At 35.7% G+C, this 72,089-nt stretch overlaps 1 long non-coding RNA gene across 1 annotated transcript in view; it reads left to right on the top strand.

Annotated features, from left to right (window-relative positions):
• The window catches only part of LOC104910638, a 9,091-nt gene extending 9,021 nt beyond the window's left edge, over nt 1–70 (top strand). The window contains exon 3 of the long non-coding RNA XR_002114186.2: nt 1–70. This exon is cut by the window's left edge and continues 1,750 nt beyond it. This is a non-coding gene — a long non-coding RNA (uncharacterized LOC104910638).
• Nucleotides 71–72,089: the final 72,019 nt, after the last annotated feature.

The following is a 72,089-nucleotide window of genomic DNA, read 5'->3' as shown; positions in this document are numbered from 1 at the left end:
GGGTTCTCTTTCTCTCAATGGCTTTCAATGGTTGTCCTGCAAAACAACAAAATACATAATTGCTATGTGAATGAAGACTCATATTTTCTCTAAATGTATTTTAAGCACATACCTGTTGCACAGTAGGATGTAATAGTAAAGACATGCCAGCTGCAGTGTTTATCATCTAGAGATGACTAGAGATTACTGAAAGTTTACATCTTTTTTCATTGGTTTCCAGCATGGCTTCAGTTGTCAGCAGCCACTGAGGAAGGATTGTTGGAGGGAGATAGGCAGGCTCTCACTGAGCGGTGGTGTGTGACTATGTGTGGTGTTCCAAGCTTCAGGACATCATAGCTTGGGGTAATGTCTGGGCAAGATCATAGGAGAGTAAGCCCTGTGGTATTTAGAGGAGTCTTTAACAATCAGTGCTGATACAAAACTGTGCTGAGAGAACTGTTCTTAGTAATTTGTTTTTCATTTAAGTCTGTCTCTTTTCCTGAATTCACATCTACATGTGAGTTACAAAAATGGTTCTAGTAATCTTCCCTTTCCACAAGTAGTACTACAGGAACACAAGGGAAACACTGTGACTAAACGTTTTACAATGTTTTACTGGGTATTCTTAAATGAACTTGACCAACTCTGCTTTTAATTCTTCATTTTTTTTCAACACTAAAATCATGGGCAGATATGCAATTACGTGTTTTAGGAGACAGCTCTATAACATTATCACTACCCACATAATTTTTTAAAAGGCTTTTTCCTTTTTTTTGTTTTGTAGGGGTTAGGTTGTTTTTTTTTAATTATTGCTAGTGGTCTGTTGTACTTGATAGCAGGCAAGATCTGCAAGGGTCCACATAAATGCAAATGGATTTCTTAATCACTGCAACCTGTTATCTTTTACTTTCCGTTGACACTGTGGGCTATGTAGAAAAATTGTTCTTTTGCAGAGTGCTGTGCTTTTTTTTTTTTTCTAATATAGGTAATAGAAATGAGTGGCTGGGTTGGGGGAGGAGAAGCTGATCAGTGGGAACAATGTTTAACATTCATGGATCCAAATCCTATCTGCATGAGAGAACTTAAAATATTTGAATGGATAAACTCACTGTTTTCCCTGTAAAGGCAAACGTAAAACATGTAGGGAGCATCGAACTTAATGAGAGATGCCATTAACTTTTATCGTGTTATAGAATTAATCAAGGGAACTCTTTATTTTGTCTCCATATCTTCTGTGTTCTTGTACTGGCCTTTCAGGGCGAGGTGTTGGGGCTGCAAGTTGGTCTCTGAGCACATCCCAGTGCTGCCCAGAGCAGAGCCGGCTCGTGCTGCTCCAAGGGGGCTCGCGCCTGCTAGAGCTGAGCCGTGATCGAGGCCGCGTGTGCTCTGGGCGAGCAGACGGAAGGAAGGGCAAAGCGTTGCAGCTGGAAGAAGCGGCCCTGCGGGCACGCGGACACTGTAGGAGAAGGGCTGGAGGTGCAAGGGACGCGAAGCAGCAGTCCCTGCGGCCAGTGGAGGAGCGGGCCGTTCCACGGTCGCCATGTGCGGCCGCGAAGGAGCCCGCGGTGCAGTAGCCGATGGGACCCAGAGGGAGTGCATCTCACGGAGAGCCCCGCGGGAGCAGTCCCGAGGGAAAGAGCCGTTGGGGGAACTGCCGCACGTGAGGACCCGTGTGGAGCAGTGCGCTCCTGGACGGCCGCACCGTGCTGCGTGAGGAGGTAGGAAAGGGCGGGTGCGAGGACGATTACCCGTTTACTTCTCCCTGCTCTAGTCTGTTAGCAATAGGTAGTAACCTCATCATCCTTATGCTCCATCTGTTTTTCCTGTGATGGTAGTTGCTGAGTGAGCTCCCTGCCCTTATCACTTGAGTTACCTTTTGTTTTCTTTCCCTGCCCTTCTAAGGAGGGGCAATAAGACCAGTTTGGTGCTGCTAGCAGTGTTAAACTGCTGTGGTTCTGTGGTCCTGGCTGTTCTGGTCTTTCCAATGGTAGCTATTACTCCTTTTTTTGTCTATACACCTACTGGTTAATTCTGATCTATTATTTTCCTCTCTATTTATGGTAAAAATGTGCTAAAATTTCTTTGCTTTGTTAGCTTATCTTGAATGTGAATGGAAAAGATTTGTGTGGGATTTGTTTTTTTTTGACAGTATAGATTTGAAAGAAATCATGAAGATTGGTATTTCAGGTATGAAGAGCTAATGCTTATGAGCATCAGGGTGTTGATATGAATGTGCTTGCCTGTCCATTTTAATTTTTTCTATCACAGGAAGCTGGGTAACCTATGACTTTACTGTTGCTACTGAAGACCATTGTGCTCTGTCTTCCCTGGTATTCTCTGTTCATAGTGCTTGCACAAGCCAAAAGCCCCATGTTACAGGTGGGCCCAGAGTGCCAAAATTCATGCCCACAAGGCAAATGTTACCATATTTAAATGTGGACTTACTAAATTATGGTAAATTAAGTCATTTTGGAGGCATCTCTTTTAATTATTTTTCATTTGTAAGTGAAATAACGTTATCTAATTCATACAGATGAGAGTTTTGTACAGTAGTATTTGAAAAAGAGCCTGTCATACTATTCAACCAGATGAGCCATGTGGCAGGAGAACAATGTGTGTGGGTTTGGGTTTTTTTCAGTTTTTTTTTTTTTTTTGCATAAAAGCAGCATTGTTAGCATGGAATCAAAATGATTATGATAGTCTGGGAGACATGCTTTCAAGGGTAACTTTCACAAATGAGGGTCATAACTAAAAGCTCTTCAGCTAGCACTGAACACATTAAACTGGAAGAACAAACAAGAAGCTGGCGTTGGCAGATCAAAGAAAATGAAAGCATAAGAGATACTCTTAGAAGATCAGTTGGCCTAAATATAAGAATTGTAGTAATATCTTTTCTGTCTTATTCTCTTCTGTTTTACTACTTTAATGTATGCCTTGATTATTTTAGTCACTGGTATCGTTTACTTCAAAAAGTTCGTCATTTACTACCCAAAATTTAATGGGCTAGTAAGTGTTCAAGCCTATGAGAAGAGACTTCCTTGTTTGAAAATAAAATGTTACCACTCTTAGGGAAAATAATTGAGTTCATGCTCTAATGGGGAATAAAATTTTTAGTGGATTCTCTGAGTTTCCTCAGTTAACTGTAATAAAGGTAAACCAAGTGGTGACTGAGTCCAGCACTTAAAAATGTGTAGGTGAGTGTATGTGTACATAGTGCTATAGAAAGTGAGATAACATCTGCCTGTTTGCCAATAATGTGTTTGTAAAGTTCAGTGATAGTATGCGTTTCATGTGGTCAGTAACTTAAAAGGCTTACAACTTTAGATGCTTCTAGGCTAGATGATGGCTGAGGACTGAATCAGGTCTGTTAAGGTCAAAGGTCATGCATTACTTGCCTCCTTTTTTTCCCATTTCCTTATGGAAATACGGAAAAGCTATAATTCTTTCAAGTGGGTAGGGAGTGAATTAGAGAGTGGATGAATTGTTCTTGTATCTCATTCTTCAGTAAGTCCCTGTCACTTTTCATTTAACTGAAAACAGTTCACTGATTAAGTGAAGTAGTCCTCTGCATAAGCAATTCTGACTAAAGTAAAAGGCTGTCTTTGTTATTTCTGATGAATATGCGTGTTTAATTACCCATACAACTGGTTTTCTGCATGTGACTTGGTCTTGATGCCCCCTCATTAAGTTTAAGTGTCCTCTGTAATAGGATTGTCTTGAGCTTTGGTTATCACAACCGTACTTCTAATCACATAGCAGACAAGGAGTCAGGCTTGAGGTTTCTGAGGTGCTATGTCTCTTGGTCTTGACTAAAGCCGAGCAGTTCTAGCATGGGAGTGTTTAACTAATTAGGGGGAAAATGAGGTGCTCCATTTTGAGGAACCTGTCAAATAGGCTGAAACATCATTTATTTGGCTTTTATTCTTGAAAAAGGGTGGACTGCAGAACTTTCTGTAGCTATTTAGAAAAGTTTGGATCAGTGACTAGAGTTTTAGTGGCGATACTACAGAAAAACAAAAATCTCATCTTTGTATTTAAACTTGTTATGTAAAAAATCATTTTGAATGTTCCTTTTCATAGTTTTATATATAAAGTGACTTGCTATTATGAATGTACTCAATCTGGTTTAGCCTAAAATATTATCTTCTGGACAGAAATGGAAACTGGAAAAATTAGTAGGAACTTTCCAAAGACATTGTTTTGCAGATTGCTGTGGTTTGTGCCATAAAAGCCACTACTGGCTGCAAAATCGAATGGAATGTGGGTTGTATTGAATTCACTATGTTATCTATATAATGTGAAATTAACATCCATTTCTGCTTCCATTACCCTACTGATTAGCATAAAAGAAACTTTCTCTTAAGAACTCAGAGGTAAGAAATGCATAAAAAACATTTCTGGCTTAGGAAAGAATCTAAATGAGGATGTCTGGATGCTGGAAAAGCGCTGAGGGAAGGATGATGTTTGTTATGTTCTCAGACTTTTCCCAAGCCTTCACTCTGGGCCATCTTTGGGGGAGAAAAGCTGTTGTGCAGGGCAGACCTTTGGTATATTTACTGCGTGAGAATATCACATCATTTTTTTAATAATTCTGAATGCTGTAGTAAAAAATACGTTTTAAATGCTGCTTCCCTTAGAAGCTCTTTGTTTTAGAGTGGCAGTTATGGGAATTATGCCACAGTTGTCTTTTCTAATGCTCAAATATCAGTAATAATGTGAAATGGGGATTTTGATCTTCCTAGATGATTGGACAGTGCTTTCCCTCAAGCATATCAACATGTGATTGCAGAGCAGACTGTAATTTGTTCCCCTTCTTCTAAGGTGGGATTATTTTTTGTAGCCCTAATCTGTTGGAGTGAGCTTTACCCTCTAGTGCAGAAGGGTTTTTAATGGATGGGTCAAATGAATAGTTAAGTCCATTACACTGAGGTACAAAAAAAAGTTGACTAAGCACTGCGTGGTGCAGAGCATTAGGAGGGAAGTACGAAGACTTTGCCTGCAGAATGTGGAGCACTTTTCTGTACAGAGTTCTCACCTTCACTGCAAGGCGTGAGTAAATTGCCTATGGTCACTAGAAGCTCATCAGTCCAACGTATAGGCTCTTTTTTGAATGTACTTGTAACTTTCTCCACAGTTAACAACAGGAAATGCTGCTTATATACTAGTATTCACGTGTGCAGAGTATCTAGCATAATTTAAAGCTAGGCTCAGCAAATACCTAATATGAGGTTCCAATGATTAGTATTACGTACACAATGTGTCAAAGTAAATCAGTATAATGCTGTATCAGCACTTCAGAGAGTCCTCATGATTACGAGGGCCACAGAGGGGAGAATAAAGTGTGGAGAAGGTAATTAGAATGACCTTACATAACTGAGCTGGTGAGTGGTACTGGATCTTTGTGCAGAAGTAATGAAGCTTTTCTGTACGGTGTTGCTTAACAACATATGCATGCAGGTATCAGTGACAGTTAATTTGAATACCTAAATATGAACATTAATAACAAACTAAGTACTGCTTGAATTTTCCCAAAGCATTACAGTTTTGGATGAGCTATTCACAGGCTACTTCTTGTTCTAATTTTTTTATAGCTTTCAGTTTGTGGCACAATCAAATTGCTTTTAGAATATTCCTTAATTATTGCTATGCTAATAGGATTTATTTCTTTGTTTAAATAGGCAGTCCTCCTGCTCTGACAATTAATGGCTAGGTTTGGAGTTATGCTACATTAATTTGTTCATTGTTTAATGGCTCTATGTTTCATTTACAAATGGCTTATAATTTTCTGTAACCTTAAAGCTTCTACAGAGGTAGAACTAGATGCTGGCTCATCTTTGAAGCTGGCAATTTCTTAATGTATGCAATCTGAAGATGTTATTTCTTAGTTTGCATTTCGTTTTTAGAGTTGGAAAAATTAAGCAAAATGTCTTACAGCAACTACTGGAAAAGTAAACTGAAGTGCTGACTTGAAAAAATATCTGTATAAGTATAGGAATTCTAGCTGAGTATAGAAGTTGTTTTTTCACTTTTCTGACACTGACTTCTATTGTGGCTGTTGAAAACTAGTCTGAACTTGTGTCAGAATATGCGAGGTTGTCTATTATAAGCCTGCAGGGACATCTTTCACTTGAGAGGCTGCATGAGCTGTAATGAGGCTATATCAACAGAGCATGAACTGATTTTAATGATTACGTCATACCTTTTAGTATTAGTGTTAGCAATCAAGCTGCCTTTTTATCTAGATCCACTTTGTGACTTACACTGAGTATTTTTTAATAGTTTTTGTTTGACTTCTGCTTGCTGTCTATCTATTGAGTCACTTTTGAGTATATTAATCTAAGTAGTAGGTTTTGTCTAATATATCTTGTCTAAATTCATCTGAAGGCATTTGTCTGAAGCAAAACTTCTGTTGTGGCTTCTGGTAATTTTGGAGATATTGGATTTTGACCTTCTCATGGAATAGGTTAAATTGACAACACTTTCTGTTGTTACTTTTTTTGGCAAATGGATTAATGTTAGGCCACTTATTGCCTGTATTTCTCAGTCCTTCTAGAAAAGATATCAGCAATGCAATTCTGCATGTATGTTTTGTGGTACAGTTGTTTACTTTGTTGCCTTGACAGTTCAGTATTTCATATACTGACTAGTAATTCCACTTCAACTCTTTCTGAGGGTTTAGCGAGGCTATCAAGGTGGAGGACAACTTTGTGGCTGATCAATTGTAAGGCAGAATATGGGTAAAGATCAAAGCAGCAAACAGTTTAATGCACAGTAGAAATAAGACTTTAGTAGCTCAATCTACTGAAGTTATAAATGAGAAGAACAGAGTGGTGCAAATAATGTCTCTTTCAATATTCAAGATTTAAGTATGTGAAAATATTTCCTCATTGTGATCTTCAAAATCTTTCATTAAAAGGGAAGTATATAATCGCAAAGGAGAAATATTCATAAGCAGTTTCATGTATGCTTAATAATTTAAAAAAATAAATTCCTGAGTGGCGAACTGCTTGCAGACTTGCAAAGTATTTCAGTGTGAAAGAGCAGGAGTTATCAGGAACAGAAAGCTTCTTCAGCTTTGCAGAATTAAGAGCTAATTGTCAGGCAGAGGGGATATGTTCTCGGTAGACAAGAATGTTGCTAAGGGCAGAATCTTCACCTCTAGTATATAGAATTCTATAGGGGATTAATGTATAAAGCCAATAATTGGATAAGTATTAACTGCTTCGATGCTTACCAGAAGATAAACTAGAAAGATTTCTTTACAGAGGATTTAATTGCTGTCTGAGGATGACATTGTATTTCAGCATCCCAGTTTAAACAAGCTCCACTAATGGACTTAAAAAGCAAACAAGTACCGTAGGCACCTAGTATAAAGAGCTAGGTTAAATCTAGAGCCTGCTGAAATACATTGGCAATGGTTTGACCCTAAGAGCTGCAACAGTTTACAAAGGAGTGAAAGGGTTAGCAAATTGCCTACCACTTTCTTTAAAGAGTTCTCGAGGAATCAATTTTGACAGTGTTCTGGATTTCATTTTAAATGACATGTTCACAGAGAGTTTATCATCCATCTTAAAAGATATAAAGGGTAACTGGGAAAAAAAGACAAAGCAAACAGCAGAACAAACAATGAAAAACCTTTCTCTTTCAGTTGAAGTAAAAAAAAAAAAGTATGAATACTTCATTTTCTACTACTACAAATTGAATTGTGTCCTCTGAAGGTTGTGTTCAGTTTACCTGACTGGTTAATCTGAGTGCTGCCTGGAAGAAATTATCTTTTGTACACCTCTGGCCTATGAAGAGGATGATGTTTACGATGCAGCAAGTATAGGCTTGTTCTCAAGGTTGTGAAGACAAGGCTAGGCTTGATGATTTGGGTGGGCAGTGAATTTATGGGTAAAAACCATCACAAGAAAACAGGAAAATCTGAAGGAGCTGCACTTGTTAATGGTTATCACCTCTTTGCTGGACTTGTTTGCTTAACCTGATGATACTCTGCTAGTTATTTCACCAACTTGAATGATCACAGAGGCTCAAACAGCAAAATGCAGCTTAAATTTCTTCAGCTTTGTCTTGAACTCTGCTATTGAGACATTCCTGAGTAGGATCTTTCTGTTTTTTCAATCTCTCCTGTAGTGTTTTTGTAATACCCAACTTATTCATATTCTTGCAAGGACTAGTGGATTAATTCTGAGATTTGTAATGGAAGAAACATCTGTGTTGATATATTTGATTTTAGTTAATTAAATTTTGCTGAGCATATATGCATGAAAACAATTCCCCAAATGACAAATTTCTTCCTTCTTCAGTGTGTATAGACTTCTAATTTGACTCAGAACTGGGAAAAATAACAAAACCCATGAAACAGAAGTTCCTTTACAGTACTTAAATGTTTTTTTCAAGGCTGAGTTGGAAAGTAAAGTATTATACACATCTGCTATAGCTTCTTATATACTTTAAGTGTGAGTCAAGTTGCAAAATTGATACCTGCACCTGTAATGATAGGAAGAAACATTTTTCACCTAAATTCAAATAACTTCAGGATGAGTATGATAAATGTTAGTAGAAATGTAGTTGTCTTCCACTTATGCTCCTTATTGCAATGGTGAAATGTATTTATTCTAGAACTTGCCAATCTGTTACCTAAATCACAATCTTGAGGTCTTTTCCTCCAAAACTTAGACTTTTTTTTTCTCCTTGGTATTTAACCTCTAAAAGTCATCTGTACTCTAACATTGAAGTACAAACATTGTATAATCAATAAATATTAAGATGTTATAATTACGAAATAAACAAGTGTTAGGCAAAGCAGATTATAATAACAAAAAGAGAACAGATAGTAAGCTTACCTGTATCCTGGGCTTGCTTACCAAACTCCAGCAGAGTGGATCTCCAGAAGAGATCCTTCCCTACTGGTAGCCAGCTCTTAAATGGTCTAGGAGGGGGGGAGCTAGATGCTGGATGCTCCACTCCTTCCAGCAGCACAGGTGAATTGCCTTCACCTGTGCTCCTGTGGCTGACTCATTGCTCCCCTCAGGTGATCAATCAGAGGTTCAGGCCATGATTCAGCAGTTCCCATACAAGCATAATGTTTCTCTCACAGGAATGATATGTGCTTTTGAACCCTTTAATTCTTTGCGTGATCCATTCAAGTATTTGCAGCAGTTGAGTTGTTTCACTACACTCAGAAGAAGATCTTGCCATCTAGTATGTTCAGCTAGGGAAGAGAAGAGACAGGTTCCAGGATAATTCAAAGCTGTGCTCATATAGAGGTGGAAAACAAAAGAATAAAATGAGGTATGCTATAGTTTTATTTCTTATGGGCAGAGAACTGTTTGTTTATTAGTTGAAGTATTCTGTAGAAATGAGCCTTATAGCAATGAGGCACGCACTCTTAAATAATTGTCTCAATTTTAAAGAATTTAACTAATTCTTTGTTTTTAAGAATTCCAAGATTGCATGGAAATAATAACAAATTGTAAGAATTAATACACCTTAAAGTACCTTAGTTTTCTCTTCCTTGCATTCATTCTCTATTCAGAATTTTAGAATCCTATAGCTTCTTTCTGTGAAGGCTGTGAGGAATGCAATAGGAGGTAGCAAAAAAAAAAAAAATCAAGAACAAAAAAACAAAAACAAGATTTGAAAAAGCATCCTAGCTCCAGGTGAAACTGTTTTGATATGTCAAGAATGAAAACATGAAAGCAGAGGCTATCTTTCCCCTTCAATAAATTGATTATGTTCTCTGGCTACAGCTGTGTAACATTTAGAGATGAGCAAGATAGTATTATAACCTGCTCAGTTTGCAGAAGAGGAGAAATAAGGATACAGTTTTTTTCCACACTCTTATTCATAATCTACCATCTCTACCACTGGTTGCTTATTTATCACTGTTCACCAGCTTTTTGTTCTTGTTGTGGTCTCAGGCTATAGGTTACTCCAAGACTTACAGTGGGTGTCTCAATAAGTGAAGAACCCCAGAGATTTCCACTTTGGCTTTCATCTTTCAGCTATGCACCAGTGTTGTTAGTTGAGAAATACTGGGATGTACGGAAGGGCAATCTTTTCGATTATAGAGACTGATATGATTCGAAGTAGGTAACTGGAAAAAAATCAGATTGTGCAAGAGATTTTGTTGCATATTCTGAAATCAAAGCAGACCATCCCAATATCCTAGACAAAGTAGCTATTAAACAAGCTAGAAGGATCTTGGAAAAAAAATGTGAAAAGCTTTGAAGACTGCATTGCATTTTAGAATATATGGAAGCCAAGGTAAGCCTGGGGATTCTCTTTATTAAAACACACTTTCCTGATATGATTCACTTGAAAAAAGTTCCTTGTAATAGATTGTGCAGGTTGTCAGATTACTGTCTAAAAACTTAATTGGACTTCAAGACTGATTCCACTAAAGTTTACTTACATGTTTGTGTCAAGGCTGTTAAAGTAAGAATATGTAACTAAGAACCATGAAGGTGTTGCTAAATCACAAATATTGAAAGTGAGAACAATCAACATGTAAATTATTGAGCTGTCAGATTAGATGAAACTGAATATTTTTTTAAGTGATTCACATGTAGATTGTAATAAAGGGGTATAGGTTCTGCATTAGCAAAAATCAGAAGTTCAAGTTAGCGCTCATTTACTTCTTAAAAGGAACAGGAAGAACTCATATTAATATAACTTAGCTGTGTAGGAGTAGTGAATCGTCCAAAAAATCAGTTTAATCTAAGTTCTGAAGAGGCAACCTTTTAAAAAATTATTTTTATACCTTCCATATTTTTCTAGTCTTTAATCTGAATGGATTAATTATTATACATACTGCATTAATATTGATTTTGAAAAGTAAAATTTTGAAGTGCTGTGTTCACCTTTGTTTTTTTTATGAGAAACTAGATGGCTAATCTGACAAATTGTCATCCTTAAATATTTAAGTTGTCATTGTGTGAGTTGGAAGTGGGTTTTCATGCATGTTAGAATTATTGTTCTAGATGTTTTTGCAAAGCTTGTTTGATTTGTTTTCAGGATTTGGTCATTGTGAAGACTGATCCTAAAAAGAAACATTCTGGATGAGGTGCCTTTTATTTAAAAAAAGGTACAGAATACATTTCAATACTTGAGAGTTGCTACTGTTATATTCTCTTTTGGAATTCTGCTTATAAGAAAGTGGTGGTCACTTTATTTGGTAAAACAGTAAAGAAAATACATAGTTACTTTCTGTGTATCATCCTTTATTTGAGAGCAGGGAGGAGGAAGGAAGGTTTCAAATTTCATCTAGAACAGGATGCATGTTATCACTTTGTCCCAATTTCCTTCTGGGGTGTATGGAAAGTTCCCAAGATTGTCTCCTGATAAAACTGCATTGACCCGTGCATCTCCCAAAGCCTTGCAGAGGGCAGGAAAGACTTTTTGGATGCACTGGCAATAGCATATAGGGACTTCAGCTTGAAGAAACCAGTATTCTAGGAATGTTGGTATCACAGGGAATACTAGTAATTACTTGAAGACTAATTGTGGCTTTTGGGACTGTTATGGCCAATAGAACAAAGTGCTATTACTGAATAACGAGTAAGGCAAGTTAAATAGGAATCTGTCAACTGGGTTTGAAAAAGATGGTCAGATTCCAAATTGGGATCACGTTCTTTAAAATGGCCCTTGGGAAATTTATTTCATCAAGCAACGCTGTTATTTTGTGCTTTGTCTTTTGTGGGGATCCTATTCAATGCATGGGCATGAAAGTGTACGTAAAATATGCTTATTCTAAATTTAAAATTAATGTATTCTATTTGAGAGTGATGTAATGTATTTGTTACCACTCTAAAAATTAGAAAATAATTTCACTTCTCGAAAAGACTAAAATTAGTTTCTCATTTTAATATTCTTCATTAGTTCCTTACTCTGTGACTCTCAGATGAATTGTGTTTTATTTTAAGAACTGGAGCATAGTCTTCTGATGAACCTTGGGACTGACTTGGTTTTGTCTATGTTTTATCACTGATTTAAAATCACATAATTGCAGGGGTTGGAAGGGACCTCAAGAGGTTGATTCCAAACCCCCTGCTAAAACAAGTACCCTACAATAGGTCTCACAGGAAGGAGTCCAGACTGGTCTTGAATATCTCCATAGAGACTCCACAACCACTCTGGGTGCCTGTTTCAGTGCTACATCACCCTTACTATGAAGGTGTTCTCATGCATGTTTGTGTGGAACTTCTGTGTTCAAGCTTTTGTCCATTACTCTGTCCTATCACTAGGCACCAGTGAGAAGAGCCTGGCCTCATGATTTTGTCTCCCAGCTCCCTTTAGATAATTGTAGACATTAATCAGATTCTTGTCAGTTGTCTTTACTCCAAGCTGAAGAGACACCCTTTCTTCACACAGGAGGTGCTCCAGGCCCTTTGTCATCTTTGTTGTCCTCCACTGTTCCTTGCTCAGCCATGCAGGCCTCTTGGCACTTTCCTTGCTTTCTTAAACTTAGGGATGCACTAATCTTGAGCAAGAAGTGGTGTTTAAGTTTTGTCAGATGTGATAGGTCATCTTAACATCTCTAATGTGTGCCTCTGGAAGACAGCAAACCTTTCTGGAGAGGTTAATCTGTATGTTATCCAGTTATCATTAATAGTTATTGGGGGTTATCCAATCAAGTTCCTCAGGCTGTCTTTGCTCCTACCCTGTGAGAAGTGCTTTTGTAATTCTGAAATGAAGTGCTGCTAAAATAGGCATTATATTCCAGTGTTGTCTGGTCAGGTTTCCTCACTTTAATAAGTGAATCACTGAAACAAAACAGGAACATTCAAGGCAAGTTCCAGGGTTTGTAACACCTTTTTAAAGGTCAGGGATCTTTTCCTTTGAGCTATACCATGCTAGTAGTTTGTGTTGGGTTTGCTTGTATAGTGTAAGCTTATTTGGGGAAGAGTATAATGAAAAAATAATTAAAAAAAAAAAATCATTGGTTTAGTCTTTTCCTAGCCTCAGGCTCTGCAAAACTGAGTTTTGGTTTATGTTATTTTTATTGCTGTGGATCAAGAAAGCCCAGCAATAAAGTAATTGAGTACAATCTTTACTTGTGAAATTATTTGTGACAGCATTGTTTTAACACAAATTAAAAGCCAGAAGAAGTAAGCTATTGTTTATTTTTTAAGCCTTTGTTTTCTGTGTGGGTGGTAGAGCAGTGGGATGTCTGTGCAAACTGGCTCAGCGGGAGCAAGTCGCGGCTCACAGAGCTGCGCTCAAATTGTGGCATGCTGTTCTGAGGCTGTGGTTCAACAGTAGGCTGAATCTAGCTTTAGGGCTCTTGTTTCTAATCAAGAACGTTGCACCTACATGATGGCAAGCACTGATCCAGTACAAACATTCTGTTAACTCAATGTTTTTCCAGGAATTCTGACAAGTTAACATTACTGTCAAGCTTCATGATAGATTGACTATTATCCGTTCTTCTATAGCTGTCATGTAACCTGTGAAGAGCATAAAGCTATCACAGACTATATTGTGTACACCATCTAAATTGCGGAAAAAATGTAGTTGTGTTTTCATGTCTAATACAAATAAAACTTGTATGGCTATGCACAGATCCAGCATTGAGAGTTATGAGCTAGAATCTGAAGATTTTGACTCATGTCTCCTGACATAGTGTAGGCAGGATGAACATCTTGATGAAAGTCTTCAGTGCAACACTTACATATGTACGTGAGAAGTGTGTGGGGATAAAGTCTCATTCTTAAAAACTTGAATGGGAAAGAATGACTTTGCATCATGCGGTCTTTATAATTCATAACAAAGAGCTGTGCTCTTTGTTTACTACATCTACTCTTTATATACATAGCACACATGCATAGTTATGGAGAAGTAAAACTGTCTTTCAAGTTTTATAGGTAAATACTAGAATCCAAATATTTACTGTTGACAATAGAAACTACAAGTTTTTTCTCTAAAAATGTTGGGTTTCCTCTATTACTAATGAAGTACTGGGGGGAAAAACACTTTGGTATTGTGATGGATTTGTTCTTCTATCATTGCAAAACCACATTACTTGGCAAATACTCTGGAAATCAGTAAAATAGAAAAAGCTAACCTGATTGTGATTGATCATGCTTCATTTCAAACAATATCATGTTTTCCTTCTGTTTACATTCCATTTGTTAATATTGTCAGCAACATTGGCACAGCAGTTGCAATGCAGTGTTATTGGGTAGATTTTTTTCTGCCTGAAATGATACTGAAGTGTACAGTATGTCACATTGGAGCTTTTTTTAAAGTATCAAGACTGAGTCGAGCATGACCAGACTAGGTTTTAAGTTGTAATGAGATTTAACCATCCAACATAGAACCTTACTACCATCCAGTAACTTACTTGTAAAAATTATGCACAAAGAATAGCCATGATTGAAATGGTATGCAAAGTCTATAAAAGATATGTAAAAGTAAATATTATGAGACAGTAAGATCATAAATGTGGCATTCTCTGAAAATCATAGAATCACAAGATTGGAAACGACCTGCAAGATCATCCAGTCCAACCATCCTCCCATTACTGTTGCTACCACAAGCAACTAAACTGTATCTCGTAGCTCCTCATCTAGACAATTCTCCCTATTTCTCTTACTTTTAATTTGGTTATAAAAGGACTTCTTATTCTCTTTTACTGCAGTGGCCAATCTAAGTTCAGGTTGGGCTTTTGACTTCTTAACTTCCTCCCTGCATACCTTAGTAACTTCCTTGTAATCTCCCTAAGTAGCCTATCCCCTTCTTCCAGAGGACATAGACTCTCTTTTTCTTCTGGAATCTCAACAATAGTTCTCAGCTCATCCACAATGCTCTGTGGAGAGGTCTGATAAAATATAGATATAATTTTTCTTGAGTACAACAAAGAGAAGCATAGATCTTGGGGATAACTGAGATCTTGAGTTTCCCCACATCTCTTCAATAATTCTGCAACATCAGATGCAATTTCAGGTTTAACAAAATCTTCCCATGTGCACTCATTTCATGGCAAAAAGTTGTTCCAAGATGAAATCTGGTCTCTGTAATTTTTCTGCCTTTCCTCTCTAGAATAACTGTAGTCTATTTTAAGTTTAATCTTTTCCTTTCCATAGTTGCTTTATTTTAATTTGGGGGTCAGGGACATAAGGTCCCCAAATGGGGGAAATGAAATGTTAGGACAGCTGCTGAATGGCCTGTGGAATTATACAGACTGATTACTGCAGCTTTCTAGTAGTCATTTCCATTGTCTCAGTGCTTCTGCCTTCAGTTTTCCGAGGTTGAAAATAGGTATAGGGAATTTAAACTCTATAAAATAGTATGCAAACATGAAACACCCAGGCACACAAGATGTGTGCAAGGTGAGATGCTTCTGTATTCTTAGCTTAATTGGAAAGCTGTTGCTGTTATCTTTTGTGATTTGCATGCTTACCTGTGCTAAAACACAAAATTAGGGAATTTTTCTCACCCTCATTACTTTTGTGTTTATAATCATATGAAAAATTAACAGCTTTTTGCCTTACTAGTTTTTACAAAAACCCATAGGTACGCATAGGGCATAGCAATATAGTGGCAGAGGAAAAGAGTCTCATGTGACAGGGAGAACTGTCTTCTGTTAGCTGAAGGTTGGAAAATTACTTATGTTCCATATATACATGAGAGAAACTGTTGTGCTTTGTGAGAGGCAAATGACTAGTATGTCTATTTCTTATTTCTCTGGTGTATTTGGTTTGTAAAAAGCAAGTATGTTCTGTAAAACTGGCACACTTAGTGTTTCATGACCAAGTAAAGCAGCTTCCAAAAGTTGTCATGTACGGTTCATGAAATATGAAATAAACATGGAATGAAGAAGAAAAAATCTCAGTCAAGTCGCTGATGTTATCATTTACAAACTATGAATAAAACAAACATTAATTTCAAGGCATTTTAAGGTAGATATTGAAGGTACTGATGAACATAAGGTAACTTAGGATTTGACTGTACCCTTCAAAAAAATAATCTTAAACTTTTCAAGGTGTTCACATTCTTGTTTAAACACATGAAAGGGATTGTTATTAAACAACAACAAGAAAATGCTTCCAGTGATATAAGGTAATTAATTCATAAATTTTTGTATGTATTTAAGGAGAAAAAGTCTCAATCTAAGGCAGCTGTAGACAGAAATACTTAGAAAAACAGTGGGCATGACTTGAAAATACTAGCTAAAATAATAATTTGATTATCTCAGATTGCCCATAGATGTTGTGGATGCCCCTTCCCTGGAGGCATTCAAGACCAGGTTGGATGGGCCCTAGGCAGCCTGACCTAGTAGTTGATCTAGTGTCTGGCAGCTCTGTAGCAGGGGGGTTGGAACTTGATGATTCTTGAGGTCCTTTCCAACCCAACCCATGTTATGATTCTCTGATCTCTTAGTTATCATGTTATTCAGCAAATAAACGTGTACTTGTTAATACATCTTTTGCTTTCAATGATTAAAAGAAGAAAATGAATGGAGGAGAGGAGGCTAAGAGAAATGTAGCCAAGCAGCATGTGTTAATTAATAATTTTGCCACACAGTATTTTAACATCTGTGGAGCCTAGCACTGCATGCAGCATTTAAAGTGAGGCTTCCACAAGGCTGAATGTAAGGTGAGATTCATTTCTTTTACAATGTGTCTTGTCTCTAATAAGTGTCTTGTCTCTAATAAATTTCTAATTGCAGCAATACAGAAACTATTGATAGGAATGTTACATACACTTCTTATTGTGATGTTGTTTTACTGTGATGCTTTATCATTGTTGAAAAACAGAAGTTGCAAGTACCTGAATTTTAGCACAATCAAGCTAGCTTGGATTTTTTTCCTCCCATTTCTTACTCTTTTACTACTAATCTTGTTTGGAAGGCAGTTTTTTAAAGGTTTTTTGAATCGGTACTGACTGTTCTGTGACACTTCTGTACTACAAGGATATTTTTCTGATGCCCTGCCTTCTGCTGTCTGTGCGTTGTTTAGATGATTTCTGTCTAAGGGTATGAAGATGCTGTGTTGCAGCACTTCTCTGTGATCAGGCTCAGGTGTTGTGATCAGTTCTTAGACACATTTTTTGATCTCTCCAGATAATCACTGCATATACTACTGCTTAATTTGTCAATATTGGTCAGTGCGTATGTGTGTATTATGAAGATCCTCTCTAGGGAAGTGGCTTGGAATTCTCTGTATTGAAATTTATGTTATAACATATGTCAGTTGCTCCAAAAGTAATACCCCTTCTTTATTTCCATGGAAACTGTGGCAAAAAACACAATAATGCTACTTGATAGAGAAAATTCTCCATCATAACACTAGCTTTCAGCACAGTCTCCACCATTACCTATGCATTTTTGCCAGTGATGAACAAGAGCCTGCATGCTGTGCTTGTATTAAATAAATAAATAAAAATGTATGGCCATCCATACTATGGCATGTCTTTCATGCTGCTGTTGCTACTGCTGAAATGGTCCATCATTCATGGTGCTCACATACACTGTTTGGTGGTCTCCAGAAGCATTCTGCAAGCATCAGTGTGCGCTTTCTTTTTTTTTGCATGAAGTAATTCAGTGATGCATCTTTGCTTTGTATGCACTTCTTTGTCAGATGCTGTTTTGTCAGGCTGCCCCTCTGCTGCCATGGGTTGCGTAACGATGAAGTTTAATGGTATATGTGCAGGAAGGTTCAGCCTCTACTGCTGTACCATCAATATCTGCTTTTGACTTTTGGGTCAATGTTAAAAAATAAAATAAAAATAGGAGGCATTACTTTTGAAACAGCCCTTGCAGTTTAACAAAGATGATTTATTTTTCATAAGGATGCAGGGTGATATAAACGCTGTCCAGACATCCCACATCAAATAATTTTGAAGTCTAAGCATGATACACAGTGATGATGAACTGCTAAGAGGAGAAGTAACTCAAGACTGAGTAGATAAGAGTAAATACTTTTCCTCAGTAACTACTGTTATGAAAATTGAAGGCTGTAAAACTATCTGGTACTAGTGGTAGAATCTCAAAGTGACTTCCTCTACTTATTATTTTTCCTCACTTTTTTCTGAGTATTCACTGTAATATTATGTTCAAATATATATTGTCTACTCATAATTCAGCTGTCTCATTATGCACTATACTAATTTTTTCCCCACTTTATTCCACTTCTCATATGGGAATACTTGAAGATAACTAAAAGTATTTTCAAACTAAGTTTTCTTTTCCCACAGAAAAAAACTTCTTCAGTTTTGTTTTTCTACAGCTGTGTATAGTAAATCTCATTGATTGGTCTGAGTTAGTTTAAGCAAATTGTATTATAAGATACAGATGAATAAACTATATCTGTACAGCTTCAAATTTTTTTTTTGAGTACAGATGTCGAGTACCTTTTACTTGATTTCTGTTTTATTTCCTGAAATAGTTAGGCTTTAGCCCTGGCTGTTAGAAATAGTACTGATTTGTGTTCAGAATATTCAGATAGCCTAGCAAAATTGCTTTTTGTTATCGCCTACAAGACTGAAGCTTGTATTAAAACATGCTGTCTGTTTGTTTACTGGAGATTCATCAGGCCAGCTACAGATGCTAGTTCTACAAGATCTTCCCTAGAGTAGAGTTTTAATTAAAACAACTCTTTTTACCCCAGCTGTCAATGCAGTATAAAAGGCAGAAAGCTTGTTTTTAGGAAAGAGCTTGAATGCTTAGCTTGTCCTAAAGTCTATAACCACAAAACAAAATGAAACACTGGATTTTCTACTTCTCAGAATTCTTTTTCTCCCTAGCCAGTTTGCAGTAACTTTGGTTGAAGAAGTCATTTTAGTAGTTTTTTAAGCTTACTCTCTTCATACGTTTTTAGTTCACACTGCATGCTCAATTCTCCTGGAAAATGTACTGTTGGAGAAATTTGGAGATTGGTTTAATCTAATCCTTCCTTTGCAAATAACTGGAGCTGTACAGTGCCATTTGCAATGTGTTTCCCTCCTCCTGCTCCCGTCACTTCTCATATAGGATATCTTAAAATTTCACATGCTGAATCAAGCCCTCTTTAAGCTGGAAGATAGTCGAATATTAATATTCAGTACAAAAAAAATTGAATGTAGCTTGCAAAAAAAAAAAATCTGTATTTCAGTAATTTGTTTATGAAATTCTACTCTTTACTGTCCACTACCACTATTGCTTGGTAAAAAAGGAAAGAAAAAAATGCTGGTGGAGAGAGTACGTGCATGGCCTCTGGGAAAAGCAGACTTCTGCACCTCATCTGAAACAAACCTAGGCAACCCAAGAATCTAAAACCCTTAAATCCCCAAATCCCACCTGATCTACCTCTCCTGCTGATGCTAGCCTTCTACTTGCATAGCTGCAGTAAGAGCTAAGTACAAGATGTGAACCCGTCTTGCACAATATTTACTACGAAAATGGATTACTATATTTCTACTAAATATCTGTATTCTGTCATCTTCAACTCCTTTTAGGGGGTTACTCATCTGTCAAAAGCATGTTTCTAGTTACCTCACCATTATTTTATGGCTATTTCAGAACTTCATGTGAACTTTAAGTAGTCTTTCCATCACTGCTGGACGTGGAATATGGGTCTATCAGATGATTTTTTTCTTCTCTTTTTAGTGAGGTTGATTTGTAAGATCTTCCTCCCGTATGTTTCGTTCTTATATACCTGTCTTTCTGTTTTACTGTCTGTATCTATAGCTCCTTCCTAACTGCTATTCTGTGGCAGCCCATGTGCCTGCCTTCAATATTGAGATTCATAAATTCTGTGCATAGATAGGAGTTGAGTAAATTTCCTTTCACTCACTCCAGAAAGTTTGGCATAATTCCTAGAATGAAAGAATCAAAGATGTAACACAGCCCTAAATTATTGCCCAATACAGATTACTTCAGGTTTTGAATACCAAAGATAGTTTAATTACTCATTAACCACATCTTAAACTGACTGATGAATGATCTTATAAAGAAGCTGCCATTATGTGGCGATAGTATTCTTAGTATATCATGCTTAAATCTACGAGAGATTTATGCTTAGTAAGATCTGGTTAAAAATTTTTCGCTAGTTCAAACAAAGAAGCTTAGTGATACCAATAGTGAGATTACAACACCTTTTGGTGAATTATAATAACATTTATGCAAAACTGTCCAAAAATTTTCAGTTTTGACTTGAAACATTATTAGTATAAACTACATAACATAGCTCTGTATTTAGGCAAATTAAATGTTTTAAATAACAGTGATCTTGTTTTTCTGAGCTTGCTAATTGGTAAGGAAACCAATTACGGTTTTCCATGAGGAAAATTTAAATACTTTCTTTTTTTTTAACATTTTTACCTTTATGTATTTTTTACTTTGTAATTGAAATGCAACTTTCCAAGTACTTTGATTATACTTTATAACTACATGCATGAATGGTAGTTATGTTTTAGCATAGGAAACGGAAGCTTTATATAAAAATTCCTTTTAAGTAAGACAAAGTCCTCATTTCAGGATCAAAGTACAAAGCAGCCAGTCACTGTATAGCAAAATACTAAAATCTGAGTGTTATATAAATGAATTTGTAAAACCTTAGAATGCAAAGGTTCTAATAATTTCATTACTAAGATGACTTCTAAATTTCTTTTTCACACTTTTGTCACAGTGCAGCTAATCTGAGTAATATAGGAACAATTTTAGTATGTTTGATTTCTGTCCTTCGTTTTGCTTTCTGGGCAATTTTTGTTGTTTGGCTTTATGGGATTGTTCTGTATACTGCAAAATATACTGGTAGTTTTGTATCTGACATTTTCCTAATGGAATTCTTCCTGGTTTCTGCATATCATAGCATCATTTACCTTACTTGATCAACTTTACTACTTTTTGTCATAAGAAAATATGAATAATTTGCTCATCATTTGGAGAACCTAATAATAACTATTTAAGGAGACATACACTGAGACTCCTAAATACAGAAATACAAGGCTATGTCTATGAATGTCTCTGTATTTGCGTTTCAGTCCAGATGAGGCATACTCCTCATCTGACCTCACAGTTCATATCACCCAGGAATCAGCTGGGGACTTCCTAAACAAAGCTGAGCCAGTGGATGCCTTCCAGGGCATCAGAAAATCCCCGCAGCCTCTGCTGGATGTTCACCAGGCTCAGCTGGTCTGCTAACCTATGAGGGCAGTATGAATGAGATCTCCTCAGCATCAGCTGTGAGCGCATTCTTTTGGAGTCACCCTATGCTTAGAGAGACAATGAGTTTCTTTTCTCCTTCAGATTTCCTAAGAAGGCTGCTTTCTTTCTTGGTTGGAATTAAGCGTCTTGGATCTCTCTTAATGAACTTGTAGATACAGGGAAAACAGTGTTTTTATTTTGTTCAGGAGTTTGGCTTTGAATATATGTATATGTATATATACACATGGCTGTGCACCTTTTTGAAATGCCTTGCAGTATCTTGCAGTACCTTGCAATCCTGCTGTCATTAAACACTTTCAGGAAGCTGGGGAAAAAAGCTCATTTCCTTTAGCAGAGTCTTTGACTGAGATTTAGGCTGGGTATGGAGCAGGATTGGTTTGAAGGAGGAAATGGCAATGTTGGCCAGGAACACAGATGGTTGTGGGATTCATCAGTAGCTGGATCAGGTGGCACAAATCTGTTCTCTGAACTTGGTTGCCATTTCATTGGCTGCTTAATGCAAAATTCAGGAAGCCCACATGAAAGGGAATGGATCACTTGCTTGTATTTTTTTTTTCTTCCCGGTCCTTTCTTAAATAGTAAATATTGGCTTTACTTCACAGTTATAGAGCTTTGATGGGAGAACTGTGATAAACAAGGACTTATTTTGTTACACTTAACCTGCAATGATTAAGATTAGAGAGCAATTTTCATCACAGCAAGTGCACCAGCACGGCTGTATAGAAATGAATTATCAGAGCCAATAACTATTGAAAGGGGGTAGCATCAATTGAATTTTATTTAGATTTTATAAAACAAATTGATAGCATGTGAACTCTGAAGAGTGCAGTTTCTGTTGAACTTGTGTGGCTCAGTGGACCTGTAATCCAGTTCCTGAAAAACTGTATAGGTGCATATGAACAAGGGACTATCTCTCTCAGGTTTGCCTCTATACTTAGGCAAACTCTGTGTAGCTGGAGATTCAAAATATAAAATATTTCAAAGCTCCCTGTTGCAGTTATCTTTGCTCTGGGTCCTTTGGCTGTTGGATTCTTTGTTGGGCTGTTCTCAGGCTGCCCATATTGTTCATGCCCAAACTTCCCCTTTGCAGATGCTGTGCATCTCTCTGCTTATTGTAGCTTTACTGTTGCTGCAGTTGCTGGAGGCAGGCTGTCTTGGTGCCTGGCAGGAAAGATACACTTAAGTAAAAGTGGCTGAGGAAGTCAAACCAGTCTTTGACCCTTAGTTGGTTACCATTTCTATTCTGACAAGTATTCATGTTTCCTTTATACTTTTTCTGAGATAACTCTCTAAAATTTTATGATAGCATTCTGGTTAGTGTTTAATGTGACCAAGGGTTTCTTTGAAGAAATGCTAGAGCATTATCCTGGGCTCTCGTAGGCAGTTCTGAGTTATCTCTTCATGTACCGTTTACACTCATGTCCCAGCTGTACTAACTGCTGTTGTCTAGATCAGAAGGGCATCTCTACAAGGAACCATGTGATTTTATGTGTTTTATATGCTCAGAATAAAGACTTAGTGATTTAATTACCCAAATACTAGGGAACAGACTGAACTGTGAGCAGAGCAATAAAAGTAGGTGAGAGAGAAGAACAAGATATCTATCTTCCAGCAGTGCTGCAATTTTTACATAGCTTTTTTTTTTAACCATACTATGCCCTTTGGCGTAAGTTGTCTCTGTGTTTCACTACTTTATATATTACTATCTACGTTTTCAGAGTTTTGTTTTTCTTGCAACTTAAATAAATCTAGCTGCTCTTTTTTCCATAGAACTATTTGCTTATTTTGAAGTATTTTTTCTATGGAAGTTATTTAATGTATGAGAGAATCTTCTCACCTTGCAATGGACCTTTGAATCAACTCCTTCTTTTTAGTTTTCCTGTATTCTTTCAACCCATCCATCTTTACACAGAAAACTCTACATTCTTCTGTTAAACAAAAAACAGAACTCTGCATAACACCTATTTACTTGTAATGAGTCTTAATATTGCTGTAGCAGTAAGCTTCTGAGGGTCTGGGCAGTTTTAATTGGAAGCTAGGGGAGGAGACTACAAGGGTCTGCTTGCACAAAAATAAATTTGAGTTATGTTAGAAGTTAATTTAAATGTCCGGTAAACCTTACTGAGTGATATTAGTTCATGGAAGAGAGAGAGTTAGTGCAAGGAGATGTTGCAGGGAATAGAATACAATTATAAACATTAACCAGATTTCTCCTCTAAATACCTAAAAGGAGAAGGGATACAAAGGGCTGAGTCCACGCTGTTTTCAGTGCTGTGTAGTAATAGGACAAGTAGCAATGGCCTAAAACTTGAATGTAGGAAGTTCCACGCAAACATGTGGAAGAACTTCATTTTAGTAAGGGTGACAGAGAACTGGAACAGGCTCCCTAGAGAGGTTGCGGAGTCTCTTTCTGTGGAGATATTGAAGATCCATATGAAGTCCTACCTGTGCGACCTATTGTAGGGAACCTGCTTTATCAGGAAAGTTGAACTCATCCAAAACCATATGAAACATTTGTCTTAAAGTTGTTCATTGAGATTCTTTCTTCTTACAAAAAAAGTGAAACTTCAAGGAGCAGGTAACTGAAGAAGCATGGTGTCTGCATTAATCAAAAGCAAACCTTCCAAAGGTTCATATTCATCTTGAAGTCCATTTTTGAAAAGGACAAAACTATTTTCCTTCTGCTGCTTTGTACAGGAAGAGCGCTATCATTAATTTTTCGTTTAAATCATTGCTATATAGTAAGCTCATTTTTAACTCACTTGGAGTGTTGTGGTAAACTGTCTGTGGGAACATGATTACTGTTTTTCTTAAGGCTGTGGTCCTAATGCTGCTGCATTCAAGGTTTTGTCCCACTTGTTGATGTTGAGATTAAAGCACCCTTTCTTCAAACACATCACAGTATTCCATTAGCCATGCAAAAACAGTGAAAATGAAAATAGTCTGTCCTCCATAAAAGGAGGATTAAAAGTAATCTTTAGCTAAATGGACTTAAAAGTAAGTTTGGTGCTGTCTCTAGCACCTGTTGGTCACCATCCTTTTGTTTTAACTTGCTAAATATTTGGAACACAGAAAAATTAAGTTTTACATAGCAATTATGGTTAAGTAGCAGAAAGCTTAGCATAGCATTCTAAGATGTCATCCCTTACACTTCTGTGTGTGTGTGTGTGTGTGTGTGTGTGTGTAGCATATATATGTATATTTTCTTGCAGAACTTTAAAGGAAAAAGGATTGTTTACAATTTTTATGGTGTTCAGGCAGATTTGTCTAATTGCAAAGTAACTCATTGCACCAGTCTTGCAATGTCTTTTTAAAAGATACTTAATAACTGTTTTAATAGTAATCCTTTACTTTCCTCCCAACAGCTAAATGTTTTCAAATGGGCTGGATTTGTCTATCTTAATTTTTTTTTTTTTCAGAAATGAGTGAAGGCAGGTAGTAGTAGACAAAACTTTAAGATGAAAGATTAAAGTTTGGTGAGTTACAATCACCCGCAGACAGGAGGTGGTGGGGGAAGGCCAAGCTCTGCCTACTGATGTGAATAATGCACAGAACAAATGGAATGACATGAGTCTTATAGTAATTGTATGCATACACGTAAACATATTTCATACTGAGAAAGCAATTGAAGGGATGAACTGAAAAGTACATAGATATTACTTCAAATTAAACGCAGATAGTGAAGTATTTGATTGTATCTCTCAGTAGGTAGCATTTAAAATTGTAATATCTTTATTGAGTAAAAAAAACATTTATTTAAATGTATTTGAATAAATGAACCTAGATCTGACAGTGAAACATTTAAGCAGAAAATGCTATTCAATTGTTTCTGGTTAATGAATTATTTCTGGTTTATGGTAGCTAATGTGGCTTCTGAATGTTCTAATTCTTGTTGTTAGTTTACGTGTCTAATTATGTTAGTTCTTACTGATATAACTACATCTATTTCACATTAAGCTTTTGTATTTTTTCCTCTTATAAATCTCACAGAGTTCACAAAAACATCAGTTTTGCGAAAGATTTAGAGACATACTTTATCATTGTGTTGTGATATCTTTTATATAAAACATATCTGAAATGTTTGACAGTTAAACTGATCGGAGTGAATTTTTTTTGTTTTTATTCCTTTTGTTCTGTAAAATGAGTAACAATACAAAAAAGTGTGGAAAGCGTCTACCCAGACTTCCCTAGCCAATTTAAGTGATGCTACGTTTACAGGTCCTGATAAGCTTCATTAAGACATTTCTTGATGCCAACGCCCCCATTTTACTTCGGTGACTCGATCTACTCTTTCAAAATACATTGAGTTTTTCCACTTCTGTGCTATTTCTGGTCATCTGTTGAAGACAAGTGGAGTCACATTGCCCCCAGCAGGGAAAGTGCAGAACATAATTCCATTGTGTTCATATCGAAATGCAAGCATAGTGCTGGATTCAAGGAATATGAGTTTCCAGAGTAATTTTGGGGACCAGAAATAAATGTAACATGTAAACAAACAATCTGCATTTATTATGTTTCAATAAACAGACTTAGGTTTTCCTTATCTGTTTGAAACTTGTGGCTTATTTCAGTATGCACAGCAGTTGTTTGCATAACTAAACAGAAAAAGTAACTGATTTTTTTTTTTTGCTTCCTAAAACCTATTTTTAATAGTGGATTTATGTGTTCTGCTTTGTTTTGGTTTGATTCCCCTAAGGCCTAGTTTGGTAATGCCTCCACAGTATAAACAAAATTTCTTTTTGAAGTGTCTAGAATCTTTTCAACAGTTTACAAAAGAAGATGTAATGAATAATTTTAAGAAGCAGCATTTTTAATTTAGAAGTCTTTGGGAAAAGATGGAGATGACTTTCTTTTTAGTTACCTTTTTGATTTTTATTATTGCTGAATATGCTCAGTGTTGTATGTACAGCTTTGACCTTTTTATTCATTGCATTCTGTGGCCAAATTGATTTTATCACATAGTAGAATTCTATTCAGAATCGAAGTGCCATGAATAAAAAGCTTCTTAAAAAAACAAGTAAAACATTGAATGATTTCTCTTCCGTATTGAGAAATGTTATTTTTCAGTTCATTTTCTTTCCAGAAGATTTTCTCTCAGGAAGGTATACAGCTAAAGAAGTCACTTAATGTATAACTTGAAAAAATGGGATAGAATTTCTGGATATCAAATCTTAAATAGGTAGCTGCCAAATATCAGAAACTGCCAGTTGAAATTGCAAGATTTGTTATAGCTTGTGTACCTTGTTTGCACTTTGCTGCATTTAAGATATTTGTTATCAGGTAAGGTATTTAAGATGAACTGTGTTTTCCTACTGATGTTAAATTAGCTGCATCTTTATGTGAGACCAACATTGCTTGGGTAACATCTTACGCCTAAAAGCTAGATAGTTGTATTGGAAACATGCTGAGTTCTGCTGCATTTTGATGTCAGACACAGGTTGATTTCTTTACCCTATTTGTTTATGTTAAATGAGGGGAATAGCTTAGTCACTTCTGAGAATAGAGTGAAGGAAAACTGCTGCTTGTGCATGTTTAAAAATTTGATGACACTTTCTTTGAGACTGTCTGTAGTCACTGTGATTTAGTAGGTACTTAAAACTTAGTACAGCACTGGGATTTGTGCCAGGTTGTGTGTCATGCCATTTTGTTGCTGTAAGCCTTTGGAAAGAAAATTGTATTTTGGACATATTCTGTAGATATGTTTCTGGGGCAGCAATGAGACTAACAAGTTTTCTGTGACTGAAAATACACATAAAACCTGCTGCTGAAAAGTCTGTGCATGCACTCTTCCACCAGTCAGTGGTGGATGCTTCATTTATCATGGTGTGGGTCAGCCAGGCTTTGTGCTATCCCCAAACACCCACGTTACCCAAAAAAAGGCTAATTCAAATTCACTACATTTAGGATTTATTACAATGTTTTTATACTGGGCGTATTCAAGAAGCAGTCTTGAGAGAGCTTTTTCAAGGTCTCAGTGGCTTTTTTTTAACTTGTTAAATCAAGAGTTTGGATTGTTTGATGCAAGAGTTAAAAAAATAAAAAAAAAGAAAAGAAAATAGGATTGAAAAAGGGTAGGAACAGCCTAGCTTGATGGTAATTTAGGCAAAGGGTTTTTTGCAAAAGTTAGAATACATTGTTTGCCAAGTTGTACTGAGCTGTTTGTGGGGAAAGAGAAGATTGCATCTACTTAAATATTCACGTGAGGAGTTGTATATTTCCATCATGTTTATGCTCTGTGTTTTTAGTCCTTGAACTCAATCCGTTCAGTCATATGACAGATCAGTGCTCAAGTGAGCTCAGTTGTCGATACTTCTGTGGTTGATAATAAACTAAGTTTATCAGTCACAAGAGGGTAAATTATTCAGACCATATACCATCATAGTTGGATGCTATGTTAAAACTGTTTTTCTACTGCTACTGAAAAAACCCAAGTTGCCAAGGAGGTTTAACTGCAGACAATATGAAAAGTCTAATACAAATAGGTTTTGCACGAAATTTGAGACAAAAAGAGACAATGAAATTCAAAATTGGGTATTTAATGCTAGTACTTTTCCAATATTTTTTAATTATATCTGGGAATGATAGAAAATCTAATTGTAAAGATTACTTAAGTTAATTAGTTAATTTTACCGTTTGATGAATGCTAAAAGAAAAGCGGCATACTCAATTTTCATGGTGATATTTTTATGTCCTCTTTGATAAATGGACAAAATAACCCTAAATCGACCTAATAGGTAACATAACTAAGTACTTAATGCTGAACATTTGAAACTCTTTTGAGCTTGTATCACTGTAGGCTAGTTTCTCTTAAGTCATAAGTCAGTTATTTGGTTGCTGAAATGCCAAGAATCTTAATTCCGAATCTGTTTCTAGGAATAAAGAAAACTCCATAAGTGCACATCAAAAACTTTTGGAGGAGGGATAAGGGGGAAGAGAGGATCACTGCAAGTACTTGAAAATATTTAAAATATATTGGGCAAAACTTGAGAAAAATTCAGTATCTATTTACGAAGTGTCAGTATGTAAAGCACATTAGTTGCAGAGTTCTAAACTGAAAGCAAGTGGGTAAACTGTCACATTTTTGAGACAGTAAAATCTAGCAGTCTGATTGTCTGAAGTGTTTTTATTCTAAATTAGGAGATGGTACAGTTGATTTCAGTCTCAGCAGCTGCTATAAAGATGATCACAAAAATACAAATAGTTCCTATTTGATCCTGCAAAGGCTTCTGTCTGAGCTTTGTACCGAACTGATGCCCAAGAGAATTTTACAAAATACTGAATTAGGCAAATAGGTGATGTCAGCTTTGAGCATGCAGTTTTAACATTTCTTATTGAAGTCCAGCACCTTTTACATCACAATTTTGTAAATACTTCTGTCAGTTGTACTCTTGTTGCGGCACTCAAACGTATTTGATGAACGAAATAAAATGTCCTGGAGAAGGAGGTAATGCAGATTTGCTAAGCACACTCAAATTCTCAAAATGTATACAGAACCTAACAGTCTGAGAACCAAGAACTATCAGGTCTGTCAGTTCACATTTATTAAAACACTAGTGAATATTTTAAGAAATGAATCTTTTTAGAATATCAGTAATATATCAGTAATTGCAGAAGAACAATTTCACACATGATCTACAAATTAAAACATTCCTCCTTGAGGAATAAAGGTGCATGTTGTAAAAAAACAAGTTTGCTTTTGGATGAATGTTGTGCAGTGTAACAAAAACATTTATGTAAAATTAAATAGAATCTTGGTTTTCCTCACCAAATTGAATTTTGCTGTAGTTATCTTTGCTTATACTGACCCTCAGCAATAGTGAAACTGCTTCATTATCTCTCTGCATGTAAGTGGATTTGGCTGTTTAAATGCATTCAGGATATGGTTTCCTCTATAGAGTTAAACAAGAACAACTCTTTAAAAATTAATGCTGAACTATTAGTCTAGGGAACTTTAATATATAAACTCATTGTACCTAGAGGAATTTAGAAAGGAAATGAGAGGGCAAAATACTGGAGCATATATTATTTACTGCAAATCACCTGTATAACTGAAAAGAAACTAAGTTCATAAGTGCCTTATTCAGTCTATTCCCCTAGGCAGAAGCAACTATTGAAAAACACTACAATTTTCTCATTTTTTTTTTCCCAATTAATTTCTTTACATTTAAAAGGAATTGTGGATTCTTAATGCTACATTCAGAATATTTCTCTCTGTCTCAGTCCCTAGGGGCTCCATTTAATGGGGAAGGATTTTAAAGTTTGACAGATGTCATAACAGTATGCACAGTTAAAATTTAATACTCTGACTAGGTTTATTTGGTTAGGATAAAAGGATAAAATATTGCTACTCTTGAGAGAGACCAATTTTATATATCTAATGAACATTAGGACAAAATGTCAGCCTTTCACTATCAACTTGAAAAATAGGGGTTGAATGTAAACAGTGGTATAATAGTAACTATATAATTTCATGTCCAAGTTTAACTGTATGTAGTTGTATGTTTTCTTTAGCTTCCTTTCTTTTCTACCCTTCCTCATCCCCGTAGTAGTTCTTTAATGGTTTTTGTTTCACCAACTTTTTAATTACATAAAATATGAACTCAAACTTTTTTTTCCTCTCTAAGAAGAAATTTTGTTGGATCTAAGTAGAAACAACAGTTTTTTTTCTAATTAGAAAATAGAAGCAGAACTGATTTAACTTAGCTATTAAACCATGATCTCAATCAGTTCACATTTGTTTCACTTGGACAATGAAGACAAGCTGTATTTGTCAGTTCTCAATAGCTAAAGGTAAATATCTTGGATTGCACAAAGCTCATGGCAGTAGCAGGGGTTGGATGGGAGGAAAAAAATAAAGAATGTATCAAATTAAGCAAATTAAGAAAAGAAGTCTGTTATATAAAAATAGCAGAATGTTATTCCACATTAGATGTTGCCTCACACATATTCGGAAACTCCACTTTTTCTGTGTATGGAGACAGGGAAAAAGATTGTGGAGGTATTTCAATAAATGTGTAGTGGCTTAGGCACCACGTTCAGGGCTATGTCTTCTTATGCTGGGAAAAACTTACCTTGAGTATTTGAGTAAGTAGCTTCTCCTGGTAATGGCAAACATAAGAGCTGGCTCTTCCAGCAGAGCAGGTTTTGTTCTGTTTTAAATGGCATGTATTTTTCTGAATGCAAGCAAATCAAAATCTTTCTTTTCTGAACTTTAAGTTGAACTTTTAGATGAACTTTTTAACCTTTAGAAAAGCAATTTGATTTGTTTGTTTGCTTTGCTGTGTTTCTGAAATACTGTTTAAGGATAACTCTAAATCCATGCTATATTGTAGCAGATCTTTTCTTTAATGTTCATACATTTTGCATGCTATTTTAAATAGCTATTTTAAATCACTCAAGCAGAATATCAGTAAAAATACATAAAAGATTTGTTAGCTTCTTTTCCACTAGCTATATTTCACAGCAGTGGTGATTTGCCTGATTAAGAGATTAGTCTCTGAGAAGAGGATATTTGAATGAGAATGAACTCCAAATGTTCAGTGGTACCAAGCAGATTATTTTCCATGTGATGGAGGTGGTTCTAATTATTTGCACTTACTCTGATTGCTATATTGTGTTTTAGCATTTGGATTACCGTATTATTACCATAAAATGTACTGCTGTGGTGTCAAAAATAAATTTTGTATAGCATGGGGAAAAGCAGAGATGAGGTTGATGTGGAGAGGTAGTAAGGAGATTTTAAATGACTGTATGAGTTATATTCTGTTTCTCAAAATGAAAGAGTTTATAAATTTCACGACAGTTTATCCACTGTAAGTTAGAGATCACTTTGCAAAATGCTGTGAAATTTAAAACAAAATTTCAGCAATTTTCTTAATGTAGGAAACTTTCTGTGCCTTCATAATTTCATCAGCCTCCAGAGCCTCTCTATGTCAGTTGTTTTTTTTGTTTTTTTTTTTGATGCTGCCAACCAGAAAAGGTAAGCACAGCCCAGTGCCTGCGCTGACTGTGAGTAGGATGTGGTTTCAGAGGTAACGGGGGAAGAAATACACAGCAGAATAGCTTTGGAAATGCAGTGTTAATCAGATGATATCAGGCAGTGTTGCCTATATAAGATTCCTGCAAAGTCATTCTGTAATAAGTCTCTGTGAAGTGGTTGGAAACCTTCAGGCACTGTGAGAAGTGCAGTTTCCTACCTGACATTATTACCTAGCGCTGAGAAGTAGGGTGCAAGTGCATTGTGCCAAACTGAATACACTTGGATCCAGTCTTCTCCAGCCAGCGTGCCTGCAGGGCTTGCTGCAGGAGCAGGGAAGTTTTACAACCTACACGTGTTGCTGAGGTTAGGCAATAGGCCCCATGCAGCCCAGAACACCCAGCTTACTGAGCAGCATCATACAGAGCAGATATGGCTCTTTAGCTTGTTCAGGTGTTTGTCTGTCATTCCTTTGTCCTCGAAACCTCTCGTCTTGTTCTTTAAGTGTGTTATGCTGTGGCTGAAAAGCGGAAGTGTTATTCTTTGATTTGATCAGTATTCCTCATAGAAGAGGCTTTACAGGAGAATATACTGAGACTTAATGGCTAAAATAATTAGCCAATATAATTTTATGTGCATAAAATATTAAGAAAAATGGCAGTTTGCAAACTTAATAGGGTGTGTGGCAAGTTGGTGAATAATAAATAAAACCTAATAATAAGACCTAATTAATTTCAAATGTGCAAATGCATTGGAGGAGTTGATCTGGCACATAATGTTATTGTCTTATAAAAATGAGGGTTTAATATCAAATTGCCCAGATAAGTGTAACTACTCATTTCTGATAAATCTGTAGAAAAACTGTGTGCAATGTTTATATATCTGAAATGTTTATATATCTAAGCATCCAATGTTTTTCGAAGATTTTCAAATTTGAAAATAACCAGGCATCTTTGAATTGCCTTTGGATGAATACTTCTAGTTGCTTGCTAATCCTCGTTTCCTTTAATTTATAAACTGAAAAGCAATGTTTAGATCTTCATATTCATTAAGGGGCAGTGTTTAACACTTAAGATCAGATTCTTTTCCTTCATACAGTGAATATGCTGTGTTTGAACTTCAGCTGTTTTGGTTTGCCCCAGAGAGCACAGAGCATCATAAGTAGAGCACACAAAGCACTTGTCCCATTTATTACTGCAGCTGGCTTTACAACTGCCTTTCCTTTGGGGAATTCTTCAAAATGTTCTAGATATTTATTCAAAGAAAGGAGTCATTTGTGTCACTGCTTTCTACGTACACTTCTATCATCATAAGAAAAGTTTTCTATTCTTTTGTACAATTTAGTTTGAACACTATGGAGCACATGGGGAGGCAGGAACATGCAACACCTAGAAATATATGAATCTTTGGAATAACAATTTCTTGAAAGCTTACTGGTGTATATTTTCAGAATGTTAACAAAATACGTGTATGTATGTTTTGTGATCTGTAGCACCTGACAAATTATTTTAAGCTCTGCAATTATAATATCTTTTATTACCTTTAAGCACAAATCTTTGATTCATTCTAATAAAGAAAACACTAGTTAAATGAGGCAAATTAGTTGCAGATACTGTTGCTGGTAATTAGTCCTGGCAATGTTTTTCCTTAATGTTCTTCTCGAGCACTGTATTGCAGCCCCTGACTTGATGAACCCGAAGGCATAAAAATACCAGGTAAGCAAGAGGTGCATATTTAGTGTTGACGGTATTGTCACAAGTTTTTTGTGGCTTAAAAACTAGAACGTGTGTAAATGCTGCTTAGGCTGAGTTTTTTTAAAAGTTTATACAGTGGGGCATTCAGATGAACAGTGCAACTGTGGTATGCGGCACCCCAAGAGATTGCATGCATTCATATCTTCGTACTGTTTTTAGGTGCTGTGTGATGATATGCTTTGAGTTTTATTCATCTCACGTTTTTCTGCTCTCCCTTTACTGACAAATGTTAACGGAAGGTGGGCTTTGCAAAGCCAGGAAAATGGTGCGCAACTGCTCAGAAAACAATGCTAGGTATTTGAAAATTCCTCTCTTACAGGGTGTGCTTTAATGTGGTGAGAAGTGCTACCTTTTAATTTGCTATTGGGCATGTTGAAATTTGTTATTTTGCAGTGTTCTGAAGGATGTATTTTGTCTGCTTAGATTTACCAAGTGCTTAAACTATAATACTGAAGCTGTAAGAAATACTCTTTATTATTAATGTTATCCCTAAGTTCAGAATTCTCTCACTTCTCAACTGTCCTTTCCCCTTTTAGTCTAATTTTCAACTTTGGAGTTTGTCTGCTGCTCCAACACAGTTCTGTAGCCGGAAGCCTTGTGATTCCAATGAGAAGTCATCTTGAAAGTAGAGAACAGTTTTGCTGGATGAATACTAATTGATTTCGTATGCATTTCTTCTGAATTAAACACTTAAACACGGACAAGACAAAAATCTGGGTTTTCTGTCTGTTTGAACAATAGAAGAATGTATGGCAGGCAGAAATTTGCTGCTGTTTGCAGGCACGTCAGCAGGTGGTGCTGGAATGCAGTGCTATAGTTGAGCGAGTCTTGTGTGCACAGTGAAATAACAACTATTCTTAGAGTGTGTTTTGCTTCCTACTACTGCAGTTTTTATTCTTCAGATCTTTGTTATGAAAGTGTCACTTAGAAGTATTAGCAAATTTAAAAAGGGAACAACTAGTGGCTTGTTTTTTTAGATGCGGCACAGGTGTATTCAGGCATACTCCTCATAAAAAGCAGATGTGTATGATTTTGCAAGCTGAGTAGTTAAAGCAGTAGAGACAGTGAACTCATTCCTGTGCTGCTTGCCACAGATCCATCAAGAAATTATACAGGGAAACAACCAGCACTATTTCTTCCTATGCTTAAGGAAGTCTTTACATAGGAGAAATGACAGAGTAATGGTGCCATCTAGGGATTAATTTCCTTAGTGCTCTATAACTACACTTCTCTGGGTATGGAAAATGCTTTAAAGTCATTTTGCCAATTAATAACACTTCTGCCCTACATTCTTCTAATGAATGATAGATACTGAGAAATGCCAATACCATTTAGGAAAAGAAGGAACTTTATACTCGGTCTTATCTTTATTTTCTTTTTTTGGCCACAGGCTGCTCAAGATAACTAGGAAAAGGGATTTGGAATGCCGTTGGCAAAACAGCATGTGTTTTGATAACAATGCTTAATTACATGATGGAGTACTATTTTCTCTTCTGTCACATTCAATGAATTTGGTAATTAACAGGAATATCGACTTTCTAGTATACCTTTTTACTGCCATTCTACCTTTAGCAGAAAACTCTCTCCAGATGCAATCCTACTGTCTTCAAGCCTTGTGTGGGGCTACTGCCTGGGTTTATATAGTCATTGGTTTTATGTGCAAGCATTTTGTTCAGTGGTAAGAGACTGGTCTTACTTTAGAGAACGTAAACACTGAGGGAAGTACTGAGGGATTATCTAAGGTTTAATGACAGGAATGCAAACATAGATAATTGGAATATTTTTTTCTCAGATGGAGTTGTGAATGATGTTAAGATGTATTGCCATAGGCAATATAAAACATGTAAGGAGTTTGCTTGGCATAAATCAAGACCTGAAAAAGTGCTTTTTATATTTATACTGAGATTAACTAGGTTTCACTATCGCTGTTGCATGCCTTGTTTGCTTTATGTAGTGTATTGCTTACAAATAGCAGATGTTTCTTATGGAGGTTTTGGCTCGGCAGCGACTCTCACTGGCCAGTATAAGCCTGTGCATGAGTTTACCTACTTTTGTCCTGTTTTTCAAATACTGAAAGTCTAGAAAGATAGAAGGCAACAGGTGGCCTATAATGAAAATTAAAATGTAACTTTGAGTTGTGCAATTTGGATCAAATGGCACATCAAATGATTCTAGTTACTTAACTGTTTCAGCATTTCCAGTATCAGTCAGGATGTCTTAGATACTGATTCCTGCGGAGTGGCAGCCAACAGACTTCAAACAGCAAAATACTTAAAAGTTTCCTTGAATGAGTTCAGGAGTTCAGCCCAACTGATGAACTGGACACTTTCCAGACTGCCCATTCTGTTCCTAACAGGTTTCCTTCATTTTGATCATAATGCTAGTGATGTGTACTCTTTCTTGCACTCCGTTGAGTTTCTCCTGCCCTCAGCAACTGTTCTTACATGAAGTTCATTTTTATCCCATTACAAAACTGGTTATTACTTAAAAAGTTGACCACACCCTGGAAATTCAAGCCACTTCAATTAGAACTTCACTGTGTTATTTGTGAATTAAGTGTGTTTTGCAAACTATTGGGCACACAAATAATAAAGTGAACTTTTTCAGTTACTTTTCAAGTGTGATTTCATGGGCAGCTGGGAGTGCTTTGAACTTCCTAAGATAAACTTTCGCAGATAAAGCAGTATTGAAGTGGTGTGAGGAGGAGGAAACTTTTAAGTGGAGATGATGTAAGATTATACATCCATAATTAAAAATAGGGTAATGCAGAGTTTTACAGTAGCTCAGTAATATATAGTTCTTCAGGGGGAAAAAAAAATATGCTGGGTTTTTTCTTTTCAGAGGGAATTCATAGTAGAAATTGGTTTAAACACTGAATTGACTTAAAAATTAATTTTATGTGGATTACCATATCATATTTTTAAGCAAACTAAATACCCCAGTGTTAGAAGAATTTTTACCTCAGATCTTTAGAATCTTAAGAATTGTTAAAAACAGCTGCACATTAACCACAGTTCTCATGAAACAAATGTTACCTACTTTACCACTCTTGACCTTATCGTATGGTAATTTTCCGGCTTTTACGATGTAAGTTTTTAGGTTTTCAGATGTATTCCCAGTTTCTTTCTAAGGTACTTTTGCTGTCTTAAGTAGTCTTTAAATGATGTACTTGTAGTACTTTCAGTTTATATTTCATATGTTGATTGCTTGCTGAACTCTTGCCTTGATGTATGAATAGTAAACAAAGCTATAAAAAGCTTTAAATTTAATTTGCATCAGCTTCTAAAATCAGACAAGATTATATATTTAAAAGATTTCTAATCTTTACTCTGAAACTATAGACAAGATTTTCTTAAATTTAAAAGTAACTCAAATACTATTCTTTTTAGATGCCCCCCATTGGAAAGTCTTTGCGTTACCAATGATTTTCTTCTCCATGCTTTGCCAGCCTCATCAGCTTGATACTTAATAGTTTTCTCAAGGCTATCAAGAACCTTGAAGAAACACATTCATCCTTCCAAAGGAGTGAAACATAATCGAGTAACAATAGCTTCATTGGTTACATCTTCAGTGCTTATTCATAGTCAGAATTTCAACCTATCCTAATTTTTTTGTTACAGTTTTTGTTACTGTTTTCTTGAACCTGTTTCACTCAGCTTCTTGTAAGTTTTATTCTTGGCCATCCTAATACCCTGTGGTTTGATTTTTCTCCAGAATGTCTGTCTTATACTGGGCAGTCCATAGCAGATCATAGTACTCAATTAATAATATTCAGCAAGCTTGTGTCAAAGAAAAAAAATCATGATCTGAAATAATCTCAAACACTATCATACCATAAAACATTTATAGAAATGCTGAGAAGTTAGAGTAAATGATTCTTCTGTGAGGTTCAAAGTTTTGTGGGAGAATATCTTTTGAAAACCACGGCTTTAAAGAACTCAGAACTATTCAAGATAGGTGAAGAGAGAGAATAGCAGATTCTCCTTATACATACTTTGCTATTAGTCTGCTTTTTATGTGACTTCAGCGCCCAGCCATTGAACTTTGTTTGTGCCTTTCTTCTAATAAAGGAATTCTAAACTTTGTAGTTGGCTTTCTGATACTTTTGTCAAAATCCTTTTGAGTTTTTCAGTGTGTATTTCAGAGCTGCAAATTAAAACGTAGATATATATTAAAAATATATTTTAATTCTGTTTCTTGAACTCGACATGTGACAAAAGATAAGAAAATAGAAATAAAGGATTTAATTAAACATATTATAGATCTATAGTTGGCATTTTATGTGTCTAATGATGAGAAATAGATGTGAATTACTTTCAAAGATTGTTTTCTTTTTGCTCATTTACTGCTTAAAATTTCACTATTGCAATATCAGTGGCCCTCTGTTTGTCAGCATTCATTTGGATTCTCTACTCTGGCTTATCAACTGTAGGCAAGCTACGTGGCTTCTACTTGGAGCTGATTCTCTCTCCATGATCACTCCTATGATGAAACCAGTGCATGCAAGCAATCAATTTGTGCTATCAGTTCACTTCTTTTATTTTTTAGACAAGTTCTGTAAGGTATTTTTTCATTTTAACTGTACCCTTGGGAAGGTTATTCTGCAAACATGCTCAGCTGCCCCATTGTTAGATTCCCCCTCCCTAAAAAACTTTCTTCTGTGATGCTTAGAGAAATGTGTTAGTAGTTAGCCGTACGCCTGCTAAACCTGACATTTCAACTCGAATGCGCTCAGTGGGAGCAGGTTAGAGGTTACTCATACCCACAGCTCACCCTCTTGAAGCAGGATTTCTGCTACCTTTTCTGACCTGAGAGCTACGCCTCCTAAATGAGCCAGAGCATTACAAGAGCTAGTTGCTTTATGGGATTAGAGTTGCAGAGGGAAAGAGGCTTCTCCAAAGAGTAATTTTGGACAAATTTACCTTTATCTAGAGGAATTTTATAATTTCTCATTAATTGAAGAGGAATTCAGAATAAACCACCTCTTTTACTTTTAGGTGTTAAAGGTATTACAGTGCATATCCTAAGCTTGGTACCCTCTCCTGAAGCTTATGCTATTTTATTAACTGTTTCTTTTTCATTGCTTGTAGAACATAGTTATTTATAAACTCAATCATCCCTTACTGTGACAGGGAGGAATTCTGTGCGTCAGAATGCACTTTATGGGATGTCTGGAGCTTATTTTAAAGCCAAACAGAGGAAAAATGTCCAGTCTTGGGTGTTCCAAGAAAGATAACGAAAGTGAAGAAGTCCAGTATTAAACTGGTGGAAAAGAGAGGAGAGGAGTGGGAAAAGTAAAATTAGAAGATTTCGAAGTAGCAAATGATGGAACCTAGAGTTGGAAATTTTCAACTCTCTCAATTATATCCAGTGGTCTTTCTAGCAACCATGGTAATTTACATGAGGTCTCAAAGAATAGAAGCAAATCAGCTGTGAAAGTGCATGATTTCATTTAATGCAGTAAGTCCAAGTAGGTAGGGGGTGATGTCAAGGTAAAATGTAAATTTAAGTAAACAGCTACATAGTTATTTTGAAGTGGAATTTGTTTAATATTGTTTTACAATGCTAGGCTCTTAATAGAATTAGGTTGGGGCAATTCAGTGCAGGTGTGGACTTTCTTTTGTTGCTTTGTCTGTTAATAAAAGCACAAGGAACAGGCATCAGAGCTCATGTGAAAATCTGAGAAATTCTTTAGTGTAGTGTTTAGAGGTTTTGGCCGCTAAATGATTTGAGTTTAAAGACTACTGATTTGTTAGGAAATTTCTCCTTGCAGCTTCTATGAAATTATAATGTAGGGGAAAAAAATCTGAATAATAGTTTTAGATACAAAATATTTTCTCACGTTGAGCATACACTGCAATCTCACTCAGTATGACTTACAAGTGTATCCTGTTTGTGTGTTGCTTCACATTCAAGTGTATCAATTTCCTTTAAAAAAGGGAAAAAAAAAAAACACCAAAAAGCGTGCAAAGGCACAATTAGCTAACCACAGTGAAAGAAAATAAATCTAATTACATTTACTAAGGAAATCCTAGGTAAAGGTTATCTCTACAATTGATCAAAACTAAAAATTAATATTTTTCCAAAGAAGCTCAGCACTTCAACTTGTATTGCAGGTGTTCATTTTTAGTAGCTAAAGTATGCAGAAGTCTCACAGGCATGTGTTTAAAAACTACCTGCAAGTTGTTATAATATAGTAAAGTTTAATCTTGGTGTGTTTTTCTTTTACTTTTTTTTAATGTAGGTCACAACTTGTCAAATTACATTTTATTATATGCTCCTGAAATGAACTTTTCATTCTGGAAGCATAAAATACCTACATAACAATAGAAAAAATATGATTTCCTTTATTGTAATTATTAAATCTTGAGAAGTTCCAACTGGTAGGTTGCCATAACATATGCCCAACGGTCCAGAATCCATAAGATTTTAGAATTCTTAACATCACTGTGGACAGAAGTGTTCAATTTCCTTCAAGTCATGTTTGTGAATTTCTAACTTGCTTGTTCTTGTACTGACATTCTCTGGACATACTGGAATGCTCAGTCTTGTACAGTTCTTTATTGCTAGGATATACATATCCTTTTCATTCCTCAAACACCCTGCATATGCAAGTCCATACACTCATTTGGGTGTTCAAGAGGACTGTGAGGTAGATTGACTCAGAGCATCCCTAGTTTTTCCTTAAATCTATTAACAGGGAGAAAATGCAGAAAGGCGCTAAAATATTTCTTACACATAATTTTATAGCTGAGTAGTTCCTCTTCATAGTATTTCTGTTTGAGTGCAGATGAGGCAGCCACTTTCTAATGATAAGAAAGACAGGCACAGTTTTCAGGTTTGTGCATACTCAAGTTTCCAGGCTTGATAAAAACCCTCTCAGAGTACTCTGCCACTTGACAGTCTGTTTTAGCTCCTTGCTTTGGAACTTGCAGAAGTTCCTCCTCCCTTGTCTTGTGTTTATAGGTAGGAAACATTCTTCTACTTTCTCCTTCTAGAATGCCTTCCTTCAGCAGAAGTATTTTTTATGTTTAATTAGGAGTTACAACTAACATACTCTAATGGTAGTGTCAGAAAGAATACCTAAAGGAGAGCACCATTGACTCTCAGGACTCTTATCAGAAATTTCTTGTTGAAGCAAAAAAATCAAGGGAGCTAATTATCACTCTAATTCAGCTGGACCACATTAAAACACTATCAACTTTTTTTACTGTGTAGCAAACATGCTAGAAATCCCTGTAGTTCCAACAGAGAAGTACATTTAAAAATACACAAAGTAGCAGTGCCAAGACTAAGGAATTCACTTTGAAGAAGTAGAGCTAGATATTATTAACCACTAAATACCGTTAGACCCATCAAACTATATTTTTCAATTTTTCTTTTTCAGTTAGACTGGAGTTTCATAAAATGTTGAGTAGCATTTCCGAGAAAATAATCTGTAGCTACTGCAGCGCAGGTAGGAAGAAAGGATGCAGTGCCCTCTAAAACAGTGACTTGTAAGAAAAGTGGAATCATTTGTGGGTTTTATTTCTTTTCAAAAGGAAAAATGTTATTTCCTGACCAACTGTTAACAGAAATTCTATGAAAGAAGTAGAACTATTGTGCTTGTCCGCTGGTAGTTCACTTATAGAAGCAGTGTGTTTTGTAGTCACTTGTTACTTCATTGTTATTGTCCATAGAAGTCCCTGACAGCCACTCACTCAGAATGCACAATACAAAGGAGAAAATAAAGAAAGAAGTAACTGTATTAAATTTGTCTAGCCTTTAAATAAACTTGCCATTTTCCTCACAATCTGTCACAAAGTAATTGTTTTGCTATCTGGCTGTAGCAAATTTTAGCAGCAAGAAACTCATTATTTAAAGGGCTTTTAAATTTCACATTTTATCTCATTCAACAGTAATCTTTCAAATTCTGTTCCTTTATTCTGCTAATACCACAGACTAAATTGGTAGCAATGTGTGATTTCTCATTTGGGTTGATGTTCAGTGCTGTAGCCCAACATGCTCTCCATTTTGTTTTTGTGGTGTTTTTTAGCACCGTATTCTTGAAGACTTTTAATACAGATTGTCTTGGGGAGCTTGAGCGTATCTATGAGGGAAGGGGAGAACAAATAATCCCCTCACTTAGGTTCAGAGCTGTACCGAACAGATAAATTTTGCACTTGAGTTTAAAACCTTTGATTTTAGCCTATGTGTCTTTATCTCATTCTTCCAGTGGGGAAGAAGGAAAATCTGTGGTACTCTAGAATGAGCCTGGACAACTGTATATGTATATGTATATTTTTCAGGAAAACAGGCTAGGAGATTCATTCATGTGTCATAGTGAAACAGTAGTCCCCACAAAACTGGGCTGTTCTAGCACTTTCTGAGACTTTGAATGAGTCATGTAGTGACTTTGAGATGTGCAAAGCATGATACATATGATGTCCATCCAGAACAAATAAAGTGAATAAAGCTTTAGGTTAGCGTGTGGGTGTCTGTATAGAGCTGAAAAGTGCAAATACTAATCTTAGCTAAATATGTGCAAATGCCTTCTCTAATATTTTGCATACTTATAAAATGATTCTAAGTCTATCTCCACATCCATGTAGTATTCTGTCTGCATTGGCCAATTTTAGAATTGATGTATCTTAAAATAATGAAATGAAATACTCCTGATTCCTAGTATAAATGTCAGGATTTCTAGCATTGTGCTTATTTAAGAAAGTTGCATTTATTGGAAACTTTTCTAGAGAGCTTGTCAACTTCTGGTGATAGGAGGGAATTCGCTTCATCAAATGGAGTAGTGTTACTGGAAAAATTTGTTTATAATGCTTTGTAGGTATTTTATTTTCTGCAATGCAGTTGAACAATCTCAAAATTGCTTACTGTATTTGGGAACATTAAACGTTTGCACAACTAAGGACAACTTAGAAGCAACTTTGCTATTTTTAATCATTTAATGTTATTCTCTCTATCTGTGTTGGGACTGTTGTTGGTATAACTTGACAACAAATACTCAAACCTGCTCAGGCTGTATGTTATTTATTAGGGTGTCGACTTGCATTGCTATTAGAGATTAGAAAGAGAAGAGATTTTCTTCAGGTTTTGAGGGTTTCGTACTTTTTCTCATCATAAGTTGTGGGCCATCTTCTCTATGACAATCCAAGTAAAAAGATTTCCTCCTCACTGCAATGGATCCTTTTAAATACTTCAAATTAGTTTTGTGATAACTAAGTTTGCAAAATGCATGACTCATTAAGATATAAAGGCATTTTGCAGCTGCTTACATCTAAAGAGAGAGTGTGGAACTCAGGTTGTTGAAGCTCTTTAAGTGAAACGTACATCTGACCTTAGTTTAGGTGGAAAGTACTGATTTGGTTTTGTACTGATGTTTTTTTCCTGTGGAAATGTATTTTAAACAAATGATCTGGTGTTATACTAAGAACTCGCTGACCAACCAGACCTCTTAGGGATGACCTTGGGGACTGTGGAGGATCCGGCAAAATAATGTGAATGCCCCAAACGGGAGGACAAATTAACATTCCAAGGCAACATCATCTTGAGGTTTAGAGCTATTAATCAAAAGTGATAACCTTGTACCTTTTCTTCTTGGTTCAGAAAGATACTCCAAACGCTGTATACTTTGTGTGGTGAATGAGATTCAGAGCTCCTCTGCTGAAAGGAACCATTTTTATCTAGATTTATCTAAGCCATCTGCAGGAGTTTATTTGTCACCTTAATTAGAGAAAAACAAGCTATCAATAAGGCACAATTTATTTAGACCCTAAACTAGTATGTACATCCTGCAACTGTTTAGATGCCCTATTAGGCAATTGTTCATATAGTTTATGATTAAGCAATGTATATTTGAACATGCATGTGTAATGAAGCTGTGAAACCTAAGGCAAAATACACTGCAGCATCAGCCCTTCAAGGTGACTTTCTTTCACGCTTTGGTGCTTCTTGCATTTCCATTCGTCTATGTGCCATATCTCGCTTCATATCCAGCTGGATTACACAGAAATTGATCGTGATTTTTAAGATAGAGCCAAAACTCCCAGGAGATCGCCTTTATGCAAATAACATTCTCTGGAGGAGTGAATAGATGCTTAGAATAAAGGAAAAGTGGATAATTACCTGTTGGGTGGTAAATAATCATATGCCTAAAAGGCGACAGAAAAATGAGCACTGCGTGTGTTTGTCTTTGATATTTTTGCCTTTGATATAATTTAGAATTCTTGGTATAGCAGTTAATATTTTGAGACAAAATGTCATTTTATAGCAGAAGAACTTAATCCGGTTATATTTTCTTGCTCTGTTTTTCATCCTTCATTTGTTTTCCAGATCTGTTTGTATATTGTAACTCTGTAAATGTAGATTTGTGCTTTTTTTTTTTGTTTGTTTGTTTGTTTTAAGTAAAACATATGTACTTCAAACTTAAGGCATTAAGAGATTCGAAAATCCTGCCTGTCAGATAGCATCTGTTCGGATTTTGGTTTGCTTTTCCAAGAGGCAGATCCAGTCACAAATGATCTTCATTTTGATCCTTAAGAGAAAAAAAAATAATAATTCATTATCAAATTAAAAATACCTTATGGGCACTGGCTATTTTTCTGTTTAATGACAGAATTTAAAAGTTTAAAATGGCTTTATAAATTTTTGTCCTTTGTAGAAGTACTCTGAGGAATTTTCTGCACATAAATTGTATGTGTTGTACTTACATACCGTACTTTTTATTGTGAGATAGGGTTTCAAATAGATTCTGCTGTATGTATGACAATTTTAGCCTCAGTGGAAACACTGTTGCTCTCCCTGTGGACCATCACCTTCAAGTGATTGTGCCTGTGTGTATGGAGTAGCATTATTAGAAAGTGCAAATAGAAATGCAATTTCTAGGATGACTTGAATGATTTTAACAGGTTGGGCTGGAAAATATAGGCAGTTGCTTAATACGTGTCTATTTTCCTGTATACACATAATACGTGCATGTGCATACGTACAAAGAGATATATATTCCTTCTTGGGTTATTTTCATTTTGGGTGGATTATTTCTATGCTTGAAATTAAACAAACGTATACTACTGGGCAGGATCAGTAGCTTGCCTGTTTCTTATAGAAGTTTATTAATAAAATATTTACAAAAACAAATTTCAGTCATTTGGATAACTTATAAACACTTACTGATTGGACTTACTGGATAAAGGACTTACTGAACTGTGTGGGAAGGAAAAATAAGTTTGTTATTTAAGAACTGTCACGTTTCATCTTTGGAATTCATGACTGCTCGTGTATTCTGCCTTCAGAATTACTCTGGTTCTGTATTGAAACACCGTCTAGGTTATCGTGTCACATCATGAAAAATTTAGGTTACCTTTCCCTATAGACTAATATCATTTTTAAAGAAAATTAACTGCAGTGTGGTCTCTACCTTGCAAGGTATCAGAAATGGTATTTATTAGTTACATTACAGTTATCAGAGCACAAAGAACAGATATAGCTACAGTAAAAATTGAGCATCTTTCTTTCTGTAGGTCATCAGCTTATGCAGATTTTTCTCCTATTGATAAATGCTATGTTATGGATAATTATATTCTACTAATGTGCTATTCAATATAAGATGACTAACATAGCATGACCCTTACACTTCCAGTTCTTTTAGACCAGTTGAAACAAATGTCGGAAGGTACAAAGGTATTTTACTGATTACATTGATGACAGAAAAGAAAATTATAAATACGTTATGATAGATGACTTCTTTCATCCACAGTATCTTGTGGCTGTAATGAAATGAGGCACAAAGGAATATATATTTTATTAATTTATTCTTCATAAATATTCACCAAATATTTAAGGAAATTATTCATAAGCAATAAAGAGAACTTCACAGACCTGCTTCACTGTGCAATTTAGACATATGACAGGACCACCTTCTTTGTGGCTAAAATCACGTGTAAATGGGTCACTCAGCCCACTGTTGACATGTTCCATATAATTCTTCAGAAGTGCTTTGAGCCCCATCAAAAAGCTGATTTGTCCTCATGTCTGTGGTTCCACCCTTACTGTCTGATATCTGAAGTTCTGTACATACCTTTTAAAAACATTCAGTGCCCATCTTTATTCTATTTCACTTGTCTTTGCTTTTTAACCACGTCTTTGCTTACAAACGTTTGGACTATGAGAAATGTAGTTAAAAATAAGGATAAGGCAGTTCATCCTCTCCAGACCTCCATCAGCTGATCTAAAAGGCTACAGCCTTGAAATCTGTCTGCAGTGTTGTTGTTTTTTTTACAATACTTATCACGGCTTTTTCTGTGAGGGAGCCAAGGTGTGATAAGATTTAAAAAAAAAAAAGGCAGTTATAAGTTATCTTTTTAATCCTTGTTCAGAGATTACTTTTAAAGAAGGTATTTTCTACTATCTCAAGAGATGCTTCAGTGTAACTTTTGCTAAAATTTATTTTAGAAAACATGGTGTTTGTAGAGATTGTAAATACAAGACTAATGCAGAAATTCAAATGACGATTGATGTGCAGGATAATACAATCATAATGTGTTTTAATCAAACCTTGCTTTTTGGAGAGAAAAAGCAATATCTGTTTGATTTTTTCTGAGCATTTTCTTATTTAAGCATAGTCTTTCACCCATTGGGTATTGTGATTTAGCTAAAGTAATCTTTTGCCACTAAAAAGGTCATTTGTTAGTCTCTCAAATATCTTGTTAGAAGGAGCATTAAGCTTATCTTGTTTTTTAAATAATACGTAGGAATTTCATAGTTTATCTACAAATTATAGGTATTAATCAAAAATGGCCACCGTATAATGGGAAATGTTAGAATCCCAGGCATAAAAATTATGTATTTGTATTTTCATTTTCAGACTGGAAAAGATTAGATTAGACAGCTGAGTTTCTGTACCTTGCAAAGAAAGGTAATGCAGAAGAAGGGAAAAGGAAAAGCAAGCAGAAAACTGAAATAAACACTGACTTAAGGACCAAGGAGGCATTCTTGAACACCGAATAGAGAAACTCCCTTATTTCTAAAGTAAAACTGCCTCCTTTTGGACTTTGCAATTGTTTTCCTTTCTGGATGCAATTATTAAAGAATAAATAAAAAACTTGTGTTTTATTTTTAAAGGAAAAAAAAATCTTTCTTATATATGGACATCTATAGGAAGGCTTACCCAAGACTACCAGTGTAATATCTTATCCTTTGAAAATTTTTTTTTTTCTTAAACATTAAAAATGCTCTCAAAGCTAGAAAACCTCTTTCAAAATACTGTTGAATAATAAGCTGTTTGGGACTGAATTGCTACTTGGAATCCAATGTAACATCATTTGTTCATATTGAACCAACATCTTTTATTCCATACATAGTTACGTACAGGGAATTGTTTCTTTTCTGGAAGAATAGTAGTTCTTTGCAGCAATTTCCTAAAATAACCTAACTGTTTAATTAGATAGAAACCTGTCCTGTATCAAAATGGAGGATCATGACAGGTAATGAGGGATTTAAATAGTATCGTAAAATATAGTAAGTGTAATAGGAAAGTGCCTGGAAGAAGCACAGAAAGGAATTTAAAATTGCAAGTAAAAGTAATTATCAACGTTTCAGAAGTGGCCAAGAAAATAATATTATGCTATAATATTTAGGCTATAAAATCATTTCTTCTATATCTTTAAAATTGCAATTTTTATTATGTGGGAAGAAATTGTAAATGGAAACTATGAGAAGTTCAGAGCTTGATGAGAGAGGTTTTGTCTTCTGCTTGATCCTCTTCTAGGGCCTGGTATTTGTGTTGTAGTTTATCAAGTATACCATCTTTCCTTTGTAATCATGGGATATCCTTAAATAATATTAGAAAGCTCATTTCAGGTTTTAGAAAATAACTTTTTTAAGTCCAGTTCTTTCTGCTTTTGTTTAATCAGGCATCCTGCCACCATCTTTCATATCTTTCACTGGCTTTGTACTTGCCCTGTGTACAAAATGAAACTTTCTTATTTTTGCTTCTCTTTTCTTTATCTAATTTCTTAAAGTTTCTCTTAAAAACAGTTGGATTTTGGAAAACACACAACACTAATGAGAAGAATGGTTATAAAGTTGGCTTCTATGGGGCATTTTTTTTCCTTTCATCTTCACAACTGGTTAAGTGCCTGTTTATAACTCTGCTGGGAGAACTGTGGGCAACTTGGATGTGTTTTGCATGCCAGAGGGAATCTGCCTTAGCAAACTGAAGTCTGTTACTTCTGCTAGACCTGCTTTGGAGCTCTGATGGCAGGGCCAGAAATATAATCAGAGGGAGCAGAAGGCAGTCCTTGTCCTGCCTGCTGCAGTGCCGTGGCAGAGCTGATCCTTGTTGGCAGAGGGACTGGCAGTACTGGGATCAGCTCTATGGTTCCTGATATCGAATGGTGAGCAGGAATTGTGAAAAGGGTGCATCTAAGGTGCTTGTTTGTTTTCCTTTCTGTGGGCGTGCTGAGTGACTGAGCTTATTAACAAGTCTTTTCATGGGAAGTTCAAAAGTGGCAGAAATTTGCCTGATGCATCTGGATGTTAGAGAACAAACAGAATGCCTGTATGCATAATATAAACAGCCAGCAGATTTTGTCCTTGTTACACGAATGCTATTAAACTCCAACTGATTTTGTTATTTTGAAACCGTTGTAGAAATTCTTACATGTTCTTGTCTGCAGTTTCTTTTGTGTTTGGAGGCAAACATCCCTCCTCACTAACCGCGTCCAGCATTTTTAAAATTTATTCTTACCAGAGGTCACTAGGAATATATAGCTGGAATAAACATAAAAAGAAGAAACTGATGAGGAGAAGTGCCTGGGGATTGTAACATTACATTGAAAATGGACGATGGGAATTAACAAAGACTTAGTAGAAGGATAAAATCATATATTTATTGTGGATAAGTATTCTGTAATTCTAATGTACGTAAGATAGTCTTTTAAGCAAGTTGGTTGGCAGAGAGGTGAATTTGTATTGTTAGCTGCTGATACTTGGGTGCTTAGTTAAAAGGCAATAGGGGGACAAGAATCCTGTAGCAAAATAAGCATAGACTTCTTTGTAACAATAAAATATTTGTAGCTTGTCCACTGAGGTACTCTGAGTTTAAAATGTGAAACTGCTGCATTTAGATGAATAAGACTTGTAGATGAAATATTTCCACTTATGTTAGAATTTGCTGTTTCCTAACCCAAGTATAACGCAGACAAATTGCTCATACAGATTATACAAGGGCATTTACTGACAAGTTTTCCGATCAGCACTTTGGATAGATTTCAGTCTGAAAATCATATTTTTAAATATGTCCTTCTGCAACTGGTTAGAGTTGTTTAGTCTTTCATCACTTTTTGAGCATGTAATTTGAAACTCTATATTTACTGTAATTGGAGGCAATGTCTTTCACTGTTAAAAAAAAAAAAGCTGACTCAATGCATTCAGTCTGTCTCTTAAGCTTACCTTGCTTCTAGTGGGTAAATGGCAGGTAGCTTACTTGAAGACTGAATTGATTCAATTTGTGTAGTTTGGCGTGCAGGAATTGTAAATAAATACTGCTACATAGATCACTCTGAAAGTTATACCTCCTGTGTATTTCCATGGAAACTACAGCAGATACAAAGAACACAATAAGACTATTTGATAGAGCAAATTCTCAGCTACAAAATGCTATTTTTCACCAGTTACCACCATTAGCCATGCATTTTTTGGCAGCAATAAACAGGAGCCTGCATGCCACACTCATGAAAAATCCACATGGCCCTCCGTAATGTGGCTTGTCTTTCATGTTGCTATTGCCACTGCTGAAATACATCACCCGCTGCTTCCACTGTTCGGACTCCAGAAGTGTCCAGCAAGTGTCAATGACTGTCAGTGGATGCCATTTTTTTTTGCATGGAGGAAGTCATTTTTAACCCTTTGCTTCATACATCCATGTCAGATACCATTCTGTCAGAGTGCCCCTCTGCTGCCATCTGTCACATGGCAACAAGATATTGCCACAGATTATTGGTGGGAAAGTTCAACATCTGGTACCATCTCAGCAACATCTGTTTCTGATGTCAATGTCATAAAATAGAATGCATTACTTTTGGAGCAGCCCTATTATAATATTGTAGCAAGAAAAAAAATGGGTCAAAGAACATAGGTTGAATCAAGCTGTGTTTGATGGCCTGTTTTTCTAAACTGGCAAGGAAAATTGTGAAATAAATGTTTTTAGAAACATCGGGCTTGCAAAATGATTATGTTGAGAGTAAGCTTATTTGCCTTGGAGATCTTACATATCATATTCCCTAAGTCTTGAGAAATCATAACTTTCCTATTTATTATCTTTTTATATCATTATTGACAATCAGTGTAAATAACCAGTGAGAGTTAACAACTTCAGGGAAAGAAAAAGGCTGTAACAGCTTCCTTCATGTAGGCGAATAGTTACTTCTTTTTCAGTCTTAGGGGGCAGTTTCATTTAAAATATAATCATAACAAATATGTGGAATAAATTGCTTTCACCTCTGTAGTAGCTAATAAGCCCCCTTAACGCCGTGACAGCTCTTAAAACTAGAATAGATTTGAATAAAGAAAATAAAATAGTGTTTTTTCCACCTTGGGAGATTTAGATAGGCTTTAGAAGTTCCCAGCAGATGAAGGTGTTTTTCTGCTGATTGTTTTGTGATTATTTTGCTGCTGCGAATAGTGCTGTGTTCTAATAAGTATTTTTGGATCAAATCCCTGCAGGCAGAAAACATGAGGAAACTCTCAGCAAGTAGTAAATTCAGTTACAGAGTTCCCACATTACTGTGCTACTACACGTACATTGATCTCATCTAAGCAGTTGTATTTGCCTGCGTTTAGTGATGTAAATTCTCTTTGATTATATTTGGTGTCCCAAATAGGATGTTCTCTGTGTGCACCGAAGAACATCGAGGTGAATAGAGACCACCATTCTAATTTGGTGCAGATTTTCGATGACATCTCTAAATTCTTCAGTAGCCAGAGGCTCTTTACTGGCACTTCCTTTTGCAAGCATCACCTTTTAGTATCTAGTTTTTCCTTCCAGACAGATAGACAGAATGCTTTTTTTTTTTTCCCCTTTTTGGATTGAGAAAAATCTGCAGTTACATGTTTTGTGTAGATTTTGTTATTAGAAATTTTTAGCTAGAAGTTATGAGTTTGAGTTTTGTATTTTTTTTTTTTTAATGTGGTCGATCATTGTTTTCATTCAAAAAATACTCCCTAATCAGTGTATATCAATTTCTGATTACTAGACTGATTGTTTCTAGCTGGTATAGCAGATTTTTATCATTTTCTGTATATATTCATCACCAAAGCTTTTAGTGTTGAGATACAAATTATTGAAATGTCAAGCTCAATTACTTACTAATATTAGTAATCAACATCAATGTTGAAACATGCATTACTCTTGGCAAAGGGGAAAAAAAAAAGGAAAAAAAGTACCTGCCTAGAAGAACTTACAGCTAACAAAATGCAAAATGGGTCTGGCGTGCATATAAAAAACTGCTATTTAAGAGTAGGTACACCTGCTTGTCTGAAGTGTGTGCATCTATGCACGTATAAAAGATTTGTCATTCTTTGTGCAGTTTTGCAAATCTTACAGCTTTAGTTATCCATAGGTGTTCCTAATAACTAGAAATGCAATTAATCTTGTATTTATACTCATGTTTGTGGCTGGTGGGACAGGTATTTTCCAAGGTATATTGCATGAGACAGGTATAAAAGCAGAACTATCTGGAGGGTGTCAGTTCCCCTTGTGATAAGCTAAAAGAGTCTTTTTGTGCGTTGTTTCTCTAGAGATATTTTCACACATAGTCAACATGCATTTTTGATAAATGTTTTTCTTTTTAACCTCTTATTCTTCTCTGTACATCCTTGCATATATCTGCGTGTGCTTGCATGAGCTATAATTCTCCAATGTATACAGTGATATTCATAGTCATTATGTGATCTGGTATCAGAAGCAGAGTAACATAGTGATTCTCTTAAAGAGTTCTGTTTTACAGCTTGACTCTGACATTAATGATTCCATTGTTTCTCTACAAATGTTTGGAAACTTGAGTGGTTTCAGTTCATGAATAATTATTTTGATAGAGGTTCTTATTCAGTTTCATTAGAGTTGTCACCTTACTTCAAGCCACTGTCATATCATCACGATCTTTTCCTTTTTGTTTCCCTTCATTTGTAACTCTGACTCATTTTTCTCCTCTATTTCATGCTAATTATGAGTTGTACCCCCAGAATGACATACCTGTCTCATGTGTTCCTCTGTACTTGTGAGATCTATGGATAGTAAGGCTGATCAGCCATCTTTGTCCCAGCAAATCAGTATGTGGTTTTGCAGTAAGTGCCAGAATCGCATCTCAAGTCACAAGGTGCATTATTTTCTGTGTCCCATTAACCACAAGTTCTTCAATCTCTTGTCTTCAGCCAAGTTTGTTTAGAGGGAGATTCTGTTCCCCTGACCATGCTGAGGTGACAGAACTGAAGCCATTTGCCACAGTGAAGTCGAAGATGTTTCAGGAACCATTTAGACTCATCCAGTAGGTTATCAATACTAGCTGTGTGATGGTAGCTTAGGATTCCTCTGTCATTTAGGATACTTCCTTTGGTCTCTTATTCTACCATGTGTACTTATTATACCTGCTTTGTGAAGCTGGATTATAACCTCGAGTAACCTAATTCATGAACTTCTTTCTTTTTAAAGCTGTTGTTCACTAGAGCTATCTTTTCGCTAGCTAATTTCGATGATTACACTTTTTTTTTCTTTCTTTTTTTTTTTTGGCAATATTTTTAGACATTCTGACATTATAATCATATAGCGTTGCAAGAAATACCTGCGGGCTCTGAGTCAAGTACTAAGCTACAGTGAATTAGATAGGACTGGTGCTTTTTGTAGACAGAGAACATCTGGTTCCATACCCGTGCAAGGTACAAGAAAAGGCTGTGCACCAGCTTAACACAGAACAGGCTGATCAGTCCTCTCCACAGCTGTCACTGATTTTACTGGATGAGTCTGTGAATCAGACTAAACATGACCTTGATTTTATGTGCAGTCTGTTAGGGGTAAGTGTGGCAGTTGGGATGGTGAAATTCAGTGTACACCAGCAGATCGAAAGATAAATTGATTTTGGCTTCCTACTTCAGAATTGAAATGTTACAGCAGTCTGGCTAAGGATAGGCTCAGCTTTTATGTTTGTACAGGCACGTCCAAATTCTGCCCCCTTCCACATAAACTTGGCCTCTGTTACTATTAAGAATGGCATTGCCGATCTTTCTCCAGCCCACCACTCACTTGTTATTAGTTTGTCTGTTATATTCATTTATCTATGACTGCCTTTGCTCTGCTCCAAGGCTACCCCGAGGCATCCTTCTTCCAGCCTGTTTCATGATGCCGTGACATAACCTCAAAGTGCAGAGTCTTGTGGCATCCAAGAACACAGCAGAGAGAGCTGTAGCTGACTGAATAAAACAGATAAACACATCTCCAATTTTCCAAACTTTGGTGCCTTGGGCAAATAGCATTTGCTTTTCCATCATTCCCCTTCAGGGCCTGCTTTGAAGGAAACAGTGCTGTGTGGGCACTGACTTCGGAGGAGCGATGCTATGCATGTGTCAGGAGATTTGAAGATTTTTTTTGGTGATTAGAGGATTGATCTTAAAGCATTTTGAGAGCTGAGCATGTGTGCAACTCAGAGAAAGTATTTGTAATTGAAGCAATAATTGCAAGTTGGAGCAATGTGTTTGGTGTAATACCAAGTGGACAGTACGGACACTGTACATATTTTATAAATGCTGTTGACCAAAATGCAGAACTTAGTTCTTGGATCACTTTGTTTTGTTTTGTTTTTAATAAATTTATAAAAACATAAAAATAGTATAGTTTAGTATAAAACAAAGAACATAAAAAGCCAACAAACAAACAAACCAACACTCCTGTGCTCAGTCAACTGAACAAAAAAGCAAAATGAAGAAAAGGAAGAAAATAACAGTGAAGAGGGAAAAGAAGATAATGTAGAGGAAGGAGTTAGTTTTTTTGGTTTAGAATCCTGGACTGAGACCAGTTCAGGAAAGAGCGATTTTGCTGCACTGGCTATGCTTACAGCCTAGCCAAAGCAGTAGCTGCTGTGGACACCTGCAGATGTACCTCAGAAAAATCTCAGATTTCCATTCAATCCATTTTGCACTACTTTTTAAAAGTGCTCTGTTCTCTTACTGGTTTCTTATTTAACACTCTCAGTGTTTACATTGAGAGTGCTTAACACACAAATTCTTAATTTCTGCTGACCTGAAACAGGAAAATATATCTTGCCCTTGTTATTAAGTGCTTTTTTTGTATTCCCCGAAAGAAGCTGAAATTTCTTTTGCCAGTTACAAAGTCTGCAGTCAAAAGATTTTGTTTCGTTCCAACTAAATTGTGCATGGGGTTGCATAGCGCAAACAGCAACCTCAAGTGTTATTTGATATTGCAGCAGAAGATTTCTTCAGAGTACAAGAAATCTTGTAAGTGATATCTTGCTAAGGTATATTGCTAATGCTTGATTCCCTGCTAAGCCGGAGTAAGCAGAAAGGAAGCAAAAATGGCTGCAGAAGAGATCTCAGTATGAAATACAATCATACCATTTTGTCAGAATCCCATTTACTTTTAGCATTCAGGTCTATAGTAGGTAAACTTACTGTCTGAAAATTAAAATCTGATCTGCGAAAAATTGTGTTTAAGGGACAGTTTGAAATGAAGGAAACACAGGGAAATAAATTGCACATTTCAGAGATTCTAGAGGGAAACAGATTTCATTCTTTTCTTACTCATGCTCTTTTCCCGAAGTAAGTTGATTTCACTAGTCAAGGCTTTGGCCTAAATAATACTGCAGAAATGATCCCATAATTTTTCAGAGGCCTTCATTATTTACAGCTTCTATAGGCTATTGCTGAAGCTATGTAGGTTTAACACTCTTGAAATCAGGTCCATAATAGCTGCATCCCTCTGTACTGGTGATGTTATTTTAGAAGCACTTTGAGAGAGACGTTCTAAAAGGAAAATACAAATTCAAACACTTCTATGAAAAAAAATGTTACTAACTGTAACTCCTTCTCAGTCTGTAGTAGAAGTCACAGCAATATTAATTTGTTTGCTGCATTTTATATATACATTTGTATAAAAATATATACAAGAACACCTGATTCAAGCTGTGCAAATAATGGATTTTTGGTCCTGCTTCCAAACAATGTAAAAGGCCCAAAGAACCCTCAAAAGATTTATTCTTACTGGGCCCGAGATTGAAAAAAGGTCTTGCATGGAAAGAAGCCTCTTTTAAATTAGAAATTATTATACGTGAGGGAAGCGTTAGTTGTCTATAATTTAGAAACAATGTATACTGTTTCTGAAAGTGGCAGAATGGATTATTTTAAAAGTGAAAAAAAATGCAATTACAAATCAGTCAGTTCTACTGATCCCAATTATCGAGGAAAAAAAACAAAACCTCAGCTGTTGGACACTGTCTGAAAACAAAGACAAATAATAAGCAGCATCATTTCATGAGGAGTAATTCATACGAAACCAATTAATGTTGACTTTTTAAATGTGTTTTGTGGACTGAAAAGAAGTGATGCAGTCACCTATCTTAAATTTATTGAAGTTGTTGATACTGTCTGAGATGATGTTCCTATAAGCAAGCTAGGATCTGGTAGTTTAGATAAAACCAATATAAGGTGGGCACAAGCCTGCTTGGGAAACAAGGTGTTTTCAGAAAGGTTAGATAGCACTTGCCATCTACTGAGATAATATCTGCCTTTAGAAGAGATGGAGATGACTAGATTGACTTTTTATAATCCTTTCTGGCTCAGTTTTCTGTTTGTGTGTTGTCCTATCATTTTGTGGTGCACTTTTTTTTTGTAATTAAAAAACAAAAACAAAAAACAAACCTGTGAAGTCATTTAAATGAGTAAAGAAATTACAGGTATTTTTCCATAGCACAGGAAAATGGAAATCAAAATTTTATCTCCAGTTCTGACAGCAAATTTTGACATAGTTAATCAAGTTTTAACCTTCCTTCATCTTCACCTGCATTAAAATTTGGTTCACAGGCTGTTATTTCAATTTAAGATTTTCTCTATAAGGCTAAGATAGTAGAAGGATAGGTCAAACATTACTAAAGCACAAAAGGCTGACAGAAAATATTACATTTTCATTTCACCCATAAGAATTGTATTTCAGTTGAGAATACGATTCTACACACACCGATAACTTTTTAAATGTTATTTGTAGCAGTCAACTTAGTGTCTTTTTTCATAGCTTTTGATTTTCTGAATGCCTTTGGTAATCATAGTTGAGTGTGCTCACCCTTTAGACGTCTTAGTTTCCAGGTATGTTCTGCAGAGTGAAAGCTGTAAGATATTTAGATAGAGTATTTCATTTTCTCTGTCACTTTTCATTTTCTTGGATTTTGATGATTTGTATTTTATTCATACTCATACTTCCCCAACCACAGGGCATTTTGATATTACCAAAATAAACCTTTTAAAATTTAACTATGCAGCCAAAAATTCTGTTTCTTTTTTCTTTTATACATTGTTTTGCACTGCCATTTGTTGTTCTGTAACAAGATTCACCACATCTCTGGAACATTCACAAATCGTGATAGGATTTCTATGTTTTTATCAGGAAGTTTTCATAAGATGTTGTATTTTCATACAACACAGAGGAGCACACAGAGAAAATGTGTGGATTGCATCATTTTGATTTTTAATTGGGAAGAATGTTAATTTCTCTTTTGTTATTCATTTGTATGTTTTCGTGGCATTTTTTGTAGTGTGGGGGTATATGTCAGAAAACCTATATTGTCTGCCTGCTATAGCCCTGCTATAATCCTGACCACAAGATAAGTGTCCAAAGCAGTAAACTATATTAAAAAAATAATAGAATGATGGAAAAGCAATTACTTGCTTTCAAACCTGCATAATATCATGGGTAGTACAGAGCACCTCTTGGCTCCTGCGTCACTCTCCCCTCTTGTCTGGAAAATACTAAAAAGGAATCTAGATAAGCACTGATGTTTAATTTTCCCCATGCTAAGTTTCAAACTTCTTCACAAAGAGATGCAGCTGCTGAGTGTTAGAAGAGAATATTAGATTTTTGATTGTCTGTGTTGAACAACAGAGGTGCCAGGAATCCATTTAGTGACCCTTTTGAACCTTCCTCACACTAAAGGTGTTCAGGCTCTCCCTTATAGCTGAAATGCTCTTTTCAGTATGCTTAGAGTTTATTTTCAGGGTTTTAATAGAGCAAGTGACAGACATGGGATTGTTTTCCAGTTCTGTTTTATTTCAAATTAATTTGTCCAGTTAAAGCTGAATGCCTCTTCCTTTACAAACAGGTGGAATTTGCTGTATACCATTACACAACGTTGGATGGTTTGCGCTTTGAACTCTAAAACTGCTGTCCTACAAGCTATTTCTAAAGGACAGTGTACTTGTGAATTTTATTTAGACATCCTCTAGGCCAACACAGGTTGAGCTGCAGGCTTTTATCCTAAGTAATCTCTCATTATTAGTGCTTTCTTAACATTTTCAGCTCTTTGGTTTAGAAGTTACGTAAGAAGAACTCTTACAGCTTTTTAAATAGGTTTTAATTTCCCTTGAACAGGAAATGTTATTAAAATGAAAGTATTCTGTGCTAGCAGTAGAGGTCTTGAAAGCAATTATGTGATTCTCAAACCAAGTAAAAGATTTAGGACATTAGTTTTCCCAAGGTTCTCAGAATAAGTAAATTAATGGCTTAAAATTTAGTTTCTTTCTTCTTTTTTAATATTTTTATTTTTTATTATTATTTTTCTACGGACTGCTACTATTTGACCTTTACGTCCAAGAGCCAAATGAGAATTAATTCTGGAAACTTTTCTTTGTGAAAAATATTTCTGTATTCCTAACTCTCAATGGACCTTTAGCTAAATGAACCACAGCTGAGGATTTTTCAGTTTTGTCTTGAAAACAAAGGGCATTTACTTATTTTCTCCCATTAACAAATGATCAGAGAACCCTTGACTTCCTGTACTACCATGAATTTCTGTCCCACAAACAGTTCAGTGTAAAACATTTCTAAATCTATGTATAATTATTTTACAATAAATATGCATAATTAATCCAACTTTATAAGCACTTCATATTGTTGTCTGTTGCTGCTCTTGGTTTCAATAAAAAAAAAAAACAACCACCTTTCCCACTGAAAATGATTTTTAGTTTCTGTCTATTAGGCTCTATTAACATTTTAGTTAGCGATAATCTTGTAATTCTTTCCTGCATTTTAAGATATTTGTAACTTTGTACTTTTAGTACATTTTTGATGTTCTCTCAGAGTCCCAACAAGTTGGACAGTGCTTTGTAGGCCAGACTAAACATCCATCAATTGGAGGAGTCAAACTGCTTAAGTGCAGAATTCTGACTTGCCATGATGTTATTGTAAGTCTGCTCACTTAGGTTTAATTAAAAACTTGCAAAGCTGTTTTGACTGTCAATAATAAGTATTCAGGGGTGTTTGTGTGAGATGAGGTAGTTTGCTACGTAGAAGTCTAATAAACAGTGTGAAGCATGTATTCAGATCATTGTCATGTCCCTGTACATGTAATAGAGCTTGCTATTTACAGTAGATGGGCTTCAAACATCAATCCAGGTTCTAGGAAGCAGTTGTAAAACTGTTGCAAATGTGGACAATGACATTTCATAAGAACTGAAACTTCTTTTGAAATACAGATTGTAATGGGGTGACTATTTGTCTGTCTTTATGAAGTGCACTCTAAGGCAAGAGAACATTTCTTGGAGCAGCTAATCCTCTTAAAGTTAAAAAATTATTTTTGTAGCCTATTCACATATAACACATAAGAAAGGCATCTCTGTTGAACACAGAGCTTCAGCCCTGAAGAATTTGTCATGCGTAAAATAACATTGAGAAAATACCGTCTTGCCTGGGATGAAATATTCTTAATACCATCTGAACTCATTGGTGCATTTTAATTAAATAATTAAGTCCATCTGTTCTTCTATTATGATAACAATGATATGAGCAAAAAATATTAAATACCATTCTAGAAAAAAAAATGAAGAGATCCAAGTCTAACATGAAGAACATTGCATTCTCACCAAAAGACTTCTATCAACATAATAAATATGCTTGCTTTCATTTCTATCTATTTCTAATGTTTGCTAATCTTGGTATTATGGCTGAATAGCAAAGGTTTGGTTTATTCATTGTTCCTGTAGCACTAAACCTCTGAAAACCAATCAATCATGCTTCCCTGTTGAACAGTGAACTATGTGAAAGGTAGAAGTAAATCTGAATGTTGTGTGAACCTGAACTTACTGACTTCTGGAGCCATTGTTATTGGTAAGAATTGTTCTGCAATATAGCAGTTTTGCTTCCTGTTGTGGCATTTTCAGGAAAGTTTCACAGATCTTAGAGCTGGTGAGGAATACAATAGGAAAGAAAAGGATGTGGTATCCAATTATGCAGTCAGAGCATGGGTGCACCGCTTAGAGAAGTTCTTTTGACCTTTCTGAAGATTGCTGTGTGCAAAAATTAAGCTCATACCTAGAACTTCATAATATGAAGCTCATACACTGAGAGCCATATTGAAGCCTTTTGGTGTCTGGGGCAGGATGTCAATCTCTGCTTTCCTAGTGTGCACAGTGAAAGAGGTAAATAAAGCGTATTTTTTTGTTCTTACCAACCAGAGTTGGCAGCTCAGGGACTGACCTGACGTTGTGCAGGATTTTGTTCCCAGAATAAATGAGTTTAGTGGTAGAAAAGCAAAGGCAATTTTCCTTGCTGTCCTTGCTGTGGCTCTATTTAGGTGTTAAGTTCTCTGAACTTAAATCTTTATTGTTCTGCTCCTGCTTATGGAATTTATCTCATAACATGAAGCCTGTGTGTGCTAGCCTTACAGTAAAGGCAGTCTTTGAGAAGGGATGTAGAAATAGCTGAAAAGGCACAACAAAGAAAAGCCTCAGTACAACAGCAAGTATAGTAAAAGAATGCTAGGTAGCTACTTTTTCTTGTTTGAAAGATAATACCTCTTTCTGCTGCTACTTGCCTTTATTTTACATTTAGGCAGGGAAGTATTTAAGTACTCTGTTCTTCTCACTTCTCCCCAATTAACAGAGAAAATTGCTAGAGAAAAGGCATATAAAGGGAGGGCAAAGTACATGCTTTTTCTTTGTTTGAGGTCTCATACGCATGATGAGGTATTATAACTACTTACAGACACAAAATCTAATCAAAATTCATACTTAATCAAAAATGAAAATGAGTAACTTCATAGCTTTATCTCAGGGGGGAAATACTGATTCTTTACATGGGAACATGTGGGGGTAGCACTTTACCTGAGATACCTAACTGCCAGAAGGCTTTAAGGAAGATTCCTCATCATAAAATGACATATATCTGCTACAGCTGTTTAAAACTTTCCCAGCTGGCAAATCTTTCAGACCTACTGGCTATCTTAGGTTTAGTAGCTTTAAAAACTGTTTCTGATGGAAATATATTAAAAGGAAAACTGGAAAAAAAAAAATATATAAACAGTGTAACAAAATGCTGAAACAGCAGTGTTTTCCATGTTAATATAGTCTTATTGCTGACATTTTCGTACACCTGCTTCCTATCAAAGTTAATGCTTTTTAAAATAAAGTCAAGCTAAAAAGTGTGACATGCTGCCCTTCTTATTTTACAACAGGTAAATTTACTATGTGAAAGTCCCGCTTGTGAGTTTCTGCCTAGTGTAAAAAGGATCTGTTATTACCACATGAAATCATATGTGTTTTATGCTCTCCACATTAGGAGAACTCACAATAAAACAGTTTGAAATGCTGTGAGGCATATAGTCACAGCAAGAGATAGGGAAAGTTAGGGAAAGTCCTTGTACAGTGAAGGTAAATACAGAATTCTTTACTATCCCCACTGACTTTTGGGTCACATTGTAGAAGAGAATAGAAAACAATAAAGCACTGTTGGCACAGTTCTACAGGAGAATAGGGGCCAAATCACAGTGAGTCACTACTTCCTGTTCAGATGGATTTTATTCTCACCAAAAGATGGAGTATTTGAAAAAACACTATCATTTTATATATTTCTATATGTATGTATAGTATATGTATTTATATATATATTGCAGAGTAATGTTTGATATTCTTCATTACCATTTATAATTATCATTGTTAATGGGAAGTCATTTGATTATAACTGTTCTGTGGTATTTTCAGTGTATCAGTATGATAGAACAAAGAGGTTCTCTGGTGAGATCTGTTGTAAGCCTTTGGGTATATGGAAGTTGCAAACTAAAATGTATGGCTTTTGATCTTTGATGAATGTTTGAATGCATTTTCTATAAAATCTCAGAAATCTTAATGAATGTGAATTATGATTATCTCAGGAAAATCTAAAGCAAATTGGCTAATATTTCAGAATATTTTAATATTCTGAATAATTTCATTAGTTTAAAATGCATATTTATTTTATCAGTAACATTTCTGTGGTACATGAGAACATAACTATATTTAGATCAAAGATTAGCATCACAATTTTTGTGTACCAAATTTATCAATTTTTCAAATTTTCTATTGTAATAGACTCAGTTTAAATGAAGTCCTTTCTAAAGTTATTCTCTTCTAAAGAGAAGCTTATCTTACTCATGGTAAAAATGGATATTCTTTTTATCGGTTTCCTGCATTGTTTGCAGTGTTATCTGGAAATAAGTTTGGCTATACGTACATTCTTTATTGCCTGGATCAATCCAGTGACCAAAGCAGAGCTAGCAAACATTTTTGAATACTAGGATACTGCCCCTATTTATTGTCTTTTAGCTTCTTCTCCCATTTAATCTTTGCATAGATTAATCCACACAGTTGTAGTAATGTAAAAGTCAAAATTATTGTCAGCTCGTATAGAGTTATGAACACCAGCTTCCAATCGGAGAAACAACCATGCAGACAAACACATACTGACCCAAATAAAAGTAGATTGCAGTTTGGCTCTTTCTGCCAATTGAAGTTCAGCTATCTTCTGACTTTTTATTCATACATTTTTATCCAATGTTTATAGGCACCCAGTATATTTCATCTTAGCAGTAACTTAAAAAGTGATTGCTATCAGAAATAGTATTTCTTCTTAGATACCCACAGGAGTCTAATGAATAGAAGTATCTCAGAGGGGCCAGTTTGAGTCTAATGATTGTTTTTCACCTTTATCAACATTCTAATTCTTCCAAGCTGAAGTAAGCCTCATGCACCTCAAAGAGACAGCTCTCCACCTTCAAAGGGTGATTATTTCTTATTTGAGCCTTCTATTTTTATATTATCAGTCTTTCCATCTGAATGAAGATTAGCATGTTGACTTGATTTGAATAATTTAAAAATGAGCAACTGTTAATAGTAACAAAAGATTCTGACTTTATCACCTTTAAAGCTAACTTGAAACAAACTTCATATATTAAATGAAATACTAGCAGAACCCTTAGTCTTCAGATTCATCATATAACCACTGATTTCTTTCCATTCTGCATTTGACTATTCACATCAAGCCTATAATTTGAGACAGTAGCTTAGATTTAGACTAAAGGTCTGATACATTTAGAAAATTCAGTTTAATGGTAGATAATCAGCAGTTCTTATCCACAGTAGCTGTTTTATTATCAGATTAATATCTAATTATGTCATGGTAATTTTAATGTATTAATGATTTGGGAAGTTTTTCACTGCTCAAGAGCAGACCACAGTCATGTGAAGCAAGAATATTACCTTGCAAGTCAAGAGGAATTGATGATGACAAGTACTTGCTCTAAAGGGTAGTATTTAAGTCTGAATGTTTGCAGGTAGCAAATTTGTATTTTTTCTTAACTTATCTTGAAGTATATATCACGGTTGACACTGGATAATTCCTGGTTTTCTATCATCTTTACCATCTGTACAACAGTTATTTTTAATAGCTCATGCCCTTTAGCAGATAGATGAAAGACTTTGAAATACCAAATGTAGTAGGCCTTTGAAAAGAATGAGTTTTTCTACTTACTGCTTGGATATTTTTTTGGAAGTATCTGGAGATACAGGTTCAAGACACTAGCTTACAAGAGATCTAAGTAAATGTCAGGTTAGAAGTTAAATGGCTATCGGAGTTTCCTTGCTTAAATAACGTGCTAATGACATATGGCTGTGTATAGACTACTGTCTATAAACTAATGCTTGTTCTTGTGAAACACTAACTGCTTTTAGGCTGCAGTACAGCTAGCTGTGCAGAACTCAGAAGAGTAACTACTGAAGAAAAATACATTTCCCCTCCTCTCTTGAGCATGGAAAATACTTTTGGCATTTCATGTTTTGCTTTAGATATTTGTATCAATTCAGTTAATTCCATTACCAACAAAAGTCTTAGTTGTTGTTCTCTTGCTAATATATAAAATTTTCAGTTTTTCCAAGGTAATTTGTATAACAGAGTACAGAGATTTTTTTTTTCAATGTAATAAGAAATTTTTGTGAAACAGAAACAAGAAATTACTTTGTACAAGTACATAGAACATTAATCCCTCTGATTTAGCACTTGTTGGCATAAGGTGTGGGAAAAAAAAGAGTTCATGTACATAAAATATCTTTCTCACCAGTGCCTTCAGGTAAAGTGACAAAAGAAGTACAAATGGGCTGAAGGCTACTTTATGATTAAATATTTTTTCTGTTTATTAGATAACGTCTTTCCCAGGTTGGTTTATTCATCATTGAAATGAATGTATCTTTTTTTCATCTTAGAAACAAGGATGGAAAAATTTAGTCCTGAAAAACAGAGGAGAAAGTAAAAAATGTAAGGAGCCAGTCATTTTAATGGGTGAAATTGGAAAAGACTGTAAAAGAAACAAAACTGGAACTTCTCATATGATTTACGTATCCTTGTTAATTAGGCTTAGAAATCATCTCATTTTATAGTCTAGCAAGACAGCAGAGCAATATTCAGAAGTTCTGATATAAATATAGGAGCAAAAATATATCTGCTTTAAGGCAAGTCTGCTGGATGGGAATAGCCATTACAGTCAACAATGAGGCAATGAATCTGTGCCTAAAGCAGTGCAGTAAGGCTTTTCATAACTTTTTGTATGCATAGTGAAGAGTAAATTTGCTGGAGCATCCACAGAGATTTAAATTAATTTCAGAACGAAAATTATTACATTAATTTGTTTTCTACAAATATAATTTTGAATTAGTTATTCAGTATGAGTTTTCCCAGTTGCCTTTAATAAAATGATAGAGATGGGCTTACGGGGAGAATCTTAATTGTTCTGTATTCCATTTCTGTTTGACTCATTTTCAAACTTGGTTATTAGTGTGAAATAGCTGAAGTAAATTAGTGTTTGTGAACTGTAGTGCCTGATTCTAAGCTTTTGCTTGAGCTTGTTAAATGTTTAGTAAATGTTTAACAGTTGTAGAGCATTTTTAGTTTCTATCAAAGCAATGACCTCCATGGGTCTCTGTTTTAGAAATAATTTCATGGTGGGTAATTTGTGTGTTTAATATTTAGGGTGAAATTTATAATTCTTTTGACCTTAAGAGAATGTCTGTTAATATAAAACACTATGGGGGCACATGTTACTAGAGTAACAAATACTAATGGTTACTGTTTTTATATGGCATTTCTCTATTACAGAGTTTTAAACTTGCAGGGCTTATGGTAGGGAGGAGAATAGGTGAAGAATGCTTAGCTATCAAAAACTAAGGAGCAATCAGGATGACTATAAAAATGGATGATATTTTATTAATAAATTTTACCTTAAGAACAGAATTATACAGACCACTGATATAATAAATTCTTATTCCCTCAAAAGATAAAAAGCTGTTTGTCTTATCGAGAACCAATGTGCTATTTTGTGTATTTTTTGATATGTTTGTGTATTTGGACAATCAGGACAGGGAAGTAAAAGGACAAGCTGTGCTTAAAGATAGGGGAAATCAAAATCTGAGTGTCATGTAGAGCTATCCTTGTAAATGTACCTGTTAATCCAATATTGCAGGTATAGCAAGAAAATTTACTTATGACCTTGTGATTCATATGATTATTTTTCCTAATGCTACTGATTTCTGATAACAGAGTTATAAATTGAAGTTTATTCCAAACAGAATATTCCAAACTAAAAGAATTATTAACTGATTATTTTTTAAAACTGAAGTTATAATAAAATTTATTTACATATAGGCTTTTTTTTTTTTAATCTGGCATGACTATTCAGAACATAACTGTTCCTCTAAACTTACAGACTTTTGTCCAAAGAGCCTAACATTTTGTACTGTTCCTTTGAGACTGCCTTGGGCGGGAAATAATTTCTGTAGTTTGGAATCCAACTTTTCTCCTTCCAAAGCCCTTTCAAACATAAGGGAAGAACTAAAACTGATTTGAACTTGAAAGTATTAAAATTGATTCATTTTTAAATCCGGCTTCTGTCCCCATATATCTCAATAGGATAAATGAGACTCTTCAAATTTTTCATATAGCAAAATATAATTGAATTGCCGTACATGTCACTACATCCTAAATTATTTTATAATGGAAATGAGCCAATAGATTTTTGTGTTTATTTCCACTGTCACCACCCCCCTTCTCTGCCCTCCCTTACAACATAATTACGATATAATTCAGGGGTAAAAAGTAGAGCATTTGTACACTTTTCTGAATGTACACTTTTTTTGCTAGAGCAATTGGTTCACATTCTTGTTTTTTTCTCCTGATTCCAAAGGTGAGTTCTGCCTTGAATGTGCATACAGAGCAGAATCATTTTAGTTCTTTTGTGTCTTTATACAGTGGTTGCAGAGAAATTGTGCAAGAGAAACAAGGAAAACCTGGAAGACAGAGATATACTGGGCATCTTACATTGGGCTGTACATTAGCTGTTACTCTAACTGTAGTTTAGTTAACGGATACATCAAACAAAAAAAAGAAAGGGATCCTAATAGAGATAGTTATCTCAGCAACAACAAAACCCTCTAACATGCCAGATTCTGGTACCTTTTAAAAATCTGTGATAAATCAAGAGCAAAGGGCGGAGGTTTCAGAAACACTATGTAACTTGAGAGAGGTAGATCACTTTTTAATGACATGCTCACAGTGGGCTGACTTAAATAAACACTTTCAGTATCCAGTAACTACCTTTCTCTAGGTACCCAAAAGCTTTTAAAAATGTCATTTTTATGATAACCGAAAAAAACTTTGTAACTCATCTGTATTGAGTCATTATATATAAACCTTATGATCAGGATGTACATGACTTAATAGTATAAATCAATCACTTATTGGGCTAATCCATAACAGTAGGTAGAGCATGTGGGCTGCTTGGCTAAGCACTAACAAATGCTCCCAGCTCTGTGTGTGTGCCTCCTAGCTGGCTGTTATCTTTCAGGTGGGGAAGAACTCTCAGCTTCTCTGAAATGCAGCTGGTTTTCAATCCTGCTAGGTTGCCAGCCTCCCATTCTTTGCTTCTCTGCAGTATTTTTCTTCCTGGATCCTAGAGATGCTATTTTTTATTTTTAAAGTTTTTTCTCACCACATCTACATTCCTTGCTTCTAAAAGTTTGGCCTTCAAAATCTGACTATGATACACTGGTAGAACACTGCAATGAATTTTCTTTTTGTGAGTAACTGTCATGCCTCTCATTACCATAATAATTGAATGTTAGCATTGCCTGTATTACTCCTGTTTGAAGGCTAAACAGGATATTATTTTCTACAGCACCCAGCCTGTTTCTTTTTGAGTGCTCAGTGTATTTAAAAAGATAAAGTGCTTCTCTAACAATAAGTTAATTGTAAAATCAAATTTTGATATGTAATGTGATTGCTCTTAAAGCTAAGAATTGCTAAGAGTAACTTGTTCTTACTACCATGATACAACAAAGGATGTGTTGCTTCTCTGGTGTTTTGATTTGTTTTGTTTGAGGGAGAGGGGCTTTTAGAAGGTGTGTCAGCTTTGGTTTTAAAGTTTGAATGAGGGCACAAATGATTATGATATTATTTAAGTGGAATACAATTTTCATTTCTACTGTTTAGATGTTAGTCAGATAGGGTAGTTTCTCTCCAGCGTGGAAGTACCAGGCATGGCATCAATTGGTAGTTCTTAAGGATGCGTAACTTAAAGGCACAAGATTTTTAGTACTGCTTAATACTGTTTATAAACCTTGCTCTAAAGTCTGTCAGATAAGGTTCAATCAGGAGACCTAAATATTTGGAATATATACATGTGTATATATATATATTTTGAATAACTGAAGATAAACAAAATATAGCAGTGCAAAATATATAGCAGAGATTTTCAGTATGTTATTGTGGGTCTGACATTTAAAAAATAGCTTTGATTGTTTCAGTGAAATAGAAGATAAACCATACTTTATTAAGTTGAATGTCAGCATGAATAAGATTGAGTGCAATTTTTAAAATAGCTTATTGAATTATTCTTTTTTTTTCTATTTTTTTGCTGTACTTTGTGTATCTTGTATTCCTTTTTTGTTTTTCTGTTCTGTAGTACAGATGAGATGCATTTAGGATGAATGTTGAAGAAGATGTCTCATGTTTGTGTGCTGTTTTATATGGACAACATGCGTACATGTGTCTGCAGGTTTCCAAGTGCAGAGATGTGCTGTTACTTATGGTCTGTGACATACTTTTTGGTAGTATTTGAGTTATCGATCTATTCAAAAGCACGAAAGCCCTATTCATTACTTTCATATTTTTGCATTATATATTTTGGAATTAAATTTTTTAAGGAGAGTTTGTCAGTTGATTTTGGTTTTGCATTATTATTATTATTGGCATTTTTTCAAAGCACCTTAGGAATGTTGGTTGGAAAGGATGTCAGAATGCAGGGCAATCTGTCCAGTCTCCTGCTAGGAGTGGGACTATTGCCAACACTAGACCAGATTTGCAATGATTTCATCTAATCAAATCTAAAATACCTATAATAGTGGAGATCCCACAACACACTGCTCTTCTATCTTCCTTGTGAAGAGTTACAGAAGAAAGATTTCCTCATTTCCTTTCTGCATTGCCTGTCCCAAGCTGCTGTGGCTACTGTCTCTTTTTTCGTCTATTTCTATGAGGAAGAATTTGACTTCATTGTATTTCCATCCTTGAAGTGCTCGTAGAAAACTTTTAGGCTGTCCTTTCATCTGACTCTTTCCTCTCTTGTGGTCTAGGCCCCTTTCTATTCCACATTCTCTACATCCCTTTTGAGCTGTGTGTCCAGCTCTTGCTGTAGGATTTGACCAGCATGGAATGGAGGAGGATAATAATTTTGCTTAATCTGCTGGCCATTTTCTTTCTAATATAGTTTGCTATGTGGCTTGGTTTGTTCACAAAAGAAAAAAATTTTGGCTTATACTCAGTTTTGCAGTCACTGAATTCCTCTCTCTGAGTTTTCTCCCCATGACTGCTTCTATTCAGTCTCTTGCTTCACAGTCTGAGCAGATATGTGATGCTATTTCACCACGTGTGCAGAAATTCTCATTTCTTGCAGAATTCCATCAGGCTTTTCTTGAGAACCACTGATGATCAAAGTTCTGCCAGATGTCAGCCACTTTCCCTAATTTGATAGTGTTTGGAAATTTGCTCAAGGTACATTTTGGTTCATCATCCAAGTTGCTTATGAGCATACTGAACAATAATGCCTCAGCATGAACTGATGGGATGCCGTACCCTTTGCTTGCTGCCAAGTCCTTGGGAAGCCTGGCACTCCAGCTGCTTTTTGATGCATCTCACAATATCTTCCTCCAGTTCATATTTCCTCAATCACTGAGTGCAAATGCTTTAGCCACAATATTAAAAATCATACTAAAGTCAGGGAGTATTACTCATGCAAGTCTCTTGTCATCAATATAGCCAATCATTTCACCATAGAAGGCAGACAGGTTGGTGGTGTGTCTTCTGCCTTATGACTATATGTATGTTGACTGTTCCTAATTATCTTCTTGTCCCTCTGGATTAAATAGAATCCAAGAGGATGTGCTTCATAATCCTTTGAGGGTCTGATTTCTCTGTTCGGAGCTGATAATAAATGCTCTGAACAAATGCATCTGTAGAGCAATCATTTCAAAATTAATATGTGGTACCTAGAAAATCCAGATCCCATTATAGCATTAGCATGTTATATTGCATGTATCGAGTTAGCCACTTTGTATTGCTGATTGGTGGCACAAAGCAGAAAGATATGTTTATCCTTTCAAGGAAAGACCTAATAGTTTTGTTCCAGTCTCAGTACAGTGGGGACTGATAAAGCCTAATTTCTGCCTCACATTTAAGGCAGATTATCAGATGGAAGGTCTTTACACAGATAGGAAATAAAGCTCCCAAGAAAAGGAGTAAAACTGTTATCATAGAAAAGGTTACTATTGGTCTAATTATAATTCACATCCAATAATGAACACCTTGTTCAATAATGTTTAATTCAAATCATGATGCTGAATATAGAATTACATATCGAGAGAATTCATTAGAAGTTTTAAAAGTAAGCTGAATAAATGTGCCTCAGAGAATGTATTAGATGAATCTGTAAAAGTATTTAAATTAGATCTGTAAAGTATTATGAAAAATTCACAAGGGATGCACAATTAGACGAATAAGCTGTTCAAGGCCAGCAGCTATTGAACATTTATTGTACAGAGCTTCCTTGTATACTGTTTATGCAAAACAGACAGATGGGGAAAAAGTAATGCTACAAAAACTTTGGAAGAAACTGAGGAATGAGGGTTTGAATAGTTAAAAATAAAAGTCAATTCTGCCGTAATTAGTTTGTCATTGTTTGCTTACACATTACTCCTATACCACTGAAGTATTTAAATGTAAGGCAAACAATTGTTTAATACATGCATGGTTTTTTTTTATTTCACATTTGTTGACCTTCTGAGTTAGCCCATTTATCATTTCTTTTCCTTTTCACATGCAAGTGTACTCTGACCTTTCCAAATGAGTGTTTAATATATTTGCCTATTATTGTTATAAATGCCTTTATTGGGAACATCAATATCTATAACTAGTTGCCATTATAAGAAGACTAGTTTCATTTTTGCATACTTAGTGGACCTATTATTGAATGGTGCCATAGTATGACACCTCTATTGTTTGCCTTTTTCAGGGTTCTAGTGGATTTCTTGAGATTTGCTTCTTATTCTATTCTCTCCCACTTTTCCTGATTGAATTAGCTATAATTATACCTACCTGTAGGTACAGTTAGTATGCTATTTTAGCATGTGTAAGCATACACACTCTAATCCTATTCTAATTAACTCATGCTATGGTACAGGACTTCAGGTGCCTTTCAATACTGAGAATTCTTCACAGGAGAGTGTGCCACCTTCTCTACTATTCTCAGTCCTTGAGTGTGAGCCCATGAAGGAAAAGAGCAGAGTTTCTGCTTAACTCCAGGGATTTACAGCTACTAACTGTAAAGAGACCCTTTATAGTCCCTACCCCCATTTCTCTTCACACTTGTCCATCTTTTGCTTTCCGTGCTACTGTAACACATCATTGCAACTCAGAGACTTGAAATAGTGTGATCATTAAAAATGTTAGTGAATCTAGCAATTTTTCAAGTACAGAACAGCTGAAAATACCTCTGTTAAACTCTGAATCTCAAAGGTCTAAAATTGTTCCTACTTGTAAACATGTTTTCGCAATTGATTTTTTGGTGAGTTGCACTTAATTTTCTAGTGGCTATTACCTAATAGTTCTGTGAGCAAATTATATAACAAAGCCAGCAAAGTTTGTAGCATAGAATCTGTTTCTAGTGATTAGTCGCTGTTAATAGATTGCAAAACAAAAACAAAAACAAAAAAACCCACATCTGGAAACTTTCCCTGGGCCAACCTGTCCTTCAGCTTCTCTGGTAGAAGTGGTGGTTATAATCCCCAAATCTGGTCACTCCCTGGGGAGCCGCTCCTACCTCCTTCCATGTGACAGAGGTAGCGATCCACCTGCCTCAGGAGTCAGCAGCATCCACTTAACCTCTGCTCAGCAGGATGAGCACCTGCTCACAGCATGGGGTAGCGCTGGGAAAATTATGAGCTTGCAAGCTTCTGTGTTAACAGTGATTAATATTTGGTATTACTGTTTCAGTATGTAGGAGGCATTACCGCTATTGAAATCTGCCTTAACTCCAGCTGCTGTTCCTATAGAGATCACTCCCATTTAGGAGATGCTGTTAAACAGCTTCTACCAAGAAAGGAATCAGAAGTACCTCTCGGGGCGTAGAGAACACAGTCTAAATTCTAGGTGTTATAAGAGAAAAAATGAAGACAGCTTTCCAATTCACATACTACTTTGCGAAACATAAATGCTTTGTGTGGGGTATAATGCTTGGTTACGTTTGCAGAGGTTTAATTTTTGAGATGGTCTATGGACATCCTTGCCTGAGTTTCAGAAATATGAACAGATTAAGATGACCAGAAAAGGGCATATTGTTCTTCGTTTTCATCATAACCACCCATTTGCTTTCACTGAGAGACATTGTTGCTCTTTCCTCAGTCAGCTGTGTTTTATGTAAATGCATTATGGACCTGAAAAGTCTTGGTCATCATTTCAGAAATGTCATGCATGTATATTACTACCACTGATCCATTCCTCTACCGTCGACATGAACTATTTGTACAAAGCAGAAGCCAAGAAAATGTATCAGAGTCGTCTTTTTCTTTTATCTTCTGGATAATCCTGTGACTGGTTATGATTTTAATGCCAGCACCAGGAAATGCCAAAACTGGAAAAACATCCCAAAGCTCAAACTGTTTATCCTATTATATTTGTGCAAAGATAGAACTGTGATTTAACCAAGCTTCAAAATGATTTCACTAATTTGACAGATGTCTTAAGAGGGCTTTAGTTCAAACAAAAATAAAACATTAATGAATATTTATGTTTTAACTGTAGTAACTTACTACTGATTCTTTTCCAAATCTGTGTCTCTTTTCTAAATAACAAATGGAACTCAGGTCGTATTTGCTCTTTTTTTCTGTGTGTATATGATTGCTTCAGCTACGTGACTATGAAGTATTCACTTTTGTTTCTTTTTCCAATTTTTGCCTTTAATCTCAATAGCTACAGGCAGTCTTTATCACCTCCTCTTGTTTCCTCTCTTCATTCTTTGTTGATTTCATATTTGATAACCTTATAAGCAGTCATATACTCTTATTACTGTCTTGAATTTTCTGTTTGCACTGAGAAAGCATGATTTAAATGAAATATCTACCTACTTAAAGTAGTTAAAAAGTCCTTAAGCTGATTCACTCTTCCATATTTTGAAAATTAAAAAACAAAACTTACAAAAATCGCTATGAATCAGCTAGATCATTTTAAAACATTATTGCATTTTTTTTAAAGGGCACTGTGCAGCAGTTATGAAATGCGGTAGGCTGACTTTGTTTTCCCCCTAAACTTCCATTTCAGTTTTGCATGTAGTTTATAGTGATTTGGGGAGTTGCAGCATGAAGAAAGAATACCGAATGTGCTGTGGTTATAATAAACGAAAGCTGGCAGTAGCACTGTTAATGACCACAGGAGCTGAGGGCCAGACCTGCACCTGCGGTGCCCATTGACCGCAGCTTATGTGTGAGCAGGGCAGCGTGGGTGATGGACAGTGTGCTGATTGCTACTTACTGAAGTGCCCTGGCTCCCTGATCTTACATGAATTTGTTTTAAGCACATGCTTCTGGAGAGCTGCCACACTTCAGAAGCTATTTCTTCCTCTTTTTGTAATGTACTCAGTGAGAGAACTATAACAAATTAGAAATCTACTGAAAATGTACACATGCGTGACTCATCAGCTGATAAACTTCAGGCAGCCAAGAAGACAATTTTTAGGTACCCACTTAAGAGGAAAAATAATTTGATAAAATTTAGTGTAATTTCCTTATGTTGACACCCGAAGGAAAACACTTCCTATAGCCCTTTATTGCAGTTTTATAAACCAGTGAACGGGAAGAGAAATTAGAGCTGAGAGCGAGGAGGCAGACACTGAAAGTACTTTGAAACTGCTCAATTATCTTATTTAATACTGGAATAATAACTAGCAGTGGCTAGTTAGTCAAAGAAGTATATTTTATCTGTTATTAGTTTATGGAGTAAATGCGGCATAGCCACTAGATTGCTCAATGGGGGGATTTATGATAAAGCCCTTCACCTTGCTGGCAGTGAAGCAGCTACTGGGAAGGGGAGAGGAATGCTGACTTCTGGATGCTGGCTGAGTAA

This window comes from Meleagris gallopavo, chromosome 4, assembly GCF_000146605.3.
Source record: "Meleagris gallopavo isolate NT-WF06-2002-E0010 breed Aviagen turkey brand Nicholas breeding stock chromosome 4, Turkey_5.1, whole genome shotgun sequence".
NCBI lineage: Eukaryota > Metazoa > Chordata > Aves > Galliformes > Phasianidae > Meleagris > Meleagris gallopavo.
This window is presented reverse-complemented; position numbering and strand designations above follow the sequence as displayed.